Consider the following 60,648-nt stretch of genomic DNA (forward strand, 5'->3'; position numbering starts at 1 on the left):
ACAAATATAGCATAAGCACTTTTACTATCGTCAGCGCCACTTCTCGGCGATTACCGTAAAGACGCTATTAATCGCGCACTCAAAAATGAAGCACTGCTCATTTGACCAAGCAAATGCGAGAGACGGCTGAGTTGACCGCAGTGTTATTTTCCCCTGTGCAATTCCAGTCTCACATCTCACAGCACATCGTCATGAACAAATAACGGAAACAGACCGAAAACATTTAAAAAAAATAAAATAATACTTTATTCCGAGTGTGCTTGCTTTTCTCTTTGAAAGTCATCACATAACGGCATTGTAATACACGGTTCGGCTGCATTAAATATTACATATCTGCCGTAGTTCTGTATTTATAGAGCCCTGATAAGAAGACTTCTAGACAAACAAGAGGAACTGAAAACGTGACGTGGATCATAAATATATCAGCCATTAAACAACATCTTACATTTCTTTTCACACAATACGTCTCCTTGCAGTATCAACACTAATTCGGCTGACTTTTATATTTGATCCAATTGGTAGATAGGCTGTATTTACACCATAAAGGTGCACAGCTGATATAAAGGGACACCTAGTGGTTAAAGCATGTTATTGAATTTCATTATTTTTATCATTAGATATTAATAGGAATCAGGATCCCTATAAAAAATATTAATTACTCGTTATTCTCTACTAATAGTCCATTAAAGACTGTATATAATGACTATTTTGCACATCCCTTTCAAGATTTCAAGATTTTCTAAGGTTTATTGACATATCATATAGGCCTACACAACTATGGTGTAGTTATGCATTGAATGAAAAACTTGGGTCGCAGGTTCCTCAATAGTGCATTACAAGACATCTATCAATATTTGTGCGTACCTCCAGCAATGTTAACTATGTTGAAGCACTTCTTTTAACTGATATTATACATAATGTATTATACTCTTATAAGATGTATGTAGATATTTCATCTCCGACCTTGTCAGGTATTGAACAATCAATAAATAAAGAACACAGAATTGTTGAATATAAAATACAGAATTTGTGTGATTATACTAAATTATTTACAAATAAACACCACTGCATATTTAACTGTTACACATGCTGATGTAACGCAAATGTTCCAACTTGAGATCAATAAAGTATATCTTATCTTAAGCTGATCGATCTATACTGCCATATTTGCAAAATGTGCCTCTGAACCTTAACAAGTGCATGTTTCAGGCTTATCAATTAATGTAATGTAATGTTATCAATTAACAACAGGGGTCACAAACATAAGACCAGCTGTTAAATAAAGCTCTTCTGACCTTAGCTGGCATGTGTGTATATATATATTAATGCTGCCCATTATGGGCACAAGCAATTTTCACCCATTTATTAATTATATGTTTTAAATGTGAGTGTTTCCTATCCCCTAAACCTCCAGGGATGTACACAGTTTAATACTGGCAACTTCTTATTATGGGAAATACGAAAACGTCTTTTAAAACTACAACTCCCAGTAGAGACGTGCCATAGATACAGAACATGTTGCGAAACAGAATAGCCAGCATTTGTAGTTCTGGGGACAGGGTGGGGGAGGGGGAACGCGGTGGACCCTTTCAAATCCAGTTTTGGACAGTCTGCGTGGTTCCATCCCATTTCAAGTGCTGTTCGAGACTCTGCGTAACCCTCGGAGCACACTCTCCAATCACAGAGCTTGAGGATTATCACGGGGTTTGTCAAACAGGTGTAGTCCAAACGATAGCTGGGGATTCTGGGTAGTGTAGTGTCTTCTGCCATCCTTTACTCAGAAAAAACATTTGTTTCTCCGAATCGAAGGGGAAAAATACAAAAGGATTGCACACAATTTAAACCAATCAATGTTGTGTAATTAACAAGGATAATCTGGTGTTTTTTAGTCGATGAGTAGTGCAGATATCACTGTAAAATCAATCGACAGTAAGGGGAATACTTACTTCCGGGTGTACAATTCTCCGTTATCCAATGAGAATGGACGCTCACATTGCCTTTAAGGGCAGCCGACACAAACGAATGCCGTGCTTCCATGAGCGTCTATAGAAGCATATGGACATCCCGGAAAGCTGAAAATGGACGCTAAGGGCCCCCCCCTTGCGTTGAAAATGGACGCTAAGGCCCCCCCCCCTTGCGTTGGAAAAAGCCGACAGGGAACTTGACATAACGTCAACATAGGCCGACCTGGGAGTGAGGATGTGTTGGCTGAGCATGAAGGCTGAGGGAGGCTGCAGCAGAGCTTGTTTACGTGCAGCATGATGAATGGAGTATGGGCAGGTACGAGTTAAACAACATTCTGCCTTAACTATAGAGCTTCGAGGCGAGGCAACCTTTTAATAATGTATGCCTATAAACAGGGGCTGAGATGCCGATCGTGTACACAAACACAAGAAAAAATGTGGATTTACTTGCTTGAGATCCATTTTCCATAATAATAATAATAATAATAATAATAATAATAATAATAATAGAGGACATGTTTGGAGGAAAGGCCTGGACTCTTCCCTTGTAATAATTTGTGACAAAGCTGCAAACGCCAAGTCGACAACTGAAATATTGATCAGACGCAGACAAAGACAGTGGTTTGGTATCTGTACAGTACTGCTGCCCCCACATGAAACTGTAGGTGGAAGAAGCAGCAGTCTGAAGGCCACTGATCATTGGGACTGCGTGGGCACCCTTGCAAACATTTTTTATAAAAATAACACTACTGGGTGGGTAGAAAAGTGTGTGTGTGTGTGGTGTGCGTGTGTGTGTGTGTGTGTGTGTGTGTGTGTGTGTGTGTGTGTGTGTGTGTGTGTGTAGGGGGGTTTAATGGCACAGGCGGGGATGAACATGAATATTACCTCCTCGATCTTTTTCACAACAAACACACACAGACACAGATCCCCCCCAAAAATCTGCCTGCACCAAAATAGAAGAGCAGGAGCCAGACTCTGAACACAACACAGAGAGAAGCTGCAGCCAAGAAGCACAAACTAATTATTTCCTTCCTATCGCAGTAAGAAATCATGAAAGGTGTGAAGCCTGTAAAGCTTGTTTTATTTAGGATGTAGTAAAGTAAATCACAAGCTGCCTAGGAGAATCTGGATTCTGCAGCTAACAATTATCTTCACCAGGGCAGTGCCCGTTTGGGATGTGCTTGTTTTTTTAAAGTCAGTCTTTGCATGCATTTACAGGCGGAATGGGTTTTCACTGTTTTCTGCACAACTGCTGATCCAAATAGTTTCATAGCAACAGTTTCAGCAAGACACAAGTAGTGTTGCACGGTGTACCGATACTTGAAAGGTACCGCGATACCCTATGTACGGTGGCCGGCAGGTGCAAACGCGGAACAACGGCCCAAAACGCATACATAAGCAGGAAACACCTGCAAATAATGAAATGAAAAACAAACAAACCCTGAAAACAAATACAACAGAAAAACGCTGCATTTACAGAAATGTTGCAAACTAAATACAACACACAAACCCCGAAAACAAACGCAACAAAAAAACGCTGCAAATACCAAAATGATATGCAAAGTCCAAAGCACGTACAAATCCCAAAACACATACAAAAAAAACATTCCGGAAGTGCTCCAGGCCTCTAGGGGGCACGCTACGAAAGTTCATTTAAGTGGAGAAAGATATAAGAAGGTAAGTTTTGTTTTTATACATAGAGCGTCATATTTATATAGCTAGCGTTAGCGTGCCTAACTACTACACCAGCTGAGGAGAGCTTCACGTGAAGAGAAGATAAAGTGAGGGAAGAACATTGTTAAAAGAGATGACAAATCAAGTGCAGGCAAATAACACGGGCCATAGTGAGTACCGCGGAAGAAGGACATTTGAATTCTTAGCAGTTTGTTTATATGCATATATTTGTGTATAGATGTTGCAACTATACAGAGCTTTAGCAATTACCTGTAACTATGGTCATGCTAATAAAGCTAAGAGAGAGAGAGAGAGAGAGAGAGAGAGAGAGAGAGAGAGAGAGAGAGAGAGAGAGAGAGAGAGAGAGAGAGAGAGAGAGAGAGATGACAACATGTGACAACATGTGACAACATGTGACAACATGTGACAACATGTGAAGAGGGACAAAGTAATGACAGGAGAGTAGTGTGCATTAGACATGCTCAAGAACAAATATAGAGACATTCAAGGAGAGAGAGAACACAGATTCAACGGTAAACATGATGTATCTTTCTATTTATTTAGCTAACCACTATTTAGACTATGTGTTTTTGATTAACTTGATTAAATGGATTTACTACATCAATGTATGTCTTTTCAGGCCGCCATGTTTTGTCCTTTCTGTGGCCAGCATCTGGGGACAGTTCAAGTGTTCTGTGGCTCCTGTGGCAAACATGTACAGTTTTTGGCAGAAGTTGAACACAACAGTAAGTTCACTTTTTTTATTGTATCTGTTTCAAATGCAAGAAATAAGGATTCAACACACTACTCTGTTTAGAATACTAATTGGCAGATGCATACACTAGTTATCAGCATGAAGGACACATTTTTTCATTGTCTGTTTATGTGAAATATGTAGAAGCCATCATTAAATTGTAGACCAATGCATGATTAAATACACAAAACAGCTTATATTATACATTCATAATTGTGTATTAGTTCTATCTTTATAGAGAACATTATACATTTAGAATCAGATTTTGAGACAGTGAGCGGCTGGGAAAGTCACACCGCCATGGGGCACAAACAGTTGCTGACGTGATGTTTTCTTCATTCTCAGGCATTCCATAAGGAGGGTCAGGAACTCACGCTTGGGACCACCATTGTCCCCTCCATCCTCAGTGTGTCCCTCATCATCAGTGAACTTAACTGACATCTCATGAGAGGGATCGAATGAGGCACCTTTGAAGCCGCGGATTGCTCCATCGCACACACTGGCTCTATTAATATTGAACCTGCTGCAAGATGTATTTGTTATTTTTGCAGAGAGTTCTGCAACAATGTGTGCCGCAGTCAGGTATTCTGTGCTGGGAAAGACAAAGTGATGTATTGTAATATTAAATGATGAAGCTAGTAATAAGATTTACAGAATAGAATAGAAAAATTAAGTGGTAATAGTAACAATTAATACCTTTGCTCCATTGTGTCTTCTGGCTCAGACTGGCTATCAATAATGATAAGTGCATACACAGTTGTGTAGTTGCTGCAGTGAGAAGACAGTTGAATAATTACTTTCAAATACCTAATATATGCATGACAGTCATATTTACAAAAGGATGTCGATCCTCTTCCTGTTTTTTCAATACATTGGGTTCTAAACTGACAACAGCACTTTTGTCATACTCCTGCACAATCCTTGTAAACATTTGAAATGGATGCAACAAAAAATATCTGATCTTTGAAAAATATTTGTGGGTGTTTTTTGTATTGTCTTCATTAAGATGTCAGATGTTGTGGGTGTCATTTGGAAATGTATAAAAGTATAATTGTTGCTGCTTCCTGGCAATGTTACCCACTGTGATTGGAGGCTATACAAACAAACAAATGTAAAATAAAGATACACAGCAAACAACTGTGTCACGATGCAACTGTCAACCTCGTTTACCTATAGAAGTGGTTCTGACCCGGGGCAGACTGGACCTTTTCCTGGAATGGGGTTGGTGCTCCATCCTATTTTTACCCAGGAAATAAGTGCACACAAAGGTATTTATTGATTTCATGTTCACAAATTCAAACCTACATGGTATAATTACATTTGTAATTAGTCTTACCCGATCAGACGCTGGTTGTGGGTGCCTGAGAGGTCTGATAAAGGTTAACAACAAATATATTCAAACTACTGTACTGTTAAAACATTCTGCTTCTTGTGGCACAAAATAATATGTTGACAATGTTTTATTTTACCCTGCAAACTGTTGTCCATTCGTGGAGTGCTCACTTTTGGAACATTTGGAATGTCCCACACCTGCATACAACACACAAATGACTGACTGAAATAAAATAAATTCACTTTAATTAAGAATAAATGCCACGATAAATCCAAACTGACCAAGGTACATTATATTGTTGACCGTTCTTTAACTCTCACATTAGGATTTACATTGAAGCACAATAAACCAACTCCTCTCTGCACCTATAATATATCTATATGATGTCAAGAGTTACATTTAGGTGCACAGACAGTGCTGTCTCTTGACTTGCAAGCTCTTTCACCAAACAAGCTAACGCTAGCTGGGTAAATATGACGCTCTTTGTATCAAAACAAAACTTACCTTTTTATATATCGTCTTTTTCCACTTCGATCAACTTCGTTCCCTCCGGCTTCAATTTGCAGCACTCTTGTTCGTTCCCTCTATGTCTGGTCAGACATCAATCTGTTCCACGTAGCGCGCCCCCTAGAGGCCTGGAACACTTCCGGTTCCACTTTTTTTGTATGTGTTTTGGGATTTGTATGTGCTTTGGACTTTGCATGTCGTTTTGGTATTTGCAGCGTTTTTTTGTTGCGTTTGTTTTCGGGGTTTGTGTGTTGTATTTAGTTTGCATCATTTCTGTAAATGCAGCGTTTTTTGGTTGTATTTGTTTTCAGGATTTGTTTGTTTTTCATTTCAGGATTTGCAGCTGTTTCCTGCTAATGTATTTGTTTTTGGCCGTTGTTCCGCGTTTGCACCTGCCGGCCACCGTAACTATGGGCTCAGAACAGTCTCATAATACACACATGCACACAGAAGCATTCAAACTTGTATTTCCGGATCCATACTTGTGTTTTTCAATGCACACACAAATGTATTCCGTTTCATATACATGTAAATAAAATCCAAATACAGAAAAAAGTTTTACATATGTATTTTTGATCCTCACATATTTGTTTTCCGTTTAAATCCCCTGAACCTGCAAACACAAACAGCTTTCTGTGCACGGATCGCTTTGCATTCGTGTGTGGGTTTTATGCATGGTTTTATGAGACTCCCCTGACGGTCAGCCGATTCGTACTTGTAATTTTTTCTATCTATAGCCAATCAGATGTCTCCTTCATTCTAAGCCAATCACATGAGCGCGCCCCCACGAGGGTAAGATTACTTCATATACGCATTTTGCGCAGTCCGGTCAGCTCGCTAAACAGAGGGCGGAGCATCAGGTGATCATGCAGAGCAGCGTGTCTCCATCAGACTCAGCAGCTGATCTGATCTATCTCTTGCGTCCGGTTATACTTCACTCGCGTTTATGTCCAAATCGATCAGATCCAGCTCTCTGATCGGCCTTTATAGAGAGCACCGATCAAACTATTAAGAGTGAATATCGGCCGATAATGACCGGCGGGGCTCCCCCCCCGAGGTCACTGTCTAGCACTGGCTTCGTAGTGCACTGATCGATTAGGCTAAGCTAACCTGTAGCTGCTCCCTCCACACTCACAACAACTTCATACAGACATAAATAAAGCAGCTGTATTCGCAATCGCCATACAGGAAACACACATTTAAAACGGTTTTTCCTGCCGTTTTTGTGTACACAAGCATTCATCAATGGTTTGGAAAGTGGCGCTGTACCTTAATAATATAAAGGCTTGTATTTGCGTGCATTTCCTGTTCGGAAAGTGGCGCTGTACTGAGAGTGGAGGGTGTCCTGAGATTAGCGCCTGCAGGCAGGCTCCATGGAGCTGTCAACTCCGGACTGCGCAAAATGCGTACATGAAGCGCTACGTCATGAACGCAAGAAATCTACCCTCGTGGGAGCGCGCTCATGTGATTGGCTTAGAATTGAGGAGACATCTGATTGGCTATAGATAGAAATAATTACAAGTACGAATCGGCTGACCGTCAGGGGAGTCTAAAAAAACCCACACACGAATGCACAGCGATCCGTGCACAGAAAGCTGTTTGTGTTGCAGTATGTGCAATATGTGAGGATCAAAAATACACATGTAAAACTTTTTCTGTATTTGGATTTTATTTACATTTATATGAAACGGAATACATTTGTGTGTGCATTGAAAAACACAAGTGTGGATCCGGAAATACAAGTGTGAATCCTTTTGCGGATCATGAAATACAAGTGTGAATCCTTCTGTGTGTATGTGTGTATTATGAGACTGTTCTGAGCCCATAATACCCTGCCTTTAAAAATGGTACGATTCCTCCGTTTCATTAGTATCGGTACTTTAAGAATGACGGGGAAAAGTACTCCGGTGAGAAAGCGCCGTTTTAATAAGAGCCGTGTGTGTTCAGCGCTCTGCTTCCACTCCCTGCAGCCGTGCCTGCAGTCCCTCCCCTCTCAAGCACGTTCTAAGTCCCTCCCCTCTCTCGTGCACGCGGCCACGCGCTAGCTGCCAGAGTATTTGAGAAAATGAGAAGCATGGCTGCAAGTGGGAGTGCAACTGCCGCTGCGCCTCGGCTTGTTGACAAAAAAGACGCCAGAAGCGAAATTTGGAAGTATTTGAGCAATATCTCTGACAGTGAGGGCAAGCCTACGGACACCACGAGGCCTGTCTGTGAGAAATGTTTTAGATCCCTGCAAACCAAGGGAGCCAACACATCAAACTTGGCTAAGCACCTCGCCGACCGGCATCCAGAGCTGTTTAAAGAATTTAAAGACAGACAGGTTAGCGAATTTGATAGATAACATAATTATATCATGCTCAAGCCCATGCCCTCACATCGGAGCGTTCACACAGCAGCGTGCGTTGACGCTTGGAGGTGGGCGTATCTGAAGCTTGGGGATTTTTTGCGAGCAACGCGACCAACAACCAATCACCTGAATCTCCCGCCCCCGACATACAAAGCAATAGCAATGTTAAAACGAAGTAAACTGGATATAAAATCCCCAAACAGGCGAAAACCTACCAGATTCACCCACTGTCTCTGCCACCTCCCTCCATGCCTCGCTCCTCCGGTTTGTATCCCGGTAGATCAACAGAGACTGATCATACAGCACCGGGTGATTCACTACCGCTATAATGAATTTTCCCTCCATTTTTTTGAATATGAGGAAATGACCTGCGTAGTCTCTCCCAGCATACACGCGGTTTGATTGGCTAGTGCTTGTACTGGCAGATTTGCATAAACGGGATTTCATTGGCTGACGCCTCCGTCGAGGCGTCAAAAGTTGAACATTGCTCAACTTTTGACGCCAGCAACGCTCCACGTCGCTTCCCAAAATGCAGTTCGGCTAAAAGTGACGTCACCCCATTCAAAGTGAATGGGCAGAAGCGTTGGAATATGAAGGGCCGTGTAGGCCAACATTCAAACTCACCTCGCACACACACTACTGAAAACATCTGGCCTTGCACACACACTACTGAAATCCTCTCACACTCACTACTGAACACCTCACACACACTACTGAAAACATCTGGCCTTGCACACACACTACTGAAATCCTCTCACATTCACTACTGAACACCTCACACACACACTACTGAAATCCTCTCACATTCACTACTGAACACCTCACACACACACTACTGAAAATTAAGCCTCACACACACACTACTGAAATCCTCTCACAATCACTACTGAACACCTCACACACACACTACTGAAAATTAACCTCACACACACACTCCTGAAAAACATTTTACTGAAAGGTTCTCAGTAGGGAATGTGCATGTGTTTCACCTATGTGTGTGTGAGGGGATTCTTGCTGTAACGGAAGTCATTCTTGCTGTAACGGAAGTCATTCTAATGTAACGGAAGTCATCTGCTAGTGGTCTCTTTGTTAGCCCCGTTAGCTTCATTAGCTCCAGGCTGCTACTCGGACGTTTTTGTTGTGTTGATGCCTGGTGGAAAAATGGAAGCTAACCACACGGATCGTCTCAATCAGGCAGCAGCGTTAATAACGAGCATATTAACATCTGCGCAGCAGTCTACGTCCCCCGCCAGGAGTAACCTCTCCTCGGTAGATGGAGAGATCGCCACTCTTTTTCGCCAGGCCAACTCTACACAACCGAGCAGTTCAAGGCCACAGCAGCCCCCATCAACTCGTCAAAGAGCAACATTTCAACTCGTGGGCCTCTGGAAGCAGGAGGAGGAGGTAAGATGTATATGGTTAAGTGTTTATTTGTTTATAGGAGTAACCGGTGTTAGTAAACACACGTTAGGGCCCAATAGCAGTGATGATTTTAATCATTAAAAGTTAACCCTTCTCTCGCCATTGACTTCAATTATTTCAAAATACAAATAAAAGCTGTTAGCGATGCCATGATCTTAGGGCAGGAATACCGTGAACATAGTTAACGTGACAGAGGAATAAATACACACATACACCATCAGATGTGCTTCAAACGGAAGTGACACGTTTTATTGCGCATGTCCCTTTTATCACGGGAATACAGGAAGTGATTAGTATAAGAGTATTAAATAAACAGAATTCATATATTACATTTCATAATTCAACACCCCCACTTACTCTTATACTGCACAATTTCTCAACATGAATTCAAATGTAAACACCTTATACACCTGCACAATAACACAGTGTTTGAAACTTCTGGGGTTATTTACATTCCAAACAAATACTTTACAAATGTCTCACTTTTTACCTTTGTTGCAGGCTTAGTGAAAATATCAGCAACCATATCAGCTGTAGGGCAATAGTCAATGGTTATCATGTTATCACTCAGTACAGTTCGAACAAAATGATACTTGACATCCAGATGTTTACATCGTTGACGACATACTGGGTTCTTGGATAGAGCAATTGCACCCTGGTTATCTTCAAAGATTTTCACAGGAGTATATTGACCCTCACTATCCATGCTCTCTATTAGCTGCACAAGATACACACTCTCTTGTGCTGTGGCAGCCAGTGCCATGTACTCTGCCTCACATGTCGACAAAGCTACTGTTTGCTGTTTCTTTGATCTCCAAGAAATAACAGGCCCATTGCTAGTTAGACTAAAACAGTACCCTGTTATACTCCGTCTGTCATTTTGGTCTGTTGCCCAATCCGCATCACAGTATGCAACAAGTTTCAGTTTTTCATCTTGTTGTTTAAAACATAGCTCCTGATTAATTGTGCCCTTTGGTAGTGTGGTCAATGTGAATGTGTCATTTTCCTTAAGAGAATTAATTTCCTCCTGCATAGCATCAGTCCAGAGTTTTGACTCTGCTGAATTCATGGCCTCTTTAAAGGTGTTTGGTACATTACACATTACTCTGTAGCAGTAGTCAATATTTACATACTTCTGGTCGTCACACTGTACTTTACATTCATAGTCCTGTAAATACTGAGGTCTCCTCCTTTCTCTTTGGGGATAGCTTCTATTTTGACCTTCTGCTCCTTTTCCTGTCTGAGTGTTTGTGTCATCTGTCTCAGTTCGAGCCTCCTGTGTCTCTTTTGGACACGAGTCAGTCCCCTGGGTTTCTGGCTTGGTGGATACAAACCTTTTCTCATAAAAATCATCATCACTTGCCTCAAAATCAGTCTGTGTATGTCGCTCGACTATACTTTTTGTGACAAACTTCACTTGCCTGTGTTTTCGAACACTACCAGTGTCTGGGTTGTAGACTAGGTATGCTGGGCTGTTTTTATCATACCCTACAAAAATACCCTTCTCACACCTCGAGTCTAACTTTTTCTTTTCCTGCTTGTATGCATAGCATACAGATCCAAATATATTCATTTTCGAGAGGTTCGGCTTACGTCCTGTCAGCATATAATAAGGTGTCTGTCCTACACGTCTGTTGTAACATCTGTTACGTTTTACAGCTGCAGTCATGACGGCATATGTCCATAGCTTCTTTGGTAAATTGCTCTCAAGAAGCATGCATCTTGCCATTTCAAAAAGTGTTCTCCAGTTTCTCTCAGCTGTCCCATTTTGATGGGGTGAGTAAGGTGCTGAAGTTTCATGTCGTATTGCATGTTGTCTAAGGAGCGATTGAAAGTTTGTCCCGGTGAATTCTGTACCGTTATCAGACCTTATACATTTGATTTTATCATAAGGTGCGACATCAGCAATGAATTTTTCTGTGGCTTTGAAAGTATCACTTTTAGCTTTTAGGAAATACACAAATACTGCCCCTGAAAAGTCATCTGTAAAAGCCAATGTGTATCTGAATCCCTCCTTAGCCTCTGGCTCAATGGGACCTGCTAAATCAGTGTGCACAAGATTGAGCGCTGCTTTAGCTCTTGCATCTGGTTGTCTGTTCCTACTCTGAGCAAATTTACCTTGAGTACACACTTCACAGTTAAGGTTAGATTTATCAATCCCACCCTTAATTTTCATCCCCTCAGTGACTTTTTCCAGTTGTGACACATCATCATAGTTACAGTGACCAAGTATTTCATGCCATGTTTGAATGTCATAACATCCATAACATGCATCGTCCTCAGCTTCACAGTCCACAGTGTTTAAAAAATAAAGTCTACCTTGATGTTAAATATTTTACCTCTCTAGTGAATCAGCTGGTTACAACCCTGACGAAAGTTCACTGATGCTCCGTTGGCTGTCGCTGCTTTAACAGAGAAAATGTCTTGTGGATAGGACGGTATATAGAGCGCGTCCTTCAGCATCGCTGTCACTCGTCGTCCCTCCGTGTCTTGCAGGCAGACCTCCGCCTCTCCTTTCTTCAAAGCGACACCACTTGTTCTTGTCCCGTCAGCCAATTCAACAAAGTGGTCTTTCGGTTGAAAAGTCTCATCGAACCTTTTAAACTTGTCGATGTTCGTTATTATGTGTGACGTTGCTCCGGTGTCGACCATCAGCCCTTTATGTGTAACTCCGGTTACTGGACTGTCACGTACTTTAAAAACAAATGAGTGGTCCTCAACGTCAGTTGCTTGTTTAGCATTGTCTCTCTCTTTGCGTCTGCAGTTTGCAACTATATGTGTGGAATTTTTTCAAAAACTGCACCACTGTCTCTGGTCTTTGCTGCTCGCACTTCGACACTCACGAGCCCGGTGTCCTTTCTGACCGCAGTTGTAGCAGGTGATATTGGGGCCATCTCTCCACTTCACCCAGCCACTCGCTTTCATAATATTATCAGATTCCTCACTCAAGTTGGCATTGTATTTTTCTGTGCTTTCATAGCTCCTCAACTTTGTTTTGAACTCACCAAAAGTTAGCTTCTCATCCCCTTGTGTAATGTGGATGGCAAACGGCCTAAAACAGATTGGCAGTCCCTTTAAAATCATGGCTATCAGCAGCCCTTCGCTAAGAGTCTCTTCAGCATTTCTCAGTGCTGTAATTGCCGTTTCGGCACGAATAATATAGTCAGTGACGCTCAGTGCTTGAATTGGAATGAAAAAGGTGCCAGTACTCTAAAATCAGCAACTTTTTCAAGTCAATTTTATATATACAGCCCACAAACAAGAATTTGGCTACTATAATGCTGGTGGGTTTGTCTCTTTACTACTGTATATTTTAGAAAGGTTCACTGTACTTAACATTTTTTAAGATAGGCAGCGGATATGGCTAAAGCTCAGTAAGGTCAATATTAACTGAAAATATAGCAATCAAAGTCTAGATCTTCTGCTGAAGACACATGAAGCAGAGACCTTTCAGGTGAGAGCCCCTCTGGTGGTGTTCAACATTAATGACAAGGAAACAAAGCTCTGGTCAGAAGCATTTTTTATAAAAAGCTTTAACAAAATTAAGTATTTCTGTACATTTTGAATGCAATCTAACTTTCCAACTCAGAAAACGAAAAACGAAAAAGTGCCAAAAGTCTTCTCACATGGCTGAGCTGCTTTGCAATATACTTCACCACTGAAGAATACAAATATGTATAAAGTAAACTATGATGCAATCTAACTTTCCAACTCAGAAAAATGATAAAGAGCATGAACAAAGAACATGTAAAAAATAAATGCAAAATTTGCACAATCTAAAATGAGAAACTGTAACTGCAAGTAACAAAGTCTGAGCCATGGTAAAGAGTTACATTGAACACCAAGCTGATCAGATAACTCCCTGGTTGGTCTGAAGTCCTTCTATCTCCAGGATCTGTACAAATCGGCACATTATGCCAAAAGTCTTCTCACTGGGTGAGCTGCTTTGCAATATACTTCACATTGTTAGAAAAGGCTCCAGAAGGCCTTGGGGACATCAGTATCAGGGGCTGGAGCTGGACAGGCTCTTTCATCAGCACTTCTCCTTCCCTTTGCCAGCCAGGACCTCACATACTGTTCCGGATTGAACTGTCCTAGTGATGGTCCATTACATTTAATGAAAACCAGGCTGGACAGTCGGCTGACAGAGAGAGCATTCCTTTTTGCAGTAAGGATATCGTTCATGCAGCTGAATGCCCGCTCACACTCACTAGTGGAGACAGCGATGGTTCGGACTGCTTTCAGTAGAGGCTCCATGGCAGCAGGTGTACGGGATGCCCTGGTTTCCTTGTATTCGCGAAAGCCCTGAACAGTCTCTCTTCTGTCCACTTTCAGCACTTCGCACAAACGTAGCACCTCTACGTCCCCATACTGTACGTCTAACTCCTCTTCAGGCCAACTTCCAGGATGGATAACTTTCATGTCCTGGATTAGCTGATTGTCCCGGGCCTCCCGGCCATGTAATGGGATTTCTCTTGTGCTGACATGAGAGGAGGTTGTGGAAGTCATTCTGTGTCTCAGATTCTCTACCATACTGCGGAAAAACTGACCTGCATGAATCTGTACAAGCCTGCCATTCTCACGCAGGGCAACACCCTTGAAGGACTTCTCAGCTAGAGCTGTATGAACTATAGTCATGTGTGGGCCAGGCATGGTGACCATGGATTCAAAAACTCGTATTTCTCGAGTTAAGAGCCTATCTGCTGTAGGCATTGTCATCTCTCTTTTTTGGAGTTGCCGAGAGAGGTCGCTGAGCTCTGTGAGCGCATCGTACATCAGTCCCAGATTGCTGACAAACGTTGCAGATGTGAGCACATCATCCAGGCCCTTGTACTTTGCTCTGTCTCTGGAATCCCTGCTCGTGTCGTTTGCAGCATTTGTGAAGTGATCATGAAGCACTCGGTAGTTTTCCCAGACTGCTCTGACGCTCCTTTCACTTGAAGCCACCCAGCGGATGGACAAAACACGCCCTATCACCAGGAGACGCTGTCCGACTGCTTGCGCACACTGCGCTAACTGCCTCTGATTTTTGGGGGAGGCATGGAACAAGGAATAGAGTTTGTCAAAAAAGATCTGGAAATGATTGAGCCCTGAGACCTCCTTGACCACATCCCCAACTGCCAGCTCTAGACGATGATTGGAGCAGTGCCACACAAACAGGCTTGGGAATTTACTACACAACTGGGTAGCAACGCCTGTTCTCTTCCCTAGCATGACTGAAGCCCCATCACATGCAAAAGAAACGAAACACTGACCTAAAAAGTCCTCGTTAAAATCTCTTCCAAGACACTCCATTAACGCCTTTGTGATGTCATCAGCCGTTGTTCCATCCAACTCGATCAGCTCCCAAAAAAACGTTTCGGGCTCAGCATCAGCTAATGCTGAGCGTAGACACACAACAAGCACCGTTTTACCACTAATAGTGGTAGATTCATCGACCAAAACACAAAGTTTTCTTTGGTTTTCTGTAATGTCTTTTGCCATTTTTTTCTTCAGCTCATGAGCTATGTGGTCGATGATTTCGCCACAGGTTTTATTGGAGTGCAAAACCCTGCCCACGTTCAGCCCATTCAGTTTCTGTACATTCAAATCAATTGGCATGTCTGTGAATGGCCGGCTATGTTTGCCAATTTTATATGCCGTTCGAAAAACTCTGATAGTGGTGTCTAATTCAGATTTATGCATAGACTGCACTTGATGTTGAATAGTTTCACGTGAAGCAGATGTAAGGATGTCAGCAGCTTTTACATGGGCTTGTGATTCTTTATGTTCTTTGATTTTTTTTCTCAGGCTAGCTTGTTGTTTGCCCTTGTCAACACCGAAATGAGACACTGCACACTCACCCCATTCAGTTGACAGTTTCAGTCCTTGTCCAGTGTGTATTCCCAAAGATTTGACATCTCTGCATATCCGACATCCTAGCTTCTTATCTTTAAGAAGGAGCCATGCATTGGTCTTGCAAAAATATTGCACCTGGTCCGTTGTCCAGCAGTCAGGTGCATGCTTTGCCCGGTGTTGGTGGTGGCAGTTGCGCCAGCAGCAGCTAACGTTAGAGGCTCTGGAGGAGGCGGCGGAGCTAGTGCTAATGCTAATGCACTAGAACTTGGAGCAGGAGGATCAACCAAAGAAAGCTCCCCATCAGACACAATTTCCAACACAGGCACAGCATTCTCTGTATTTGAAGTTTCTTCCGGCGACAACCGCTGTCTTTTTGCACTTTTATTAATCCACGCTAACATTTTAGAAATGCTAATTTGTGACGTGACTTGCTTTCCTTCTCTCGGGGGCGTGCCTGCTCTGTTCTATCACTCTACATAGCCACCCACTGGGTGGGAGTTGCACTGCATAAACACAACACACGTGCATCTAGGTATGTAAATTGTAAAGCATTAAAACATGGTTTTACTAACAGTTTTCAGTATGTTGTTATTTCGGCATTATTATTATTATTATTTTGAAACGTGTATTACTATTAAATCACGGTCAAATAGGTTAATTTTGACATAGTCGTTTCCACCACAGTATTTACATGGATAAGATAAGCCCCGCCCACTCTCCAGCACGTTCTGTTTGAATGACAGGAGTAAACAGCTGACAGCCGCTGTGAAACTCCAGCGGTTAGAGCGATGAGAATGTCCGTTCGGCACCTCATGACGCATCTACTGAGTACCGGGCGGCTGTATATATATATATGGATGTATAATAAGAACGGCGGGAGAGTGTTGAGTACTGGCACGGTGCATGAGTACCGGAGTACCGCCAGCATGCCGGTACTGAGCAAGAAGTGCCGGTACTCCATGGGTCAGAACCAGAAGTGCCGGTACTGCGTACCGGTGAGTACCGGCCCAATTCCAGCACTGGACGCTCTCATTAGCGGCTTTCTGCAGCGACGTTAGTTCAGTGTAGAGGCTGATCACCCGTGGTTTCCCTTTCCCAGCGTAGTGGTCCCTCAATATTTGTAACGCTTTTCTTCCGTTGTCCGCTGCTTCTCTCATGATCAGTGAAAGGCTTTTATCGTCCAGTACCTGGATCAATTCCGCATAGGCTTCTTCGTTTTTCTGATCATCAGCCTCATCCTCTTCACCTGGCTCCTCTAGGATGGCAGCCTTCAATCCTAGCAGTCGCAGATGACCCAAAAACTTTGTCTCCCATAACTCGTAGTTCTTCTCATCTCCGTCGAAACACAAACGGTTCCACCGACTTCCATGGTCCCTCCTGGGCCCATAACCTGTTAGCGATGCCATGATCTTAGGGCAGGAATACTGTGAACATAGTTAACGTGACAGAGGAATAAATACACACATACACCATCAGCTGTGCTTCAAACGGAAGTGACACGTTTTATTGAGCATGTCCCTTTTATCACGGGAATACAGGAAGTGATTAGTATAAGAGTATTAAATAAACAGAATTCATATATTACATTTCATAATTCAACAAAAGCAATGGCTGAGACTGATGTTACTTCAGGGCATTTTGCACAGCCTTGTAATTATGTTAGCTTGTCACCAGCCCTAGAGTAAAATCACCTGGAACCCATCTAGTGGGTGTCGGTTTTTACTTCTCACCTTTTTCATCCCAAACTATTATTCATGCCTGAGATTGCGCGTAGCACACAAATGATTCAGAGCCTTACTAGTTAATCCAACAGTCACTGCAATAGTTTGAACCAGCTTCGTGCAGTTTGTAGTTTACTATTATATAGTCCTAACCTACCACAAGAAGATGAAATTAGGTTGCTATAGCATGTTGTTAAGGTCTTATTGTTACTTGACGTTTTGAGAGAATTAAGGAAAAATTACATTGTCATTAAATTGCATTGTGTCATAGTGTGTTAAATGTTTAACTGTTTGGCTATTATTTTTCAGGCCCACTTCTGTGGAGTACCATGACCATTTCAACAAGGATGTAATTCTACTCCCTGACCCAACATGGGAGTTTGTGTGCAAGCAAAAGTCCAAACAGTTCTTGCATGCAAATGGTCACATACTCAGTGCTTTTGAGTTCCATAAATCATGGAACCAGTTGACCCTATTCCGACAGATCCGGGATGAGTTCAAGCCCAGAATTCCTGAGGATGTGAGGTAGGCTTAATTTGCCCAATATGAAAAATATGTGTAAAGACGTTTTTGATGTGGTTACTCTGGTCTTGGAACAGCTATGTGATGAGTCATTCTTTGTAACTATCATTCATGCATGCTGTGTCTGTTAATGTTTTATTAATCATGTAATGCTTATTATCTGTCAACTCTTCAGCTTGCAGTTTCTAATGGCCTGTGGAAATAAACTTGTGACACCTAAACTTAAAGAAGGTCAAGAGTTTGATGGTCACATGATTCACAAGGTCTTCAGGTCAAAAGCCTTGTATGTAAAACCATCAGTTGCTATTCTTGTAAGTTTACCCTTGTTTTTTAGATCCTGGATCTCATTTGTTTACATTTTTTTATTGACCTAATATCATTGTAATCCAAATATAATTGTTTTTCTCTTGATAAGGGTTACAACAGTGATACTGAGGATCAGTCCTGTGCTATCCAGGAGGGTCCCAGCACAAGGTCAAAGTCAAGGGCAACTCATCCCAGGGAAGATAGCAGCGAAGAGGGCCACAGCGATGGTTTAATTCTTGATGAAACCGCTACCTCCAGCCTGCCACTCAACAGCTATCTTCACACGACAAGCTCTCTGCCTCACACCACCAACTCCAGCTTCAGCTCTTCTGTCGTTCCAGTGACTACCAGTGTCACGGCTTCCAGCTCGACCATTGCCCCCACATCTGACTACTCTTCATATGTGACCTTAATGAGAGATGTCTCTGATTTATCGTCGGATGATGAGGATTTAAATCGTGCAATACAAGCTAGCCTTCAAACTGAACAGTAAGTTATCATTTCATATAGTTATAGACATAACCAAAATATCAAAAAAACTATAACACACATACAACTGCATGTTCATTAAAACATTTTATATAGTGAATCTTATTGTAATGCAAAACATGTAAAAGTTAAATTGTCCCTTCAGTAAAACAATAGATAACGAAGTGCCATTTCTGGTAATTTTTCTGTTTTTTTCAGAGCCCAGGCAACTGAACATGCCTCTGTTCAGGAGATCCTCTCAGAGTTGGCTGATAAAATCTCGGCAAATAGTCGCTGTAAATTCAACATCAACCGCTCGGCAGTGTTGGATGGTGCCTTCCGGAGCTTCAATCGGGCCACGTACGACCCCAATGCCACCATGAACATCAAATTTTCCGATGATCTTGGACGGAATGAGGAGGCAGTGGATTTGGGAGGACCAAGGAGGGAGTTCCTACGCCTTCTGATGGAAGCTCTGATGATGTGCTCCATGTTTGAGGGGTCAGAATATAGTCAGAATCTGGCACTTGATATTCCAGGTAATGTTTGTCCACTGTAGAAGTGTAGTCAGTAAATTCAAATAACATTTCAAATTCTACTGACTATGGTCAATAACAAAAGTCATTGTTGCTATCTGAGCTATTCAGATCTTTTCAACCACATACTGCCTTTACAGCACACAGAGAGGACCGCTATTTCCTTGCTGGAAGAGCTATTGCTTTCAGTCTTGTCCATGGAGGCTCACCACCTAGTTTCCTCTCTACAACACTATTTGACTGCTTGGCTGCAGGCAGCCATACAGCCAAGCCAGTGTTGAAGGACATTGCAGACACAGACATCTACAATCAAGTGAAAAGGGTTGGTTTTTCTCATAACACAGCTATTCAAAACTTATCATATTAACAAATTCAGTCTTTGAAATGTAAAACTATGCTCCTGTATGCTGAACTAAAGCAAATTCAAGATGTACCATTTAGAACCATTTATTAACCATTACGTTTTATTTGTTTTTAGTAGCTTTTTAATACTACCATTTTATTTCAGGTGTCCGAGAGTTCAAAATATGAGGACCTCATTGCTGCAACTCAACAGATGCAGGATTATTTGGCCAATGCAGGGTGTCTTCGTCCGCTGAAAAGGGTTCAGGAGAAGGAACAGCTTGTCCATGATATCCTCATGTTTCAAGTTGTGCACCGGGTTGAAGCCCCATTCCAAAGGTATTTCCGTTTCTCTCTTTCTTTCTTTCGCTTTCTCTCAAACGAAAGTCTATCTTAGGGTTGGGCGGTTAATACGGTAATTGTCTATATCAGAACAATTACAAATATTAGCAAGGCAAGTTTATTTATATAGCACATTTAAACACAAGGCAATTCAAAGTGCTTTACAAAAGAACAAATTAAAAGCATTACAAGATGTAGTGCAACAGAAAAACATACATTTACGTTAAAGAAATCCTTTAAAAACAGTCATAAAAACCTGAAAGAAAACAAGCCTAAATGGAATTAACTTTGTTCAAAATACAAGAATAAAAGTTATAGTGCAGTGTAAGATAAAAACATTGGATTAAATAAAAGGCAGTGGCAAATAGAAAAGTCTTCAGCTTTGATTTAAAAGAAGTGAGAGTTGCAGTGGACCTGCAGTTTTCTGGCAGTTTGTTCCAGTTATGTGGAGCGTAAATACTAAACGCTAACTGCAGGTTGCCGACTCCTGGTTCAATGTAATCTTCTAAAATGTTGTGTTAAGTGTGAAACTAAAACAACAAGCGACAAGTTGAGCTAGTAAAAATAAGCGTAGTAATACATATTACCCGGCTGTAATACCGTATACTGGGGTATAATTTGACAAAGGTTAAAAGGAAAAAGTATTTAGAAATTACCTAGTATTTTTTTTGCTTGCCTGGTCTAAAGTGCAGCGTGCAAACATTCAGTCAAACTTTTTAACCCAGAATGTTGGTTTTCTGTCAGAGCCTTCATTTTATGAATTGAGAGTGCTCATCACTGAAATAAATATGTCTTTCTTCGATTAAAAAGGTTCCAAGAGGGGCTTAAAACCCTTGGAGTTTTGGGAAAGCTCCAGAAGAGCCCAGACAGCTTCCGCCCTCTATTCTGCCATCAGCAATCTGCACTGACTGCTGAGATAATGGAGGATTTGTTCCCCATCCATCTATCTGCGCAAGGCAGCAACAAGAGGAGAGCAGAGGAGATGGTGGTTCCCTACTGGAGAGACTACCTAATTGATGCGGAAGGTAAGAGCTCTGGTTTGTAAAAAGTACATGACAAGTTGAAATGTTTATTGACATAGATCCATGTTGTCTCCTCTAGAACTTGTACTTTTCAATACAATCATTTCAGCCATAAAAACACATCTTGCTTTAATTTTTTTAAGATCAAGAGGGTCCTTCCAAACTTGAGCAAATCCTTGCCTTTGCCACGGGAGCGACAGTGATCCCACCAATTGGCTTCCAACCTATGCCATCTATTGATTTCCTGCACGAGGAGGAGTATGGAGACTCTGCTGTGTCAAACCTCCCTCTTGCAAATACATGCATAAACTGTCTCAAGCTGCCGTTGCACAGCTCATACTCTGTGTTCAAGGCAAAACTGGACTTTGCCTTTGCCAATACACATGGCTTTGGCAGAGCTTAAATTGTCCAAGACAAAATATTGTTGTTACACAAAAAATACAGTGTTTTCATTGTCTTTGTTATTAACCAAGGAAGTTGTTGTATCACTGTTAATGTGACATAATCTCATTGGAAAACAACCAACATTGTATTTTAATGTTGTCATTTTTTGTTTTTTTTGTTATAAGATGTCAGAAAACAAATGCTAAAGAAAACCACAACAGAAGTACTCCAAGCCTCTATGGGGCGCTAAGTGGAACAGTTGATTTTCGACCCGATGGAGAGAGATCAAACAAGAGGACAATCCACAGGAGAAAAGTGAACTATTATTAAGACACTTTTAATTAAATGTAAAATACTAATCGCCAATGTAAAAACAAAAATAACCCTTTCTTTATTGTTTCTTTAGTCCACTTTTGTCCCATGGATTTTCCTCATGGTTGGTCTCTGTTGGGTCAAAAATCAACTGTTCCACCTAGCGCCCCCTAGACGCCTTAGAATTCTGACTTTAAACTCAAAATTCTGAAATGCTCACTTTTGGTCAGAAATCAAAATAGTTCCCATTTGGCCCTAAACCTCTTAGAGAGCACATTTTAATTGTATCTATTTGAAATGTTATATGTCCCACATCTTCTGTGTGAACTGTTCAAGGCCTTATAAGTCATGTTGATAACTTAATAGGCCCTACTACAAAAAACACTTTGCACTGTCCATGTGCAATTTTGTAGGTCTCTGCTGTTCCTGCCTACTGATACACTTGTTTGTTCAGACTTCTGTAAAATTGCTCTTATGTACTGTGTTGCTGGACAAAAAGCAAAAGAGAAGAAAATAAATTGATGCCTAAGTTTCCATCATCATGTAGTGGATCAAACTGTTGCTGTATTGCTTGAGCTAGTTTCATTAACAGTAGCTATAGCAGGGATTATAACATTATTATTTGTCTGTATTTCAGGTAAAGGTCCATCTTCATTTATCCCATAATAGTCATTGTTGTCAAAAATGTGATCCACAGCTGTATTTCCCTGTCCCATATAGTTAATTATACCTGCATGCCAGAGCTGTAGTGGAGTACGACCCCCCTGTGTGGAGAGTCCATGGTGGTTCCACTGATTGATGAACTCTATTGTTGCTGTTCTAATTCTAGGCATACAAATATAATGTAGACAAAACAAATGATTCAATTCAATTCAATTCAAAACCTTTATTTATACAGATAAAACCCATTGAGATCATAGACCTCTTTTACAATGGTGACCTGCTTCAATTAGTTCCAAACATTAATACAAACATGACAGAAAACAAAGGACATTATATGATACTACAGTTTGTATACTAGTAGTATTTACAGACACCAATATTTTCTGATTGTATAGCGTCTATCCTAGCTTTAAAAACATGAAATGGAATCAAACTGCTTAGCTTCCATTCCTTTTGTAGACTGTTCCATGCTAGCGGCGCTGCGCATCTAAAAGCTGTATTTCCTACAGTCCTAGCAGTTGGCACATGTAATACAACCACAGCTTTAGATCTCAGACAGTAGCCATTTACAATACGCTGTGAGATCAGGGAACAGATGTAAGACGGAAGTTTCCCTAACATTGCTTTATAAATAAAAAGATACCAGTGATTTAGCCGCCGTACAGTAAGTGAAAGCAACCCTGCCCTTGTATACAGGGTACAATGATGAGTCAAAGTCTTACAGTCTGTCACAAACCTTAGTGCACTATGATAGGCGGCATCTATCTTGGTGAGGTAATTGGCCGGCGCATTCATATAAAATAGATCACCATAGTCCAGCACAGGTAAAAAGGTCACAGTGACTAGCCTTTTCCTGGCCTCAAGAGAGAAACAGGACTTGTTTCTATAAAAAAAACCTAGCCTAACCCTCAGTTTTTTAAGCAGGTTATTTACATGCAGTTTAAAAGAAAGACAGTCATCAAGCCAGATACCAAGGTATTTGTAAGAGGTTACCACTTCAAGTTTTTTTCCTTGCATGGTTACAATATCTAAAACAGGCTCTGGTGACTTTTTAGCTTTTGAAAAGAGCATTAACTTGGTTTTATCCACATTTAAAAGAAGCTTAAGCGCTGAGAGCTGAGCCTGAACAGTGTTAAAAACAGTCTGTAATTTAACAACAGCCTCCTTAACTGAGGTACCTGCACAATACATCACAGTATCATCCGCATAAAAATGTAAGGTAGCTTCCTCCACATTATCACCCAAGCTATTAATATAAATAGAGAATAAAAATGGACCTAGAACAGAACCCTGAGGTACACCATTAGAAATGCTCAACCACTCAGAAGTGAGCCCATCAAAGTGGGGACATTGGGACCTTTCAGAGAGGTAGTTCACAAACCACCCCACTGCAAGGCTGGACAAGCCAATGCTGAGTAGCCTCTGTTTTAAAATGCGATGATCAACGGTGTCAAACGCTTTAGAGAGATCAATAAACAGAGCTGCACAACTCTGCTTATTATCTAAAAAACTAGTGATGTCATTTACAACTTTCATTGTGGCAGTGATGGTGCTATGTTTTTTCCTGAAGCCCGACTGATGTTTCGACAGGATATCATTTATACATAAAAAGTCCTTTACTTGCTCACTCACTAGTCGTTCAAGCACTTTAGCCAGAACTGACAATTTCGAGATTGGCCTATAGTTATTTAAAATAGTTGCCTCCCCTCCTTTCAGTAAAGGCAAGACATAAGCAGACTTCCATACTTTAGGAATTGTATTTGTGCTAAGGGAGAGGTTAAAAAGAGAAGTAAGCGGTGGAGCAATAAAATCTACAGCTATCTTTAAAAAGAAAGGTTCTAGGTTGTCCGGGCCAGCCGGTTTCCTAGGATCTAACTTGGATAAAACATCATGGACAACACCAACAGTAAAAGGGGTAAAACTGAAAGGGTTTTCCAGACCACATTGTTCAAGGATTGGAGCGTTCACAGAAGCAGAAGCACAGTCAGTGATAGAATCAAACAGCGAGCCACAAGACACAAAATGCTTATTAAAACAATTGAGCATAGTAGCCCTGTCTGATATAATGCCAGATTCTGTGGTGAGGCATGGAGGTAGCTCATTTGGAATATCACCAGTGGAAATCGATTTTATGGCTTTCCAAAATTTCCTAGGATTATTCAGATTTTCTGTGGTAACTGACAAATAGAACTTTGATTTAGCACTTTTTATTTGTGATGTGAAGCTATTTCTTAGCTGCCTAAAGCGTAGCCATTCTACCTCTGAGCCTGATTTCCTAGCCTTAGCCCAGGCATTGTTTCTCTCATGAAGGAGACTGGACAGTTCAGCGGAAAACCAGGGATTGTCTCGACCCTTCACTCTGAAATTACGCAGAGGTGCATGTTTATCTATAATTTTCATAAAACCAAGATACAAATAAGACCATGCAGTTTCTACATCCGCACACAGATTGATCTTACCCCAATCAAAATCAAACAGATCGTGTAAAAAACCCTGCTCCACAAAGTGTTTTTTATCTCTCCTTGTGATAATGCGTGGTTTCACTTTTTGGATCTTAGTGTCCCTAATTGTGGCTACAACACAGTGGTCACTCACAGCATTAGCAAATACTCCCACAGATGAGTATTTATGTGGCACATTTGTTAAAATAAGATCAATTAAGGAGGATTTACTTGGGGACTTAATGTTTGGGCGAGTAGGACTATCTACAATCTGAGTAATGTTCAAAGAGGTACAAAGGTTTTTAAAATCCTCTGACACAGAAGTTAACCAGTCCCAATTAAAATCACCAAGCAGCACTATTTCCTTGTAGGAAAGTTGAGATAACAGTTTTGCCAGTGAAGATAAGGAGTCCTTGACAGCTGAGGGGGGTCTGTAGCAACCCACCACCATGACCTGTTGACCCTTTGTGACTTCGACATTCACAGCTAAAAATTCCAGTTGTTTACTAACCGATTTGGAAACCATATTTGTTACACAAAACTTATTTTTCACATAAATGGCAACGCCACCACCTTTTTTAGGACGGTCAGTGCGATATACATTGTAACCATTTATGTAAATGTCAGAGGCCAGGATGGATTTATCAAGCCACGTTTCTGATAAGACAATGACATCAGCATCAGTTGAACTCGCCCAAATACGGACAAAATCTAATTTAGGTAACAGACTACGCACATTTAAATGAATTAAACCTAACCCCGATCTAGAAATAAAATCAGCAGGAGTAGCTATTTGACTAAAAGTACTAGGTGGACCCGGATTTGGCTGTACATTCCCCGATAGCAACAACAATAAAAATACCAAGCACCTTTTCCTCTTAATCAACACACAAACATTGTCAACTGTTTTAGAGTCACCAGAAAACTTCGCGAAAGTGAGATTAGAGTTCAAAAAACAATTCTGAAGGACCATCGTGGCAGGCAAGTGAGAAAGACAGACATTTGACGAGATGAATGTCCGCGACAGTGCAACCAGCAAATGTTTGTGCAACCCATCCGAACCTGTACAGGGGATGTCCACTGCCGGCGACAGAACAGACCCGAATCCAGCAGATTTTTCAGGATGACTACCGATCTTCTCATTGTCCAGCACAGTCAAAAAAAGGCACAGCAGAAACACGACATTTGCCATTTTCCCAGTTCAGCACAACAGCATCCACGAAGTTCCCGAAACAAAACCACGGACAGCAGCAAGGAATAGGCAACCAGCAGTGTGGCAACACTCCGGTTTCTCCGCGATATCCCCCGATCAGGCCTCCGCACCGGCAGAAGCAGAAAACAGCTGTGCAGGTCTCCCCAGCGGATGGCGGCCTTCAGCGCGGGACTCTTCCGTTGCGAAATCTCCTCCACACATTAGCGACAGGTGTGATACTCATCTAGAGAATCTAGTATATAGATGGACTCCATGTAATTGAAAAGGCTGATAAAATGTCTACTTACTACTCTATTAACTTCAGCCCATAACCTTTCAATGCGTTGATTGTGAACCGAGGACCCTGCAATGACACTATGTCTATTAAGTCCCCTTCTTTCAAGCATATAACGGGCAACCAATATATTCTCCATGCCATGATCACATCTTACTCTAGATGGTAATCCAAAATGCTCTACTCCACTCACAAACAATGTCAATACACTCGATGCTCTGTTATTATCCAGACAGGTAAGATAAATGATAGATCGACTAAATCCATCTACACAGCCATGAAAAACCATCCTCCATCGTGCCAACTTGTGGTTGCCGTCAAAGTGCCTGTAAAATAGAATAAAAAGGAAAACATAAGTATAATTGCAGAACATTTAGTAGGATATTAAAACAAATGAAATATTTTTGACATAGAACAGCTAAATTAGACGCTTGTGTGAATATGCACGAGATTAAGCACAGTTCATTAGACGTCTGAACATCATAAATGCGTCGGCGGATAGCATGCCTCCTGCGAATTGCTCTTCCTACAGGGTCAACTTCATGAAGACTCTGTCTTATATGCCATCTTTGGATCCTTAACCCCCTTGATCTGAGACTTCCAGTTATATAAGCCTCTCCAGCATTTGGTGTCCTCTGTAGTACATCAGTAATTATCTGGTTCAACTCTTGATTTGTCAAAACACTGTATTGTAAACCCTGGATCTCAAGGTTTTGCCTGTGTCTGTACAGGGTGCGGCAGCTGATCCCAAAGCAATTAGCAATTGCTCTCCAATTCATTCCCATTGACAAGCAATGTGAAATTTGAGCATTTGTAATGCTATAAGCTGGACGACCAGGCAAATTAGTGTTAACAGTAGGTGGAATCATTCGACTGTTAGCTGTAACCAGTGCTTGAATTGGAATGAAAAAGGTGCCAGTACTCTAAAATCAGCAACTTTTTCAAGTCAATTTTATATATACAGCCCACAAACAAGAATTTGGCTACTATAATGCTGGTGGGTTTGTCTCTTTACTACTGTATATTTTAGAAAGGTTCACTGTACTTAACATTTTTTATGATAGGCAGCGGATATGGCTAAAGCTCAGTAAGGTCAATATTAACTGAAAATATAGCAATCAAAGTCTAGATCTTCTGCTGAAGACACATGAAGCAGAGACCTTTCAGGTGAGAGCCCCTCTGGTGGTGTTCAACATTAATGACAAGGAAACAAAGCTCTGGTCAGAAGCATTTTTTATAAAAAGCTTTAACAAAATTAAGTATTTCTGTACATTTTGAATGCAATCTAACTTTCCAACTCAGAAAACGAAAAACGAAAAAGTGCCAAAAGTCTTCTCACATGGCTGAGCTGCTTTGCAATATACTTCACCACTGAAGAATACAAATATGTATAAAGTAAACTATGATGCAATCTAACTTTCCAACTCAGAAAAATGATAAAGAGCATGAACAAAGAACATGTAAAAACAAATGCAAAATTTGCACAATCTAAAATGAGAAACTGTAACTGCAAGTAACAAAGTCTGAGCCATGGTAAAGAGTTACATTGAACACCAAGCTGATCAGATAACTCCCTGGTTGGTCTGAAGTCCTTCTATCTCCAGGATCTGTACAAATCGGCACATTATGCCAAAGTCTTCTCACTGGGTGAGCTGCTTTGCAATATACTTCACATTGTTAGAAAAGGCTCCAGAAGGCCTTGGGGACATCAGTATCAGGGGCTGGAGCTGGACAGGCTCTTTCATCAGCACTTCTCCTTCCCTTTGCCAGCCAGGACCTCACATACTGTTCCGGATTGAACTGTCCTAGTGATGGTCCATTACATTTAATGAAAACCAGGCTGGACAGTCGGCTGACAGAGAGAGCATTCCTTTTTGCAGTAAGGATATCGTTCATGCAGCTGAATGCCCGCTCACACTCACTAGTGGAGACAGCGATGGTTCGGACTGCTTTCAGTAGAGGCTCCATGGCAGCAGGTGTACGGGATGCCCTGGTTTCCTTGTATTCGCGAAAGCCCTGAACAGTCTCTCTTCTGTCCACTTTCAGCACTTCGCACAAACGTAGCACCTCTACGTCCCCATACTGTACGTCTAACTCCTCTTCAGGCCAACTTCCAGGATGGATAACTTTCATGTCCTGGATTAGCTGATTGTCCCGGGCCTCCCGGCCATGTAATGGGATTTCTCTTGTGCTGACATGAGAGGAGGTTGTGGAAGTCATTCTGTGTCTCCGATTCTCTACCATACTGCGGAAAAACTGACCTGCATGAATCTGTACAAGCCTGCCATTCTCACGCAGGGCAACACCCTTGAAGGACTTCTCAGCTAGAGCTGTATGAACTGTAGTCATGTGTGGGCCAGGCATGGTGACCATGGATTCAAAAACTCGTATTTATCGAGTTAAGAGCCTATCTGCTGTAGGCAGTGTCATCTCTCTTTTTTGGAGTTGCCGAGAGAGGTCGCTGAGCTCTGTGAGCGCATCGTACATCAGTCCCAGATTGCTGACAAACGTTGCAGATGTGAGCACATCATCCAGGCCCTTGTACTTTGCTCTGTCTCTGGAATCCCTGCTCGTGTCGTTTGCAGCATTTGTGAAGTGATCATGAAGCACTCGGTAGTTTTCCCAGACTGCTCTGACGCTCCTTTCACTTGAAGCCACCCAGCGGATGGACAAAACACGCCCTATCACCAGGAGACGCTGTCCGACTGCTTGCGCACACTGCGCTAACTGCCTCTGATTTTTGGGGGAGGCATGGAACAAGGAATAGAGTTTGTCAAAAAAGATCTGGAAATGATTGAGCCCTGAGACCTCCTTGACCACATCCCCAACTGCCAGCTCTAGACGATGATTGGAGCAGTGCCACACAAACAGGCTTGGGAATTTACTACACAACTGGGTAGCAACGCCTGTTCTCTTCCCTACTGAAGCCCCATCACATGCAAAAGAAACGAAACACTGACCTAAAAAGTCCTCGTTAAAATCTCTTCCAAGACACTCCATTAACGCCTTTGTGATGTCATCAGCCGTTGTTCCATCCAACTCGATCAGCTCCCAAAAAAACGTTTCGGGCTCAGCATCAGCTAATGCTGAGCGTAGACACACAACAAGCACCGTTTTACCACTAATAGTGGTAGATTCATCGACCAAAACAGAGTTTTCTTTGGTTTTCTGTAATGTCTTTTGCCATTTTTTTCTTCAGCTCATGAGCTATGTGGTCGATGATTTCGCCACAGGTTTTATTGGAGTGCAAAACCCTGCCCACGTTCAGCCCATTCAGTTTCTGTACATTCAAATCAATTGGCATGTCTGTGAATGGCCGGCTATGTTTGCCAATTTTATATGCCGTTCGAAAAACTCTGATAGTGGTGTCTAATTCAGATTTATGCATAGACTGCACTTGATGTTGAATAGTTTCACATGAAGCAGATGTAAGGATGTCAGCAGCTTTGGCTTGTGATTCTTTATGTTCTTTGATTTTTTTTCTCAGGCTAGCTTGTTGTTTGCCCTTGTCAACACCGAAATGAGACACTGCACACTCACCCCATTCAGTTGACAGTTTCAGTCCTTGTCCAGTGTGTATTCCCAAAGATTTGACATCTCTGCATATCCGACATCCTAGCTTCTTATCTTTAAGAAGGAGCCATGCATTGGTCTTGCAAAAATATTGCACCTTGTCCGTTGTCCAGCAGTCAGGTGCATCGCTTTGCCCGGTGTTGGTGGTGGCAGTTGCGCCAGCAGCAGCTAACGTTAGAGGCTCTGGAGGAGGCGGCGGAGCTAGTGCTAATGCTAATGCACTAGAACTTGGAGCAGGAGGATCAACCAAAGAAAGCTCCCCATCAGACACAATTTCCAACACAGGCACAGCATTCTCTGTATTTGAAGTTTCTTCCGGCGACAACCGCTGTCTTTTTGCACTTTTATTAATCCACGCTAACATTTTAGAAATGCTAATTTGTGACGTGACTTGCTTTCTTTCTCTCTGGGGCGTGCCTGCTCTGTTCTATCACTCTACATAGCCACCCACTGGGTGGGAGTTGCACTGCATAAACACAACACACGTGCATCTAGGTATGTAAATTGTAAAGCATTAAAACATGGTTTTACTAACAGTTTTCCGTATGTTGTTACTTCGGCATTATTATTATTATTATTTTGAAACGTGTATTACTATTAAATCACGGTCAAATAGGTTAATTTTGACATAGTCGTTTCCACCACAGTATTTACATGGAGAAGATAAGCCCCGCCCCCTCTCCAGCACGTTCTGTTTGAATGACAGGAGTAAACAGCTGACAGCCGCTGTGAAACTCCAGCGGTTAGAGCGATGAGAATGTCCGTTCGGCACCTCATGACGCATCTACTGAGTACCGGGCGGCTGTATATATATATATGGATGTATAATAAGAACGGCGGGAGAGTGTTGAGTACTGGCACGGTGCATGAGTACCGGAGTACCGCCAGCATGCCGGTACTGAGCAAGAAGTGCCGGTACTCCATGGGTCAGAACCAGAAGTGCCGGTACTGCGTAGCCTACCGGTGAGTACCGGCCCAATTCCAGCACTGGCTGTAACACTGTATCTCTGAGTTGCTTCATATTCCGTTAGAATAGATTGCAAACATCCATATAAACTCTCAATCATGACAAAATATTGTCCATGGATTGGCTCATTACCAGTTCGGGATTCCATGAGAAGTTCTGATAATGTCCTTGTGTGATGATCAAGCTCACGATAAAGCCTCCCCTGTTCAAAATCATCTCCCACGCGTTGTCTTCTAATACTATCAATACAGTGTAGAGTTCTTCTCAAAACGTTTACAATATCTTCCTCATTACACTTTGCAATAAATACAAAATTCTGAATATGAAAAAGGAGAAAAATAGTTTTAAAAAGCATGTTTGTTGAGGTCACAAACGGTCAGATTATGAGCACTTGTTTTGGATAATTACTTTCTGGTTTCGCTGGGAGGCAGATGTACTTCCTGTTGTAAAGGTCAGTGTTGTTAAGCTGCAATAAGCTAACAAGCTAACTACACCCAATTTGAGCCAGAACCTTTCCTTTTTTGTTTGACCATTTATTGAAGTGATTGATATTTCAGGCTGAGAGGATAATGGCCTGTTAAATATGGTTGAATAAGCTGTGTACTTCTAGCCGACAGTTATGTTAGCATTAGTTCGTTAACAGTAAGTAAATATAAGACTAACCTATGTACTCCAGCTAGCCGGCTACATCTGTTGCTCCCGCTCTGCACGTTTTACGTTGCTTAAGGTAAGTGAACATGAAACTATTCAGCAAAACTTTCAATAATAATCTAAGGTATTTATTGAGTTTTGGGATATTACTTGCATACAAATCTATAAATGCCTTAAGGTTTCTAAAACATACAATATGTGGTAAATTCAACAGTGGACCCAGCAAAGATTCACATTTTTGCATGATTTTTGTTATTGATGTGTTGCTGTTACTTAATTATACTTTTAATAAATTCAAGTCAAGCTTAGTTACATGTGATGGTAGCTATATGCTCTTACCTGTGTGCCTCCTCCGCAACCAGACTGTATTCAAACTCTTAAGTACCAGTTCTAACTACTTTAAACAATTAAAAAGACAAAATCAACTACATTTATTGATATACCAATCTTTATTTTTGGGGCCTCTTCTTCTTTTAAATTAAACTTTCAGACATGAGATATAGAAATACAGTAATAATTTTGTCTATTTACAAAAGAATGAGCCATTCCTTACAGTTAACTTCATATTTCTTATTGTCTAAAGCATTTATGACACACATGTCCCCCTCATATTCACAGTGTGGATCAATTGAGACAGCGTGCAGAGACTTTGGGAGAAACCTCAGCATGACGGATGTCCTGTCTGTGGGTTTGGCTGGAGAGGACTGAGGTGGAGAGGTCTTTCTCTGGGAGGAGGACGTGGCCTGATGGAGGAGGACCAGGCCTGATGAAGAAACCACCTAACTGCATCTGTGAGCCCATACTGGGCACAGCTGTCACAAACAAATGATGGTCCTGTTTGACTTTGTGTCCACAATAAAAGTGTAGTTTCTTAGTGAATGTCCTGTATTGGTCTTTAATCTGAAATCAGCTTTTCATTTTCTTCTTGCCCCTCTGAGAAAACGGTGAGGCAGTTGTGTCCTTCAGGTATGTCCTTTCCTAACAGAAATGACAAGAAACATATGACATTATTGCAGAGCAAGTGTGTTATTTATGAAAGGTTTGTTTATTTAGCGGCTGTAGAAATAATGTGTTTTTTTAATTTTAATGTGTTTTTTTAATTCATCACTTTGTACTACAAAGATAATCAGATTATGAATGAACAGTCTGCAGTTAATCAACATTAAAATATCTTATTAAATAATATTCAACTGCTCGGTTGTCTCACTGCAAGAACCACTTTTACCACGTCTTTTACAGACAATATGTAGAGACAAATGGTAGCAATTCTCACAATGTAAAATAATAATTGCCTTAAATACATTGAAATGTGAAAGCTGATTATAGTTGTTACTTTATCTATTTAAACCAGAACGTTTCTCGATTCTTTGTACAGTATGAAAGGAGTCTTTGTACCTTTGAGTCCATGCTGAAGTTCACTGATGTTAGGAATAGGTCTGTCACTCGTGGTCAGCATCCTCTGGTCTGTCTGCATCACCTTGAAACTTTAAACAAACAGATGTATATGTAAAGTAACAATGTGTTGGTCACAGACTTGTTTTTACATGCAAATGTCATGTGATAATATTTTTGTTATCCTTAAAAAAAGTGCTGGATATCAAAGCCCTTACTGTATCTTATCAGTTGGATTGTGTATTATTGTATAGTTGGGGTCCTTTTTATTTTAGAATCGTTTTTCATGAGACAGTCAATTTAAATATTTGTCCTATGCCATATTCACATTCATTTGTAACACACACGTAAGGGTAAAAGACACACATCTTCAACAAATGTAATGCAATGAATAAGCTTCATTGTCACAGAAGCACACATAACGTCATATCTAATATTTAAACAAATCATTTCCTTGTCCCTAAAGCATTGACTGAGCTATTTTTCGTCCTCAAATGCAGGCATTAAGATACATGTTCACGTTCTGCTGCCACAATAAGTCGGTTTCTCCAGTGTAATGATAATAAAATGCTAAGTAAGTATTGGTAATAATATTAATAAAAACAACAACGTTTGGGTTCGTTCGTTTAATATGATGAACGTTAACCAGTAAGCTTCAATAATCAACTCCAGCTCAACAAACCATATTGCAATATCTACGTTAACGTTATTTCTGGAACCAACTGGAAATGTGAGATTCATATTTTTCAGATACACAGATCTTATAGTGAGGTTAATCTATGGGTTAATCTCATACCGTACTCTGCTCTTCAACACTAATGTGACGCTAGCTGTCTGCATCGTCGAGCATAGCTATTTTAAATTAACAATAACAATGCATACAGTTACCTAACTAGCAAACTAACTAATGTACAAGCATGACCTTATTTTACCAACCTCACCGAGAAGCCTTATGTTTTACAGTATAATCCTTCTTAATGTTTTACACTTCTCTATTACAGTCAGGGGCGGACTGGGACTAAAATTCAGCCCTGGAATATGACCCAGTCCGGTCACATGTCATGTCAACGGGGGGGGGGGGGGGGGGGTGGAGATCAGAGATCAGAGATCAGAGATCAGATAAAATGATACAGTACTATTAGTTATTATAAATCAGCTGTTTATTATGCGGTTCAACGGATAATTCTCCCCTAAAGAGAATAGGGAGGACACTCCTCAGATGTCTTAACACATGGGACATCATATAACAGTACACACACACAAATCAGCTGTTTATTAGGCTGCAGTTTAAGGGATAATTCTCACCTAAAAGAAATAAACAAGATTGTCTGAGGCGGTTTGTAAACCTAATGTTGGGGAATCAGCAGTTTCTTTAGTAAGTTGCTTTTTTCTGCAACTCTGTCGATGACCAAGTCATTGTCGAGGGACATGAGGATGTATTTTTCTGTTGACATAAGCATGAATGCTTCCAGGTGTTCTTGTGACTGTGTGCTCCTTATTCGGCTTTTGATGTGCTTGAGTACAGAGAAACTTCTCTCACAAGCTACCTGTGTCACAGGCAGAGTGAGAAGAAACTTGTATCCTAAACCAAGGAGCTGATAGGCATCTGTGAAGAGGTTGTAGCGTTTCAGAAGTTGGTAGCAACATATTGAGCATTCTTTACAAGAGTTGCACTGTTTGTTTAAAACCTCTGTCTCTTCTTCCTCACAACCAGAGCAAATTCGTACTCTGTACTCTTCAAGTGCAGACATTTTAAGCCGTGGCTACTGGGCTGCCAGACACTTCAACTCAGACTGCAAATTTGCAGCAGTTGCCCTGCTGTCAAACCTAAGCAAGCATTTGCTTAGATCTTGAAATGTAGAGTCAGGCAGAACTTCTGCTGAACACACTTGGGGAAAGTTTCTTGGATCAAGGACAGCCAAGTCAGCATACAGAGTGCCGTGGGTCATGAAGCGTCGTTTGATACTGTCTGTGACAGTATCCAGGACCTGGTTATGGACCTCTACTTCATAAGCCCTGTTTGTGTGACCCACACAAAGTGTGTGATCACAATTGTATGTTTATATTTAATATCATTTTATATTACCTGTTTAACAATGGACAGCAGGGGGCAGTAGATGGCAGAGTAACACTGCCGTAAAGGGGTTTGTTATTATTTACGCGTCTACCGTAAAATGTCTGACGTGATGACGGAGCTGTCGTTAGCTTGCCATTCTGGCAAGATCCGCCAAACGAGCAGTAAAAGGAATTCTCTGCTCATAATTTCTCGTGTTTTACAGGTCAGTAATGTGTACAGATTGTCACAAATGTTATAAATCACAATGTCTTAAGTTTGAAGTGGTGTTTAGATGTTGTTTATTATGTTTAATGCCGTGTAGAAGACCACCTCGTGGTGGCTGTGTGTGTATGTGTAATGGCGGTCGCTAGTGATACAAGTGAATTGTTTATAGCTAAGAAGTGTTTTAGGTGTGTTTTGTATGGTCTATGGGTGCTATGGTCAGTCATAATTTAATTATTATAAATGCGTGTTGCTTGATGCTAATGCTAGCATATATTAGACCAATGCTAATACTTTGCCTGAAAAGGTAATTAACAGTGTTTGAATACAGCACCAATATCTGTTTTGAAGCAGTACATGCTTATTTGGAGTCATGATGTTAATGACACTTGGTTATACACAAATGTGTTTATTTTTGAATACTTCAAGCATACAAGTATATTTTGAAGACATGAACATGTCTTTATATTGAGAGCAGTAAAGGGCAAGGACAATTGTGTTTTGTGCCAATTGTTAATCAATTCTGGCAAGATCCGCCAAACGAGCAGTAAAAGGAATTCTCTGCTCATAATTTCTCGTGTTTTACAGGAAATACTATCTGTCATCGCGCCCTGCATAGCGGGGCCTGTTACAGATTTTGGGGGCTCGTCCGGGGTGAGCATAGTTTGAGACGACCACATGCTGATCCAGTGATATTGGACCTAAAGGACCGGACTGACGACGTGTTGCCGGAGTGAAGGTGCTTCCAGTTAGTGACTCAAGAGGTAGAGAGACCAGGTTGAAGGGGATCTACGCCTAGGAGTGCAGAACTGCTTGCCACAGTTGCCTACAACACACAGGATGGCTGACAACGAGAGGAAGAGACTAAGCTGGTCCATCAAGAAAAGACTTCATCAGCTAACAGCAGATGAAGCGTATGAAGTTGCCACACACCTCGATCCAGTGGAAGGACTTGACGCATCAAAGCTAAACAGGGACGACGAGGAGGGCTGTGTTGAGTATATTGCTGCGAATATGAACAGTATGACTCTATTAAACCTAGAAGATGAGGGAATGTCAATGTTGTTGTGTCTACAAGATACTGTTGATTTGATTATTGCAAACCGTAGCAGTGGTACCGTGTGTTCCAAAGAGGGTGAAATTGATACTTCTGTTAAGTCACCTCTGATGTTATCTGCTACTGTTAACGCTAACCAACAACTTGAGCCATTAGACAATCCAACTGAGACTGGCATTCATGACGCAGACATACAGAAACTGTTAAGGGGCTTAGAGGAGGTGCAAAACAAACTTCAACACAGTGTCACCACACCTAGTTCAGACACACCGCAACCTCACTCTAGCCAACCCAGTAAGCAGCATACACCTAACTCACCACATACATCTACAGAAGGACTCTCTAATCCCACCCGAGAGAGCATGATTTCCCTTAAAGATCTTTCATTTCTGCATAGAAGGGAGTTTAAGATTCATGGAGGGCAGATAACTGACACTTCATCAGACATTAGCTTTAACAGCTTATGTAAACAGATTGAGGAAGGCTGCAGAGAACAACACACTGATGACGAGATCATTAGAGGGGTGTCACGCATAATAAAAGGTGGAAACTTTAAAGACATGCTGACAAACAAGGAAGATCTTACAGTCACCGAGCTGAAGAGTTTCCTGCAGTCCCACCTTGGCGAGAAGAGCAGCACAGAGGTCTTCCAGGAATTGATGTGTGCTAGACAGCATGAAAATGAAGCTCCACAGCAATTCCTATACCGCATGATAGGACTGAAACAAAAAATAATGTTCACCTCCAGGCAGGAAAATGCACTTATTAAGTATGATGCGTCTACACTGCAGGGTGTGTTTTTGAATGCAGTCTATCAAGGCATGGGAGAGAGACATGAGGATGTCAGACGGGAGCTGAAACCTCTGCTTGCTGACCCCACTGTGTCTGATGAAGCTCTGTTAAGGCAGGTTATCAAGACTACGATGGAAGAAAGTGAAAGAAAGCGCAGACTGGGACGCAGTTCCAACCGCAAGTTAACTCAAGCACACAGCATACTCGCTGAACCTGAAGAGATACTCAGCAGTGTGGGAGAGACTAAAAGTAAGGATAATGTCATCCAGAGATTGAGTGCTCAGGTTGAGGCTTTAACACAGGCAATGGAAACACTGAAACAGCTATCAACAACAACCCAGGTGCCTGAGGGGCTACATCAAACCACTCACCGGTGTTGCTCTGACAAAACCAGACCAGAGAAGAAGACCAGGAGACCGTATGGGTGCCCACAATGCATAGCTCAGGCTCAACCAAACTGTAGCCACTGCTTTTTCTGTGGGGAGGAGGGTCATCGTGCTATAGGCTGCTTGAAAAAAACAGAAGCAGGCGGGAAACGGGCGCCGGTCAGGGCAATGGGACGACCACTGACCGACCCAAAGGAAAAGTCCCACCCCCAGGAGGTTGTAGCAGCAAGACAAAGCACTGGTGATACACCTATCAACACGCAGAAAAATAACGAACAACACCCAATCAAAAAGATAGCTCCGCTAATTGGTCGAAAGTCGCTATTGAGATGTAGCATGAACGGTTACGCCATAACCGCTCTTTTAGACTCTGGGGCCAATGTGAGCATAATAGACAATGCTTGGAAAGACAGATACTTACCTGGACAAGATATTAGACCCCTCAGTGAACTCATGGAGGATGATCTCTACGTGACGGCTGTCACAGGAGATGCAGTACCTTATGAAGGATGGATTGAAGTGGTAGTAAACCTGCAGGGAAACGATGATCCAGACTTATCTATTCGAGTGCCTTTCCTAGTGAGTCGAATAAAAATAGACAGACCGATAGTTGGTTTTAATGTCATCCAGGAACTCTTTAGGAGTCATGAAAGTAGACCCAAAGTGATATCTATCCTTGTCAACTTGCTTACGGGTGCTTTGGAGATGGACAGTGCAATGGCAGAAGCTATGGTGAGTTTCATAAAGACTGAGCAAAAACAGAAACAACAGAATGCTGCAGTAAAGATAGGCAGGAAAGAAGTCACTATTTATCCTGGCCAGGTAGCTTATATTAAGTGCAGGGTACCAGTAGATATTAGTGAATCTGACTCACTTGTGCTTTTCGAACCCAATCTAGAAGCTACACCCCTGGCACAGCTGAGTGTTGGAGAAGGACTAATGGCGATCCAACAGACAGAGAGACCTTTCGTAAAGGTGCCTGTGTCAAACCATTCCAGAAGTGCTGTGACTCTGCCCAGCGGTACTGTTCTAGGCAACATCGAAACCATTGACAGAGTGATAGAGACAGACAACCAAAGCAGCAAGGACAATCAAGCCCAGGCAAATATAGCCAGTTCTTCCACATCACCACACTCTAACAGTGACAAACCCACTTCTGCATTGTGGCACCCACCTGTGGATGTCAGCCACCTGAGTGATGAGCAACAGATGAAGGTGGAACAGATGTTACACGAGGAATCGGCAGCCTTTGCTAAAGATGATGGGGACATAGGTTGCATTCCCAACCTGCAAATGTCCATCAACTTAACGGACAACATCCCAGTTCAGCGCACATACAGTGCAGTACTCAAGCCCCTTTATAAAGAGGTTAAAGAGTACATCCAAGACCTGCTTGTAAAAGGGTGGATAGTTAAGTCCAAATCTCCGTACTCAGCACCTGTTGTCTGCGTCAGGAAAAAGGATGGGTCCCTAAGGTTATGCATCGATTATAGAATGTTAAACCAGAAAACAGTACCAGACCGTCACCCATTGCCTCGTATCCAGGAACTCATCGACACCCTAAAAGGCCAAAGCTGGTTCAGCATTTTAGACCAAGGCAAGGCCTACCACCAAGGCTACATTGCTGAAGGATCCAGACACATGACGGCGTTCATCACCCCTTGGGGGCTGTATGAGTGGGTGAGGATACCTTTTGGACTCTCCAACGCCCCTGCTGCTTTTCAGCGCAGCATGGAGGAAATGTTGGACTCTCTGCGTGACAACTGCTGTATCCCTTACCTCGATGACATCCTCTGCTACTCCGACTCCTTCACTAGCCATGTTGAGGGAGTACGTCAAGTCCTGAGAGCCTTGCAGTCCCATGGTGTCAAGCTTCGACCAACAAAGTGTGAGCTGTTCCAGAAAGAGGTCAGGTATGTTGGGAGGCTGGTCTCTGCAGACGGTGTCAGGATTGACCCAAAAGACATTGATGCCATCATGTCCCTGAAAGAGAAGAGGCCAAGCACAGTTGGAGAAGTGCGGAAGTTACTGGGTTTCCTAAGCTACTATAGAGCCTATATTCAAAACTTCTCAAGCATTGCAAAACCAGTTTATGATCTGTTAAAAATTAAAGGAAACTCTACCGTGACACAGGGGAAACATAAGGTGGGAAAAGGAGCTCAGATGCCCTCAAGGACACCTGTCCTGTGGACTGATGATCACCAAAGGATTCTTGAACAGCTGATTGACACGCTTTCACACCCACCTGTGTTGGCCTATCCGGATTTCGAACTGCCATTTGTGCTCCACACTGACGCCTCTCAGCAGGGACTCGGCGCTGTGTTGTATCAACGACAGGATGGAAAAATGAGTCATCGCCTATGGTTCAAGAACTCTGTCTCCCGCTGAGAAGAATTACAACATGCACTCAGGGAAACTGGAGTTTCTTGCTCTTAAGTGGGCGATATGTGTGAAATTTAGGGATTACCTGTTCTATGCACCCCATTTCACAGTATACACAGACAATAATCCCCTCACATACATGATGAGTACTGCCAAGCTGAATGCTGTGGGCCACCGATGGGTAGGTGAGCTAGCAGACTTTAGGTTTGATGTCAAATACAGGCCAGGAAGAGTGAACATAGACGCAGATACGCTCTCTCGTCTCCCTCTTGACATTGACACCTACGTTAGAGAGTGTACTGAGGAACTCACAAGAGAAACCATCCAAACCACATGGGATGGTTGTGAGTCTGCAAAGAGGCAGGATGTTGCTTATGTTGCTGCATTGGACCTGGCTTCATGCTCAGAGTCACCTGTGAATGTGTCACCCCTTACCATTGACCACAGTGAGCTAGTCAATGCCCAAAGGGAGGACCATGCAATCGGTGAGCTTATCAAACTTAAAGAGGCCAAGGCAGTATTGACCAGTGAGGACAAGAAGAGAGCCAGTGGTACACTCAGAAAGCTCATGCACGAGTGGGGAAAACTGCACATGGAAAATCAACTGTTGTACCGGACGGCCAGTCAGCGGCAGCAGCTCGTCTTACCATCACGATACTACCCCCTGGTACTAAAGCATCTCCATGACGACATGGGACATGTTGGGGCTGAGAGGGTCATCCACCTGGCTCGAGACCGTTTCTACTGGCCTTTCATGAAAAAGGACATTGAAACCTATGTAACCAGAAAGTGTTCCTGTATCAAACAAAAGAAACCTGTGACACACGTCAGAGCACCAATGGGCAGCATCACTTCATCTGCACCACTTGAGCTTGTGTCTATAGACTATATGCACCTGGAAACTAGCAAAGGGGGCTACGAGTACATTTTAGTAGTTATTGACCATTTTACCAGATTTGCTCAAGTCTACGCAACAAAAAATAAATCTGGCAGAACAGCTGCTGAAAAAATCTATAATGACTTTATTCCAAGATTCGGCTACCCGGCCAGGCTACACCACGACCAAGGCAGAGAGTTCGAAAATGACCTGTTCAAGACCCTGAGGCATCTGGCTGGAGTTGCTCATTCAAGGACAACCCCATACCACCCCCAAGGAAACCCAGCTGAGAGGTTCAATAGAACACTGCTCCAAATGTTGAGGACCCTGGGAGAAAAAGAAAAGGGCAACTGGAAAGAACACTTATCCCTGGTTGTACATGCATACAACTGCACCAGGCATGAGGCAACAGGCTTCTCACCCCACTACCTCATGTTTGGACGGCACCCGTGTCTCCCAGTAGATTTAATGTTTGGCCTGTCAGCCAAAGGTCAGACTGAAACAACACAGGGCTATGCTAAGAAATGGTCTCTGAGAATGAAAGAGGCTTACCGGATTGCATCTGAAAACAGTCAACACTCCAGTGCAAGAAACAATAAGTACTATGACTGTCACATCAAGGGAGTTGTGCTCCAACCTGGTGATAGAGTCCTAGTCCGCAACATGAGTGAGAGAGGTGGACCTGGAAAATTGAGGTCCTACTGGGAACAAACTGTGTATGTCGTCAAAGAACAAGTTGGTGAAATTCCTGTGTACAAAGTGTGCCCCGAGACAGGTGGTGATAAGATCCGTACCCTCCATCGAAATCTCCTACACGTTGTCAATGACCTACCTGTAAACTTGCCTGAACTAACAGGAAATCCGCTACCACCTAGAGGAAAAAGCAAGAGTCATCATGTTGAGAAACAACGACAGAGAGAGACATCACAAAGCAGTGACTCAGAAAACTCTGATGATGAGGCACCTAGAGTACGATACTGGCTAAGAGTACCTCCACAAGCTGGACTTCACTCACAGAATGTTGAACCTAGCTCTGGATCTCAGCGAAACACAGATGGTCCGAAAAGGGTACCTGAACCACATAGATATAGAGTGCCATCGAGATATCATACACCAGAACAACATGGAGTTGTTACACCTGAGAGAGAAACCAGACAAGAACAACCAGAAGAACGGACTGATGAGGAAGACCTGCCTGTGGATCCTGAAGCACCGGAAGAGCATGAGTATGTACAAGTACCCTATGGCTATGACCGACCTGTGACACCTCAGGATGAGCCAGTGAGGAAATCCACACGGGACAGGAGACCTCCTCAAACGCTGACATATGACTCCCTTGGGCAGCCATCCTCCAGATCATGTGGGTCTACAGACCCAGCAAGACTCTATACTGTACAAGCCATGCCATTCTGGGGAATGCAGCCTGTTCCTATGCCACATTACACTACACACCAGACACTGCCTTACACTACACACCAGACACTGCCTTACACTGTAATTCTACCATACATACATGCATATTGAGAAGGAAAGATTGTTACACCCACTCTCATCCATATTGTACAGTATTCACCTATACATTTAAAGAAGTGCCCTTATGAGAGTGTGTATAAGTGTTTTAAGTTCAAAGAGAAGGGGCACAAGTTAAGAGGTTGATGGTTAATGTCGGGAGCCATTTTTCTTTGTCGGGGAGTGTGTGACCCACACAAAGTGTGTGATCACAATTGTATGTTTATATTTAATATCATTTTATATTACCTGTTTAACAATGGACAGCAGGGGGCAGTAGATGGCAGAGTAACACTGCCGTAAAGGGGTTTGTTATTATTTACGCGTCTACCGTAAAATGTCTGACGTGATGACGGAGCTGTCGTTAGCTTGCCATTCTGGCAAGATCCGCCAAACGAGCAGTAAAAGGAATTCTCTGCTCATAATTTCTCGTGTTTTACAAGTCAGTAATGTGTACAGATTGTCACAAATGTTATAAATCACAATGTCTTAAGTTTGAAGTGGTGTTTAGATGTTGTTTATTATGTTTAATGCCATGTAGAAGACCACCTCGTGGTGGCTGTGTGTGTATGTGTAATGGCGGTCGCTAGTGATACAAGTGAATTGTTTATAGCTAAGAAGTGTTAGGTGTGTTTTGTATGGTCTATGGGTGCTATGGTCAGTCATAATTTAATTATTATAAATGCGTGTTGCTTGATGCTAATGCTAGCATATATTAGACCAATGCTAATACTTTGCCTGAAAAGGTAATTAACAGTGTTTGAATACAGCACCAATATCTGTTTTGAAGCAGTACATGCTTATTTGGAGTCATGATGTTAATGACACTTGGTTATACACAAATGTGTTTATTTTTGAATACTTCAAGCATACAAGTATATTTTGAAGACATGAACATGTCTTTATATTGAGAGCAGTAAAGGGCAAGGACAATTGTGTTTTGTGCCAATTGTTAATAAATTCTGGCAAGATCCGCCAAACGAGCAGTAAAAGGAATTCTCTGCTCATAATTTCTCGTGTTTTACAGGAAATACTATCTGTCATCGCGCCCTGCATAGCGGGGCCTGTTGCATTTGCATCTGTCAATCTCTCATCACTTGCCATTTCGCCAGCCATCATCTTCCTTTTCCTGTTCCTCTTCAGTGGAAGTGTTGTTTCCAACTCAAGCTCACAGTCCTCTTCTGCCTCCAGTTTTGCATTTGCCCACTCAACAAAAGTATCAGCAGCTGTCTTCACTGTCATGAAATCTCTTGTCATGTTCATCAGTGCATGTTGAGTGTCCTGAACCATCCTGTGAGCAGAGAGGATATCTAGTCCACATGTCTGCAAGTATTTTGAAAGAGGTGTTGTCACTTCAAAAATCCGAAGGAAAAGCTGGGCAGTCAACACTGTCTCGTACCTCAGGAGCGCCTCTAGGAATCCTCTTGCTCTGACACGCACTGCAGTTTTCAAATTGGCCTGACTTTGAAATTCACTTAGTGTCATGAAGACATCAATGTACAGAGACTGGTCTGGCTTTCCAAATGAGCCAAAGATCTTCTTCAAGGCTACATCTTTAGCCCACCACCGTGTCTCTCCAATTGGGGAGAGGCGTCTGTGTCGAGTGTCCTGGCTTTTATGCTCCCACACATTCATTCTTTTGTATGACTCGCGAATGAACACAGCAATGTCATTCATGAGGGAGAAAAGGGACCCACTAGCTATGGACACTTCAGTTGTATCAGACAGAACAAGGTTTAGCACATGTGCATAGCACCAAACATGTACATGGTTTGGGACTTTGGATGACAGGAGTGCGGAGAAGCCTCGATATTGACCCTGCATGTTGGATGCACCATCTGTAGCATTACTGATGCAGTTGCTGATATCCAAATCAAAACGATCCATTACATCTGTCAGCATCTGGACAAAATATTGGCCAGTGGATGCTTCACATTTGACCACTGCAAGAAGCCTTTCCTGAACAGTGTCTGTGACGTATCTCAGAATCACAGAACACTGCTCATGGGACGTAATGTCCTGGGTTGTATCTATTTGTACAGAAAACATACCGCTTTCAGCAACCTCTTTTGCAATGGTCTCCTGAATTAGCCTCTGCACTGTGGAAATGACGTTGTTTACAGTTGTTTTGGATAGGAATGTTACAGCAGAACCCCGACCTTTAGCCTGTGACTGGTGCATCTTCTTACTTTTTTCTGTGCACTCAGTGATATGTTCTTTCAGACACACATCATATTTTCCAAGAAGAATGATGAGCTCTAGAAAATTCCCATGGTCAATGTTGTCATCATCTAGAGTGTATGCTGCCTCATATTCCTTCCCTCTGTAGCCAAGTCCTCTCTTTCCTATGAACTTTACTACATCTACCACACGTTCCAACACCTGCCGTTTCTTCTTCACTTGATCTCTGTGGGCCACTACTTGTGATCCATGTAGTAGGCTGGCTATGTCTGATTTGGATACCCTCAAAAAGTAGGCCTCCGCACACATTCTATGCATGATGGTCCTTTCGTGTTCCTCTACTCTCTGACTGATATGGTTCCAGTCCTGCATGCCACTTACAAAGGGATTGTTTTCAGATGGCTTGGCAAATGCTAAACATACTCCACAATACAATGTGTGATTCTCTTCACAGTATGTGAGCCATTTTCTATCTGTGCCGTTCATGCGTTTAAACAGTCTTTGTACTGTCAAATATTTTGTTTTGGTCTGAGGGTGATAGGAAAAAAAACTATTGAGACTGTGATTGTCGGAATTTGGGCGTTGGAAATACCTCAGGCTTGAGCTGCCGTGTGAGTGGCTGTCATCCTCAGTCCTTGTTCCATCCTCAACCTATAGACAATTATAAATTAATGATAAAAATAATGTTAATTATTTTTATAATACTATAGGCTACTACTTGAATTAATACTTAAATGTTGACAAGTAATACACTTTTGTTTAATCTATACTTTTTTTTAATATAGTCTATTACACCTACTCTCAGTTGTATTTATTTTATTGCTTGCATGAGCAACACACCACACACTAACTGGAAACACTAGGTTGAATATACTTGTCTTCTCTATAGTACTTACCACCTCTTGCTCTTGCCCTGCACTTGCATGTGCCAGTTGAGCTGGTTCTTCCACCAGCTCAACTCTCTGTCCCTCATGAACGCAGGAGGCTGGCTGTATATATGAAATCGCGCCCTCATCATTCTCTTCATCATGCACTTGTTCTAAGCTGCTGCTGGTGATGATAGTGCTTGTAGTTGTAGCAGCGGCGCTGCTGCCAAAAAGGTCTGTCAATTTGCGACATTTATTAGCATTACCTGCGAGTGACTTCACCTTTTTTTCTCTTGCCTTCTCGGCCCTACCTTTTTCTTTTCTTTTTCTTTTATTTGTATCCATTTTTTATCATTCTCCCTGTCTGCCGCGGCGTCTGTGTGGCCGGTCTTTTTTCTTCTTCGTGTGTGATTTTTTGACAGATAAGAAACACACAACTGCATTAGCGGCCGCTGTCGCCCTCTGTCGGCCGGAAGCGCAACTTAAATTATGACGTTAAACAAAAAAAATTAAAGGGCCGGCCGTCAACGGCCCTTGTCCACCGGCCGTTCTGTGGTTTTCCAGATTCTACAGATGGCCAGTCCGCCCCTGGGTGAGGTCCACCACCTGCCCACACCCTCTGTTAAATTGTGGAGGGGCCTGAAAGGACAGCTAAATGCACAGCAGTCCATTTTCACCAGGCCCAACAACAAGAGCAAGGCTGCTACCATAGCATCTTATCGCATCAGTCACGTTCTTGAGAAACACATGAAGTCTTTCAAAGACGGCGAAGTTGTGAAAGAAGCATTCCTGGAGGCTGCCGACGCGCTTTTGGGGGACAGTAAAAATAACAGTAGCATTTCAACAGGTTTTTGATATAATAAAAACTCAAGTTAGATACCGTTATTAATCAGCTGTAAGTTTTAGTTTGTTTGAACTTATTCATTATAATTATTGTACAAAATGGTATAAGAATGCAAACTTAAATTGATTATAGTCTATTATCAATTCAGGTTAGGAAACTAGTGTTGCTTGCATCCTATTTTAAAAGGCATTTCTTTTTATACTCTACTAAAATGCAACAAAAAAAGGGTTTGATTCTATTAATTTTGTCTTTTTTATTGCACTTTGGCAGCAGATTCCTGTGTAGCTTCAGATCTGAGTTGTCTTATTAGTAAGCCTAATTTATACTTTTGTAGCAACACTATTTTTATATAATGGCAAAGAAAGGGTTCAGAGTATTTTCTTTTTTTCCTGTGTTACATGTGTGTAGATTAGAAAGAGGTAAGATAAAGGATCTGCAGTATTTTATGAAGTATTAATCGTACAAAGGTCAGTTTTATACCAGTAGAAGTGTGTATTTACCTGGTAGTAGGCTGTCCGTAATGGCTACGCCTCTCTATTTGGACTGGTAGAACTCGGCAGACTGGCAACTTTAAAAGTAGCTCTCGGTTCAAAAAAGGTCGGGCACCCCTGAGATATACCTACAATCAACCTATAAAAATATAATTAAGCATTGATAAACGTTAAGATGTTTATAGGAAGTGTTTAATATTCATTCAGTTAGGGTTAACCAATCAGAGCAGACTGGGCTCTGGTTTCAGACAGAGGGTGAAAAAAGTTGCTGCAGCACAAGCAGTATGAGAAAAATAAACTGCTTCGAACCTTAAAGCCATATCATGTCATAGTAGAGGCACAAAATAAAAATATGAACCTGCAAATAAACATTATAGGGCCCCTTTAAGAGAAACTCGCTTTTAGTAGATAAAAGTATAAACAGCCTCTTACTGTCGCACATTCATCATTCTGCGCAGTGAAGGTCACATTAAATTACAGCAGCAAAAAGGAAAGCACAGTTTGGTTTAAAGAAAAGTATGTCCATCCAATCGGATAATGTTGAATTAAGAGAGAAATCTGCCTCTTCTCTTCCTAAACTTAAATAGTCTAAGTTTGAATCGGGGAACCAATCCAAACCATGTTTACTCACTTAATCAAAACAAACAGCCACCACTTTTGGAGGGAACGCTGGTTGACTCCAACAAAAGGAACAACTCCAGTGGAAACGGTTTGGTTACACAGCTAAAGGTCAGATACTGTATACAACAGGGCAGAGTAACGTGCAGTGTGAGAACCCTCTCTTGCAGGAAGAAGCAACAATTGAGGAAAGAAAAGCCAAAGATCACATGATCATCGCTGTCCTATGAATACATGCATGCCCTGCTGTCAGCTTAATGCTCTTTGATCAGATAGTGGATCTTTAATTTTGGCAGCGATCTTTTTACCATAAAATGTAGTGTTTTCCTCCAATTCCTCCTAGTTTGAAACACTTAATACAACAAACAATTGTCTTATAATCAACTGGGGATGTTTCGAGGCGATATTTAATGGTTATTAAAAATAATCTGTTTTTGTGCAAAATGTATAGAATGTTACAATACATCTTTAAAGCAACATTATGTAAGTGTTTTATCACAAGAAAATATATTCTAGGTCACTAGTCGACCAATGTTAACTGAGTGAATTGCACTCGTTGTCGTATAAAAATACTGTATTATGTTGCTACTCTGAACTAGAAGATCTCCATTTCAGTAGAACTAACATAAAATAAATTCCTATCTCTATTTTGAAGGTTTTTTACAGCTGCCTTTGTCCTCGTCTTTTGAGATATATAGTTTTCAATGGACAGCAACAATGAAGGTTTTCACAGTATGTTATCATTATGCCATGAATGGATCATGTAATCATTTTAAAGCTTTATCACCAAACCGGACCATCTACTCTTACCAAGAACTGTATCCATGACTCAAATCTTTCCGTATTTTACTCATGGGATGGAAATAATCACAATATTTTGAGCCAAACATCTCAGACCAACACGATTTAGACACAACTGAGCAGTTCCTCTTTATGCTTTGAAAAAAAATAATCAAGAGAAGCATCAGCTGACAGGAAACTCAGCACCCAGTGAACTCACCTTTTAAGTTTTTCGGGTTGTTTTGCTTGGTGCGCGGCATCTTTTCCGCCCTCAGTTCACAGGTGCATCATGGGGAATGTTGGACCTTGAGAGGAGCTGACTCCTATTCCACAGTGTGGGTACATCTACAGAAAACACACACATATATATTGAGTCAGAATCAGCTAAACATGAGCTCCACAGATCAATAAGGCACTTTGCTTGGCCTTGTAGAGTCCTCCGCTCTCACTAGGCAGCCGAAGACGAAGCTGATGGAGTTTATTCCATCAACAGGTGCCCCAAACACGGCTGGACCTTTCATTTCAGGCCTCTGAGCCGCTGTGTAATAATGTGCAGTGCGGTTCAAGCTACTGTCAGTGGGAGGAGGTGTGAATAAGTTCCCCTCATATCAATATAACCTCTGCAGCAGCTGCCATCTGCCACTCTGATCTCACACAAAAGGCAGAGAGGTGGAGGATCGCCTGTTTATTGGGGAAATGTCTGATTGACATGGCAGCAGCTGATACCCGCTCCTCACGTTGATGAATGTCAGCGCGGATGACGAATGATGCACACAATCAGGTCCTGTGTGTGCAGGTGATGAGCGCTCGGGGCAGCTGGACGGCCACACAGAGGTCACTATCTGTGGACGTTAGATCACCGCAGAAAGTCACAACATCAAGAGACTGACGGGTGTTGTTTTCATTCTGATGCCCTTTCACAAAATGTAAGATCAAAAGCTTGATATAGGTTGAATGGTGATTCTGTGTTGTGGTGGTTAAATGTTACCAAACCCAGCAGAAGGTTTTGTATGCCCCACGATGCACAGACAATCTCTCCTCTGGATAGACACAATCATAACATCATGAATAAAAGACCTCATTAATCATATTTAAAAAGCTCTCCCTTTCCCTTGCATCACCTCCAACATGTCCCCATGTAACACCTCCACCTCCTGCAGGAGCAATGCACGTTGCAGAGCAGCAGTGGTCCAGGAATCAGACTTTGTTTCCCTCCACACCGATATTACATAACACTTACTACAACTGGATTATGGTTTTTTGCTCCATACAGTTACATGTGGCGCTGGCGCAATGACATCATCTCACTGTGAATTTTCGGTTATATAGAGTCGTGTGTGTGTGTGTGTGTGTGTGTGTGTGTGTGCGTGCCAGTGTGTGTTCGTGTGTGCGTGTTTGTGCAGATATTTGGGGAAACACCCTGATACTGATACGAGAAGGGAAAAAACAAAACATATGGTGTTTCAAGCGCTGCGCTGTAACGACTGTAACGCTATGTCTTTAACACAGGCGGGTTGGAATGCACTAACAGGTGACTAATGATGATTTCCGTTCACACCTGAGGATCTACAGGAGGTGTGTTATGTAAATAACGCAGAGTTATTGGCGATGTTATAATTAATACAATTATCATTAAAAAACGTAATTTTAAAGTGATGCACAGATTTTTTTTTTGTGCAAGGGTCGCCTACTTCACCAATCAAACGGAGCAGGATGAAAGGGAATAATTGGGATGTAAGTGCATGCAATGAAGTCAGCAAAAACAATGCGTGGGAATAGCTTGTTTTGTGCCTGTTGCAACACGTGAACGCCCTGTAAGAGAGGGAGGAGCCAGGGAAAAACCCTCGCCTTCTAGCTGCAACAGCGCTCGAATAGGACACTTCCCCCTTATATCCAACAAAACCCCGCCGCGGCCAAAAACCTCACACACACAAGCCCATGTATCACAACACTGGCCATGGCAGACTAGGAACAGTCCTGTTCATCTTGTCTCCTGCTTTACAGTCAACCAGACCCTCACAGTGCACTTCATCCCAACAGCTATCAGCAAGGTGAGTGGTGTTTAAATGGATTGTAGCAGTATCAAAACAATTTGAGTTGTTTCATTATAACCACTCATGCATCCCTCTGTGAGTTCATCTGATCAGAGTCTGAGTGTTTAATGTATTTACTGAATTGTGTTAGTTCCTGAGGTGACGCCTTGAATTTCTGTAGCTCTTAGCTGCTTTTTGCAAATGTGTTCTAAATTAATTGTATGTGTGTTTCTTCGGTCCTTCCGTAGGACACAATAAAATATTAGTTTTATAGATCTAGAAACCACATTTTATGAATGTCGAGCCCAGTGCACTTTGAATTGAAATATGTGACACCTTCCTTTATGTCTTACACAGCACTCCGACTGGTATTTACACACTATTTATTAGGGATGCACCGAATATTCGGCCACCGAAAATTATCGGCCGAAAATGGTTAAAAAGGCCCTTTCGGCTTTCGGCCGAAAGGGTTTTAGCGCCGAAAACATATCACCGAATGTCAGAACAGGCTTACGTTGGTAACCTAACGTGTTGTTGTGATGACGTAATAAAGACGCGGCGACCATGCTCGCGGCTGGCTCACAGGGGGGGGGAAACATTGACCTTTGTCATCGAGATTGCCCTGAGCCTTTAACAAATCGTATTAAATAATCTGATGACAGACTGTAAACAGAATAGCTGACATTTTAACAAACTAAATAACTCAGTTACCTCTAATCATTAACCCATGTTTGCAGTGGCGTTTATAGGTGTACAAAACTGGGGGGGCAGAAAGAGGTCGGGGGAGAGAGAGAGAGAGAGAGAGGGGGGGGACAGAGAGAGGGAGGAGAGAGAAGGGGGACAGAGAGAGGGGGGGAGGAGAGAGAGAGGGGGAGTGTCAAATTACATACTGAAGACCACAGGAGCAACACTGTGAGCGCATACATTTACGTACACAGCGTGGGGATGTCATAGTAATGCACCTTCATACATGGAGTAAAGGCAGGGGCGGACTGGGGGGAAAAAGTGGCCCGGGGATTAATTGACAGACAGGCCCACTTAATGCGCGGCATGTATCGGCCGGCCGGCGACGAAAGTATGTTACTTAACAAAAAACCCTATGTATTTTATGTTATTTTGGACCATTATTCATATAGTCATCACATTACCTGAGCCCTTGAGTTGCCTAAGCAAAATAGTTACAGCATATATTTAGTGATTTTAATGTTAACAGATCATTGATGCAATAACATTTGGACCCAATTTGCCTGACTTGATGCATGGAATAAAACATGGGCGTAGGAAGCATCCTCAATGTGGGTGAGACAATTTGACAGGGGGTGTGGGCAGGTGGTGGACCTCACCTCCTCTAGGGGGGTCCGGGGGCATGCTCCCCCGGGAAGATTTGTTTTAAAATGTTGAAGTTAAATGCATCAATCTGGTGCATTTTGAGAGCAAAATTAGGGACTAAATCTATGGATACATCTCTCAACACCAATATGAAACAGAACTGTAAACAGATTTACTTTTTCTTTCAACATTTATTTGAACAGCAAGTGGAGGCAAAAGTGACTGCACCCAGAACAATAAACCTGCTCGCTAACTAGCCTAAACTCAGTAACAGAATGTGGGTTCTGAATGAACGTTCTTCTCCACAGCCGTGCGACCTCTGAGTCAGACGTCACTTCCCCCTTTTCTATCCTACGGGTGCAGCCACTCCCCCTGAACCCCGTTTCCCCCCCCCCCTCCCCTATGCAAGCCCCTCCCTCTGAACCCAGGGCTCGCTACAATACTGTATACACATACACAACAACAAAAAACACTAGAGGGCAGGGCAACATACTTATAAACAATAAGCCCTGTCAATACTTCCCTCTCTACCCTTTTGGGTCTATAAGTGAGCTCATCCATGTGTTGCTTTTAAAAGGAGGAGGCTGGGTTGAAGTGGTTGATTTTGACATTGGGAGCAAGGTTGTAGAAGTCAGTCCCCTCTGGAAAAAATAGGGTGGCCTATGGGTGAGAGACAAAACATATATGCATGTTATGTACACATTATCGAAGAGATACTGACATCCACCTGAAGCCTTCATTAGAACAAATGTCATGTTTTTAATGTTGTTTAATAGTCTGCAATAATCACTAATTTATTAGTGTCAAGATTGGGAAGTCACATAGTAATAAATGTAAATGTATTATTACCTCACTGAATTAGTAGTTTCTGCAGCAGCTCACTTTTCTCTGCAACACCATCTATAATTTGGTCACTATCCAGCATCTTCAAAACATCTGGTTGAGTAGCCATGAGCATAAAGGACTCCAGGTTCTGTTGAGAGAGCGAGCTCCTGAGCTTGTTTTTGATGAATTTTAGTGTTGAAAAGCTTCGCTCGCATGCTACCTGTGTGACAGACAGGGTAAGCAGGAACCTGTATGCAAGGCCAATGATGTGGTATGCATCTGTCAGGAGGTTGTACTGCTTAAGGATACGGTAGCAACACAATGGGCAGTCCTTGCAAGATGAGCACTTTTTATATACCATCTCCGCTTCATCTTCAGCATCCTCTGGCCCAGCCTCTGTTGTCTTGGTTGTGTATTCCTCAAATACAGATGTCTTCAACCTATTCCACTGTCCTGCTAGACTGATGAGCTCACTCTGTAATTTGGCCACCGTTGCTCTGTCATCAAATGGCAGCAAGCACTTGCTTAATTCTTGGAGTGCTGCCTCTGGGAAACCACCGGCATAAGATGTTACCTGGCTGAATCTTTTTGGGTCCAGAAGTGCCAAATCAGCATACAAAGTGCCATTTTTGAGGAAGCGCTGGTGTATGCTTCCTGTGACTGTGTCCATGATTTGATTATGGACATCAATCTTGTATGATGTTTCAGCATCAGTCACAGCCTCATCCTTGGACATCTCTCCAGGCATGGTTTTCTTCTTTCTACCCCGTTTCTGTGGCAGAGCGGCCTCAACCTCCAGCTCAGTCTCCTCACTCTGCTCCTCTGTTTGATTGTTGGCCCACTGGACGAATGTGGCGGCCGCCGTCTTGACTTTCTCGAAGTCTCTGGTCATATCTTTCAGCTGTGTTTCTGCAGCCACAATCATCCGATGAGCTGTCAGGATGTCCATTCCACTTTTCTGAAGGTATTTTGAGACTGGTGAGGTGACCTGGAAAATTCTCAGGAAGATCTGAGCTGTAAGTATTGTTTCATACCTCAGAAGCTGGGTGATGTATCCACGTGCATTGACCCGTGCAGTGGCGTTGATGGTCTGTCCATGTTGAATGGCGGAGAGGGTATGAAGGACATCAACATACAGGGCATTATCTGGCTTTCCAAAAGAGCCAAATACCTTAGTCACAGCAACGTCTTTGGACCACCAGCGTGTCTCTCCAATCGGGGCGAGACGTCTGTGTCTTGGGTCTTTGCTCTCCTTCTCCCAGATGTTCATCCTCTGGTAGGACACTCTGATGAAGACAGCGATGTTGTTCAACAGGGAAAAAAGAGACCCACTTGCCAATACACATTGTGTTGTGTCTGCCAGGACGAGGTTCAGGACGTGTGCGTAGCACCATACATGGACATGGGTGGGGGACATTTTGGCGAGCAGTGCAGAGAAGCCTTTATATTGGCCTTGCATATTGGAGGCCCCATCGGTGGAATTTCCAATACACTGCCTCACATCCAGTTTCATGGTCTCCAGTACTTCATTCACAACAAGTTGTGCAAAGTACTGCCCAGTGGATGCCTCACATTTAATCACAGCAACAAGTCGCTCATGAACAATGTCTGTCACATATCGTATGACAACAGAGCACTGATCTTGGGCTGTGATGTCCTGTGTGGTGTCAATCTGGATAGAATACATGCCAGATTCCCGGACTTCAGTGGCGATGGTGGCCTTCATTAGGCGTTGGATGGTGGTGATGATGTAGTTGATGGTTGTTTTGGATAGGAGAGTGACAAGGGAACCTCTACCTTGTCTTAAACCAGACTGGTGTATTTGCTTGCTCTTTTCTATACAGAGAATGAGGTGTTCCTTGAGACACACATCATATTTTCCCAGCAAAACAATCATCTCTAAAAAGTTACCATGATCAATGGTGTCATCATCTAGTGTATATAATGCCTCCGCCTGCGTGCCCCTGTAGCTCAAACCCCTTTGACCAATGAGTTTCAACACATCTATGATGCGCTCCAACACTTGACGCTTCCTGCGGACTTCCTCTCTGTGACGTGACATCTGAGGTCCCATGAGAAGGTCCTGAATTGTGTTTTTTGAGAATCTGAGGAAATATGCCTCAGCGCAACCTCTGTGAGCATGGCTCTGCTCATGCTCCTCGACTCTCTGATGTATGTGTATGAAGTTGGTCATGCCAGTGATGAAGGAGTTGCTATCTCTAGGATTAGCAAAAGCCATACAAAGGGAGCAGAAGAGTACTTCTCTGGCTTCACTGTATGATAGCCATTTCCTGTTTGTGCCGTCTTTGCAAAAAAAAGCCCTCTGCACTACAGCCTTGTCTGCCTTCTGCTGGGGGTGAAAACGGAAGAATAGGTCTAATGTGCCTGACATCGGCCTGGTGAAATAATCAACTGGGGTGGCACTGACATCCTGGCCTTGACTAACTCTGTCAGTGTCAGCAGCAGGATCATCTTCAGCCTACATAAATGATTAGTATTGATTAGTATGTTACGTTATTATGTTACCACCATGTTATTATTATGTATGTAAACCAAGTAAAGTCTTAAAGACAGTAACAGGCTAATTTCCACCAGACAGTAACTTTAGTTGCAGGTTGACAAATAATGGACCCTTTATTATTTTGAGTATTAATAAGGTAACCTAACGTCTAAGCTAATCAAACAAAAGACAGTATAAGCAATCATAGTAGTCTCATTGATTCACCTGCCCAAGTCAAGTGGCTATAATGTTCAAATAGATTACCGTTGTTGTTGTGGAAATAATTATCATAAGACGCCAATTAGTAACATACAGGACAAACCTTGATGTCTGTTTACCTTCTTTAAGGACACAGGCGGCTTAGCCAATAATGTTATTGTTCCCATTCTGTGACCGGTCAATACTGGGATACAGATGGTCTGTGTTGTGGGTACACTGGGACACTTCCTTCTCTGTATTTGTGGACTCCAAGGTAAAATCTTCGAGGTCATAAGTGTCCGAGGCAAGTAGCTCTGTGTTCCCACACTGTTTAGGCTATCTCCTCAAATATGTTGTTTACTCTCTGCGAAACCAGTTAGATGGGCTGGCAAGAGAGAGGCTCTCCAGAATTGACGTGGCAACTCTACCGTGAAGTCAGAACCTCTGACTCTTGGACTTGTGATGTGAATCCTCCGGCCGTTAACTCCAAATAAACCATCATGTGTTTGACATCAAAGCTACTGCTCTTCCCGTGTCTCCTTCCTGAGTCGGTGACTCCCACTGCATAGCTACACAGAAGTTATCTCTACAAATTGGCGTTGTCGGCAGGATGCCAACAGATCTTCAGATTGTGGTAAGTGTGATTTTCAAATCTACTTTGGACATTGCCTTATCAGAATCTGTGATTGACGGTATCCTAAAATTACCTGTGAAACTGATCGGCTGCGTTTCCTTTTGGTTAATGAACATTTGGGGATGATAAACCCAGGAGATCAGTGTCTGGGGACTCAGTCCTGGCTTATTTCCTCTGTGTGTGCTGCTCGGGACGGAAGTGCCATACAGGCATACACAGCTCATGTTTAGAGATACCTTAAAGAAAGAGCATCAGTGAAGTGGAGCTTCTGTGTGAATTGAAAGCAATGTAAAAGATTTGTATTGAACAAATCGCTGGATTTTGAGGGTCTTAGTGGCTAAGCACAGCAGTTGAAAATAAGCAGCCAAAGATATTTGCTGCTATCACCTCTCTGTAAAAACACGGCTCCAGCTGCAGCCTTGCGTGTGTGTGTAAAACCTCACCGTGTGTGTGTGGGGCTGGAGCAGTGCAGGCTGAGAGGGAGAAAGTCACAGCTTATTGCCTATAGGTTTTAACTCACGGCACCGCCGTCCTTCAAACGGGACGGTCTAAAAGCACTCGTTGTTTAGGACCGCTTTTCTCATGGTTAGACGGGCCAGCGCGAAGGTGCGTGCATCACCCGATGTGCTACGGCTCTCTGGAGCAGGTGGCGGTCAGGAGTGCATACATAAAATTGTAGGCTAATTGATCAGAGGTGTGTAGTGGCAAGCAAGCATAGGCAAACTGTGTTTCACCTTGAGGTGAACTCGATAGCAAGTAGATATAGGCTGGTCGTACGGACTACAGTCAACTGAGCTGTTGTTTGGAGAGAAAGGGCAGGGAAAAAGTCTGTGGGCTCCGATCGGGGGGGCACAGCGCCACTAGAAACAAATAGCCTAGTGGTTGTCGCAAGAGGATAAGCTAGTTACCGCTCTTGGACGGCTTTCAGGCACCGATAAATCACTTGTATGCAAGGGTGAGGCGTGAGAAGACGCCGCACTGGAGAGAATTCCCCACCCCCTCTAAGATCTCTAAAATCCGGACTAAATTGAGCTGAAGAGCTTTGCTGTCGCGCTGGTGTTTATTAAGAGTTCATGTTTTGTTTGTCTGATTGTTTGTATGGGGGTCTATATTGGTTTGTCCCGCCGTCTTGTGTATGTTTTGTAACAATAATGAATCAGTCCATAGACAGGGTAAAATGAACTAAACTTTAATTGTCTCACCAAAAGTAAATGACCTGAGAAAAATAAAAAGTGTTTTTATGTCCCGCCTCTGAGTGTGCAGGGGAAAATGTAAACAAGAAGCCCACTGTGCAGGGTGTGCGCTGTAGGTGTAAGAAGAAAATAAGATTATATTGCTTTAAGAATCCATTCTTAGATGGTATTGCTGGTATGTTAAGATATCTTTGTGACCTTGTATAAACCCTATGCCCGTCCTGCGCCCCGAGACCCTCAGAGACTTGCCTGAGGAGATCAGGGTTGCAAAATCTGGTTTTAGGTCAATGTTGTATTATTTGTTTCATTTATTCTTAATCTATGTATTGTATAGTAATAATGAATAAAAACGTAATGTATTGAACACATTCCGAAACAAAGCAGATAAGACAGAACTAGACTCAGACATAATACTAATTGTTGTTGAAACCTTTTGCGCTGTTGCAGCAAAATGGAAACTGTGTTAATTATTCTGTTCCAACTGGCCACTGGAATCAGGTAATTAATATAAGTTGAAGTTCAATTACAGTTTTAAAAATAGTTTAACCATTCTTTATTAAACTGCTTGAAAATATTTCTAGTATCAACCAATTGGTCTCCATAGAGGATGCTAAAATTAAAATAGTTGTTAAACTACTGACAAGTTTTCTGAAACCGAGCTTATGAACAACAGAGTAAAGGTTGCTGGTTAAGCCAGGATCAATATATTTGTTGAAGTTTTTATTGTGTGCATAATAAATGTTAAATTAATTGAGCAATTCTTTAAAAGTATAATGTTGCAATTTCTTTAAAATAAGTAATTACAGTTACAAAATAGGTGTTGTTTTCAAGGGCCTCTCTTTCACAGGCACTTTGAATCATAACACTTCCAAGTCCTACAGAGATCAGTATCACTTTATGTTGCAAGCCAAATCCAGGGGTTCTACTCGAGCCCAATTTTAAATACCATAAAGAAAAGTATTGAACCCAGCTCGAGCTAAATGTCAAATGTATTTAATTAATGTGCAAGTGTTTTGATTTATTTAAAATGTTCCAGTCTAGCTTCCTTCGAGTTTAATATAAACAACAGATTGGTTCTCATAACATTCTCACTGCTGTACTGTCCCAAATGTTTTAAACCTTGGGCAGATAAACACACACACACACTTTGGATGAGTAATCACTTTATCCAAATTGTAAATTGTTGCCTTCTTTAAAGTTATTAGTAATTCAAGATTAATTATTAAATTAAATTAGGTACATAACAATAAACAAAATAACTTTGACTTGATCATTTTGTTCACAACATTAGACCTTGTCCTCTAATCTCTACTAGAACCTAATCTTCTTATCCTTTTCATTACAGAGCTGGGGAAATGGTGTATTGCTTAGATTCTGACCCGTGCAAAGTCCAATTTTGACTGACTTTAGTTCTAATGTTAATTTGATTTCAACCCATAAGGAATTATTTAGATGAACTCAACATTTCACATGATGATGGATTAGTGCTCCACATTTTTCCCACTAATTTGTTGTGCAATTAGGCCAATGGTAAAGAGAGACATTGATGACCTTGTGTCCCTTTTGTTGGTACGTGGTTCCATTCTGTCTATGGCCTTGGACGGCTTCACTAAGAATCACCCAGTTCTGACAGTTCTGAGTGCAGTCACAGAGATGCTATGGCTGCTCTACATGAAATGACATTAATGGTCTGGTCTGAGAATGGACACCATTACCTGCTTCCAGAGACAATGCAGCTCCTCAGACTGAACAATACTGTCTAACGTGGGCCACTCCCCCCACCAAGCCATGAACTGAAAGAACACCTGGAAGCCTCCCGGTCACACCAGCACCAACCCTTGGGTCAGTCAGATGGGACTAACGGCTTAACTTAGGGCATTTGGTTCAGAAATATGACTCTCGTTACCGCAGAGTGGGTTGTTTTTTTAAGGCTATTCATACTGCTATGCAGAGGATGCCTGTAGGTTGGCAAGCTGTTAAAAGCCCCTACTATTTTTTTTAAATAGGCCTAAATGTCAGGGGCCTCTGAATGTCTAGTTCTACATGTATTCACATTATATGGACAATGTTTCCACCTGGTGAAACTGAAGGCTGCACGGTACTCAGGCTACAATACGACCATTCTGTTCTGCTCTAACAATTCAATTGATAGATTCTACATCAAAACAATTAGCTTTTATTGTTTCCAATGATAACGTCATTTTAAGAGAAGGAATGCAAACCTGTTTTCAAATGTAAGGTTTTGAATGTGTTTGACATTTCTCAGTAAAAACACCCTCAGACACCCACTATCATTCATGCTATGCCTTCAGTAGTGACTCAGATGTTAAGGGGGATGAAGCTTTTCCTCCCAAATCAGATATGCTTTGTTGTTTTTCAACAAAGGTATACAGTTCCTGCATAATATATGTTTCTCACAATTGTTTGTTTTTTTGTAAGCTGCACACAGGTGATACTGAGTCTTCTCGATTAATAGATTATAAACTACACCATGCTTAAATAGACTCCTAAGTTATTATTTCATATGAGACATATGTAAGAAAAGGGAGGGAAGAGTCAATTATATTGAGTAATTGATTTTATATTGGAACATTTATTTCTCAAACCTGTTTTATGGAAGAGGAAAATATTTCTGATAAACTAATATGTTATCAAACGGTAAATGGTGAATTAATATAACATTTAGAATCATTGAGAAGGGGTGATATCCGCAGGGACTAGCTCACCTTTAAATTACAATAACATTTCTCTACTTTGGACTGATGAGTTTATGATTCTTGCATGTTAAATGACTAACACAAACCTTACATTTATGCATGTGCATGTCTCAGGAAGGCTCCCAAATAATTCTGAGGGGCCTATCCTATTTTTGTATTTAAATGATAATGTGCTAATCCATTACCTTGAGTTGTCTGCACTCAGGAAAACATCCCTATCAAGTGTTAACCCAATAACTATAGTAGGACAGCTCTGAAGGCCAAGGGTCAGAGAGAGAGCTACGTGGGTCCACGCCAGCCACTGCAAGGTCCTAGTCACCAACAAAAGTGGATGACAACAAGTGATGTGTCCTAGTCACCAACAAAAGTAGATGACAACAAGTGATGTGTCCTAATCACCAACTTGCACCACACTTGCACTACATACACCAAAACACACTACACACAAGGTATCACGAGCGAGTGCCAGCTGAGCGGTTCCATATGCCCTCTGGTTCCTCGTTTGTGTTACCGGTGTGCGGAGTCTGACTGTCCGTGTCACAAAATCGACCGAAGGAATACACACACACACCCCATGGAGCATTCCCACCTCGTGATGACGGCTCGCCTGGGAAAACGACAACGCAACCGTGAGCAATACAACTGGCCTGGCCCAGTGATGCTGGGTTTAGCTCGCCACAAGATTACGTTTGGTTGTGCGGCGACAAGCTCTATCAAGTTCTGGCTCCCCTCTGGATAGGTACATGCACTCTAGTGGATTTGAATCCAGCAATCAGGCTTAACAACACTACTCTTTAATGTAACATTATCCATGCATAGAAAGACCTACAATGATGTTTCAAGTAGTGGATTAATTTCAGTTTTGGCCCAAAACAAATATTTATAATATTTCATATAACAATTATGTAGCATATTTGATCCTCAAATTAGAGAAGTATAATTTAAAGAAATTGATATTCTCAACATTAGATAAACACAGAAGAATCCTTTCCAAGTACCATAAGTAGCCCAGGTAAGTATGGCTAATAGGAATACTTGATAGACTTAATTTGGTACAGATCAGTGGTAGCATTTACAAATGTAATAATTCAAGGTTTAAAAATGTTTAATCCTTCCTTTCCAGGTTTTTACAAAAGTCTTTGAATATTTGCCTAACTTTTCCTTTTCAGATTTTGAACAATGTACTTGAC

General features: G+C 42.1%; 5 protein-coding genes and 2 long non-coding RNA genes across 7 annotated transcripts; 4 read left to right on the plus strand and 3 right to left on the minus strand.

The window, feature by feature from the left end:
• Positions 1-4,055: 4,055 nt before the first annotated feature.
• LOC117547246 lies at positions 4,056-5,365 on the plus strand. The gene is made up of 3 exons (XR_004569146.1): positions 4,056-4,171; positions 4,279-4,384; positions 4,738-5,365. It is a non-coding gene; the product is annotated as an uncharacterized LOC117547246 (long non-coding RNA).
• Positions 5,366-5,603: 238 nt separating this feature from the next.
• LOC117547220 lies at positions 5,604-6,270 on the minus strand. Its single transcript, XR_004569137.1, has 4 exons — positions 6,230-6,270; positions 5,862-5,922; positions 5,729-5,762; positions 5,604-5,627 (listed from the first exon to the last, which is right to left on the minus strand). It is a non-coding gene; the product is annotated as an uncharacterized LOC117547220 (long non-coding RNA).
• Positions 6,271-9,852: 3,582 nt separating this feature from the next.
• On the plus strand, positions 9,853-19,415 carry LOC117547245. Its single transcript, XM_034217833.1, has 5 exons — positions 9,853-9,983; positions 17,870-18,085; positions 18,258-18,393; positions 18,498-18,877; positions 19,076-19,415. Exons 1-5 carry the CDS (start codon positions 9,853-9,855, stop codon positions 19,413-19,415), a joined length of 1,203 nt encoding a protein of 400 aa, XP_034073724.1.
• A 582-nt stretch (positions 19,416-19,997) lies between these two features.
• On the plus strand, positions 19,998-21,534 carry LOC117547225 (G2/M phase-specific E3 ubiquitin-protein ligase-like). The gene is made up of 3 exons (XM_034217794.1): positions 19,998-20,073; positions 20,887-21,101; positions 21,242-21,534. Exons 1-3 carry the CDS (start codon positions 20,033-20,035, stop codon positions 21,499-21,501), a joined length of 516 nt encoding a protein of 171 aa, XP_034073685.1. The 5' UTR covers positions 19,998-20,032; the 3' UTR covers positions 21,502-21,534.
• A 12,576-nt stretch (positions 21,535-34,110) lies between these two features.
• On the minus strand, positions 34,111-45,597 carry LOC117547231. The gene is made up of 2 exons (XM_034217818.1): positions 43,323-45,597; positions 34,111-34,988 (listed from the first exon to the last, which is right to left on the minus strand). Exons 1-2 carry the CDS (start codon positions 44,914-44,916, stop codon positions 34,732-34,734), a joined length of 1,851 nt encoding a protein of 616 aa, XP_034073709.1. The 5' UTR covers positions 44,917-45,597; the 3' UTR covers positions 34,111-34,731.
• On the plus strand, positions 34,962-39,887 carry LOC117547229. Its single transcript, XM_034217816.1, has 2 exons — positions 34,962-35,247; positions 35,835-39,887. Exon 2 carries the CDS (start codon positions 36,087-36,089, stop codon positions 39,867-39,869), a length of 3,783 nt encoding a protein of 1,260 aa, XP_034073707.1. The 5' UTR covers positions 34,962-35,247; positions 35,835-36,086; the 3' UTR covers positions 39,870-39,887.
• Positions 45,598-51,786: 6,189 nt separating the features above from the next.
• On the minus strand, positions 51,787-54,850 carry LOC117547230. The gene is made up of 2 exons (XM_034217817.1): positions 52,241-54,850; positions 51,787-52,051 (listed from the first exon to the last, which is right to left on the minus strand). Exon 1 carries the CDS (start codon positions 54,606-54,608, stop codon positions 52,242-52,244), a length of 2,367 nt encoding a protein of 788 aa, XP_034073708.1. The 5' UTR covers positions 54,609-54,850; the 3' UTR covers positions 51,787-52,051; position 52,241.
• Positions 54,851-60,648: the final 5,798 nt, after the last annotated feature.

This window comes from Gymnodraco acuticeps, unplaced genomic scaffold (genome assembly GCF_902827175.1).
Source record: "Gymnodraco acuticeps unplaced genomic scaffold, fGymAcu1.1, whole genome shotgun sequence".
In the NCBI taxonomy this organism is placed as follows: Eukaryota; Metazoa; Chordata; class Actinopteri; order Perciformes; family Bathydraconidae; genus Gymnodraco; species Gymnodraco acuticeps.

Excerpts from the sequence above, each read along its gene's own strand:
- LOC117547245 (XM_034217833.1), top strand. The coding sequence starts at position 9,853 with ATGGAGAGATCGCCACTCTTTTTCGCCAGGCCAACTCTACACAACCGA. Across the intron at positions 9,984-17,869 it reads TCTGGAAGCAGGAGGAGGAG|GCCCACTTCTGTGGAGTACC; the intron begins GTAAGATGTATA and ends ATTATTTTTCAG. Across the intron at positions 18,086-18,257 it reads AGAATTCCTGAGGATGTGAG|CTTGCAGTTTCTAATGGCCT; the intron begins GTAGGCTTAATT and ends TCAACTCTTCAG.
- LOC117547225 (XM_034217794.1), top strand. The coding sequence starts at position 20,033 with ATGTTTCAAGTTGTGCACCGGGTTGAAGCCCCATTCCAAAG. Across the intron at positions 20,074-20,886 it reads GTTGAAGCCCCATTCCAAAG|GTTCCAAGAGGGGCTTAAAA; the intron begins GTATTTCCGTTT and ends TCGATTAAAAAG. Across the intron at positions 21,102-21,241 it reads CTACCTAATTGATGCGGAAG|ATCAAGAGGGTCCTTCCAAA; the intron begins GTAAGAGCTCTG and ends AATTTTTTTAAG.
- LOC117547229 (XM_034217816.1), top strand. The coding sequence starts at position 36,087 with ATGGCTGACAACGAGAGGAAGAGACTAAGCTGGTCCATCAAGAAAAGA.
- LOC117547231 (XM_034217818.1), bottom strand. The coding sequence starts at position 44,916 with ATGAACGGCACAGATAGAAAATGGCTCACATACTGTGAAGAGAATCAC. Across the intron at positions 34,989-43,322 it reads TGAGAGATTGACAGATGCAA|ACAGGGCTTATGAAGTAGAG; the intron begins ATGCAACAGGCC and ends TGGGTCACACAA.
- LOC117547230 (XM_034217817.1), bottom strand. The coding sequence starts at position 54,608 with ATGTCAGGCACATTAGACCTATTCTTCCGTTTTCACCCCCAGCAGAAG.